Here is a 71,672-nt window from a genome sequence, read left to right as displayed (position 1 = left end):
GCACTGCTGCAGTCACTGTTGACCCCTGTGACTGATGAAATTGTGGTCTATTCTCTTGGCTTGGTCACTGCCCTATTAACATTCCTTGCTACCTCAGTCCTATTTCAGCTCTTGCTACTGTTATTGATGCTATGACTCTTAATTGTTTCCACCTTCTGCCTTTGCTTCCTCCCTAATTTCCTTCCTTTTTGCCTTTCTCCCCCTCTCCCCCTTTCTCCATTTATCTCCCCTTCCTTTCTGTCTTCTCCTCCACTAATATTTGTTGAGTATCTACTATATGTAAGACACTGCATTAGGCCCCTGGAGTCCCTGAATAACACTAAGACCCCTGCCTCTTTGAGGCCTATTTTTTTTTTTTTTTTGTCTTTTTGCCATTTCTTGGGCCGCTCCCTCGGCATATGGAGGTTCCCAGGCTAGGGGTCGAATCGGAGCTGCAGCCCCCAGCCTACGCCAGAGCCACAGCAACTCGGGATCCGAGCCGCGTCTGCAACCTACACCACAGCTCACGGCAACGCCGGATCCTTAACCCACTGAGCAAGGGCAGGGACCGAACCCGCAACCTCATGGTTCCTAGTCGGATTCGTTAACCACTGCGCCACGATGGGAACTCCAAGGCCTATATTTTAATGAGGGTGTCAAACAATAAGCAACGAGCAAAAAATCAAATACTATGTTCAAAGGTGTTGAGTGCTATGGGAAAAAGAAAAGAGAAATTAAAGCAGGGTAAATGAGATCACAATGGGGGGAAGGGAAATAAAATAATAAACTAGATCTGGGAGAAGTAAGGACTGCCAGGTTTTGTGGTACCCAAAGATCATAAAGTTTGGGGCGGTGCTTCTTAAGAAATGAATGCAAAATTGGGAATAAAAACTGAGTTCCCAAAGGGAATATTCGTCTGGAGTGAGAAAAGATGATAAGAATTTACTGTTACATCAGAGCTATGGGTCCCTATTTTCTGACTCGGCCATTTATCAAAATGTTGACATAGAAATACTTCCTAATTTTAAACTGGTGTCCTCTTCTTCATATCCGATGACTACCAGCAACTTCCAGCCCATGTGTCCTGCAACTTAAACTTCACTAGCTTCACACATCGATACAGAGGGATCACTAGGAACAGTGCCCATTGCTTTGTCCAGTGCAATCACTGCCTCTCAAGGGCACCTCTGAATGGATCTGCAGGGCAGCAGCTGTCCGTTTTAGCTCACTTCAGTATACCCTGTTGCCTCATCTTTGAATCAGGCCATTTTTTTTCTCAGTGATCTGGCTGTAAGTGTGAGACGAGGGGGAGATGATGATGGTGCATGTACTGGTTTTCTAGCACTGCTATAACAATATCACAGACTGAGTGGCTTAAAACAACAGAAACTGTGTACCGCACAATGGTGAGAATGGAGACTGAAATGCAAAGAGAGAATGGGGGGCTGTAGCTACACAAGGAAAGCAACAGTTTCTATTTGCACAAAAGCTAGCAGAGGTTCTGTGGAGATGTTTAAGGTGCACTGCTGTCATGTGTTTTAACCCTACTTTATCATGGGTAGAGCCAAGGTTAAGATGATTTGAAGATTACCCAAAGATTTTATATCTCAAACATCCCAATTACTTCGGATCTCTGGAGTCACAGTGGGATCCAAGAAATGGAAAACAACATGTTCAAGTCAAAAATCAGCAAGATGGAATTCCTGTCATGGCTCAGCAGAAATGAATCTGACTAGTATCCATAAGGATGCAGGTTCAATCCCTGGCCTCGCTCGGTGGGTTAAGGATCCGGGGTTGCCATGAGCTGTGGTGTAGTTTGCAGACAAAGCTCAGATCTGGTGTTGCTGTGGCTCTGGCATAGGCTGGCAGCTACAGTTCTGATTCAATGCCCTAGCCTGGGAATTTCCATATGCTGCCAGTGTGGCCCTAAAAAGACCAAAAAAAAAAAAAATCAGCAAGAAATTTTGAGGACAAGCCTCAATAGGAACAAAAATTTCTTTATTATGCATTTTTCCAGCCAAACATACAGACAAATTTCAAAGCACATCTTGAAAATGGGAGAGGAAGTACCTGAAAAATTCCCAGTGTATTATAGTTCACTAATGAAAACAACTTAGAGTAGTTACTATTACCAGTTACACATTACCAGGACATTTTATTGATATTCCCTTAATTGATTATTGTTTCTTATCTAATATTTATTACTTATTTTGTGGATATAAAACTACTCAGAAGGGCCTCAGTATTTATTGTTTTATTTTTCTGAATGTAAAAATTCATAAGGTGTTCACAAGTGTGGGTACAATCCTTGCTCCACAATCCTGTTTTTTCCTATAAGGTTTTAAGTTATTCTCCTATATATCTGCCACCATGAACCTTTTTAGGATCCTACATCTCCTATTCAAGAAGATAATACTGTAGATTTTGTATTATTTATGTGGGCCTTCTTGTCAGTGGCAGTTACAGTGTGGTTCAATTCTCATAACTGATTCCCCATAGAAATACATATTATATGTATGTATATATATGTATTTGTTTATAAATTATACATGTGTACTCCATCTGTTCATATATTTAATATTAATTAAGCGTAACTTTAAACATTTTTAGATAAAAGTAATTATAAATAGAATTTCTGATATTTTCCTCAGGCATCCCAAAGGATCATTTAGTGCAACTCTTTTTTGGTAATGATGTGAATTGTTTTTAAAATATTCTTATTTTTAAAAATCAGAAATGGGACAGTGGCATGTTGTCTCACTGTCCATGGTGCTGAACTGTCATTGCAGGCTACCACATAATTGTCTCTCCTGACCTTTGGATACTGGAGACTCCTGTCTAATTTCCTGTATATTTTTGAAGCAAAAGGAAATGTTATAGGCTATAATCTCAATAAGATTCTAGTTCCTAATATGGAACTCCAGAGGGTTAAAGATTCTCTGTCCTCCATGCTGAAGGAACAAAGTATCCCTTTTCCTTGGAAAGAAGCAGCCTGATAATAAAAAGAAATGAAGTGTTTAAGCCAGTCTCCACATCGCTGAATAATTACATTTTTGTTCAGTTAAAAAATAGTCAAGGAAAATGTTAAAAGAAGATTCTAATCCTCATGTTTTCATAATTTTATAGCTTCATAACCAAGAATGATTGAAAACGGGAAAGAATTGCTGTCAAAGATTATCCAGTACAATGAAGTTGTACAGTGAGGCTCAAGAATATAAATGTTAGCAGGTACATGAATACTTCTGTGACTGCTGGCTATTAGAAACAAGACTGTAAATTTCTGCCTTGAGGAAGATTCTGATGATCTATAAAATGTCAACTGATGTTGTCACAAATCAGTGGTTCATATGAATCTCATAAAGATTATAGAACCTGCCACACTTGTTCTATAAATGATGAAAGAGTATTTCCTCTCTAAATCTCAAGCTAGCTGCAGTTCAGCTGAGTGCAAATTAGAATGCTTAAGTGAGATCCAGAGTGCTGAAAAATAGCTAGGTTTCTCATATGAATACAACTATATTGAGAACTTGGAAAAACAACAATATCTGTTATTAATGGTTCTAGTGTAATCTGTTAGAGAATTTACAACCATTAGAGCAACTTCTCGTTGACAATTTTAAAATTTATTTTTTCCTTTCTGTAGCAACATCTCTGGTCACTTGATACTAAGAAAAACTAGTGTTTGATTGCGGATAGCACCATCAAAGTTCAACTTCAATATTAACTATAATACTTGAGTGACCTAATGCACTGAAACTCCTTTTTTGATGCAAGTTTTTAACAGAAATTTCCATTTAATAAAAGTTTATTTGCAAATACTATATGCCAAGCCATGTGGATATAGAGATTAAAAAGACAGACTCTGACATTTCATGATCCAGTGAAGGACACAGACAAGAAGATAAACTAATATCCTTTATTATATTGCATGGTGGGTATATAAACAGATTAGCATGCTAGCACATAGAGAGGTACCTAGTCAGACTGGGACAGTCTTCCCAGATGAGTTGATGCTTGAGCTCACTCCTTCAAGGTCAGTAGGAGTCAGCTAGGAAAGCCAATGGAGAAAGTCATTCCAGAAGGAAAAAAGCAGTCTGTGCAAAGGCAAAGAGGTGTGAGGCAGAAGAGCAAGATTTGGAAATTAAATGCGGTTCACTATTGTGGCATAACAGGCGTGAATGGACCAAAAACAAGATCAGAGAGAGTTATGTAGAGGATTCTAAGGAGTTTTGATGCTCCCTGAGAATAAAAGGGAGGTGTTGAAGGATTCTGAGCAATGAAGGGATGTGATATTATTTGCATACTAAGAAAATCCTTCTGGAGTTACCGTTATGATGCAGTGGAAACGAATCTGACTAGTATCCATGAGGACTTGGGTTTGATCCCTGGCCTCCCTCAGTGGTTGGGGATCTGGTGTTGCTGTGAGCTGTGGTGTAGGTCACAGATGCGGCTCAGATCCCAAGTTGCTGTGGCTGTGGATGTGGCGGGCAGTCGTAGCTCCAATTTGACCCTTAGCCTGGGAACTTCCATATGCTGCAGGTGCAGCCCTAAAAAGAAAAAAAAGAAGAAGAAGAAGGCGAAGCAGAGGGAGAGGAAGAGGAAGAGGAAGAAGAAGAGAAAGGAAGAAAGAAAAAAGAAAAAAAAAAGTCCTTCTGACAATAATGTAAGGAGTAGATTCACAAATAGTCTCCAAAAGAGGGAGATGATTTTGGAATATTACAGAAATGTTGAGTCATCAGTCAAGTTATTAAAAGTGAAGATGGAGAATTAGAGAGAGACTTAGAAGATATTTAGGCTATAGTTTCTTTTCTTTTTCTTTTTCTTTCTTTCTTTTTTTTTTTTTTTTTTTTTTGATCTTTTTGCCAATTCTAGGGCCGCTTCCGTGGCATATGGAGGTTCCCAGGTTAGGGGTCGAATCAGACAGAGCTGGAGCCGCTGGCCTATGCCAGAGCCACAGCAACACGGGATCTGAGCTGCATCTGCAACCTATACCACAGCTCACAGGCAACGCCAGATCCTTAACCCACTGAGCAAGGCCAGGGATCAAACCCGCAATCTCATGGTTCCTAGTCAGATTCATTAACCACTGAGCCACGACGGGAACTCCTTAGGCTATAGTTTCAATCGGATACATTGCACAACAAATTCTAGGGCAAGGGAGAGAGAAAAGTCTCAAATAATCCCAAGGTTTCATGTTGGGAGAAGGATATCACTTGCTGAGCATGGGGATGCAGAACAAGAAACATATTTGGGGGAAAGATTGTATGGTTTTTGGACATGTTGTGCTTGAGTTATCTATGGATCATATAAGCAGAGATGTCCAGCAGGAAGAAACATACTTGATTTTGAAGTTCTAAAAAAAATTTGTCAGCTACAAAGAGATATTTTGGAGTCATCAGTGTTAGGTGAAACCAGGCATAGGAACCTCAGACAAAGTGTGCAGGATGAAGAGAGAGCCAGGCAAAGTCTGCAGGGAAAGATAATATTGAAGCAGTGATTGGAGGAAGAGGAACTATTGAAGGAAGACTAAACTTAAGTAAACAGAGAAGTTAAGTAAACAAAGACTAAACTTAAGTAAATAGAGAAGTTAAGTAAACAAAGAGAATGGAAGCCAGGGAAGGAGTTTCCAAAAGGGGAAATAATCAACAGTGAAGAGGCATACTGGAGAAGTCTGTACCTGATTCTCCCTCATCGGTCATTTTTTGACCAATTGAAATTTACATTCTGTTTATATTTGATACTGAATAAAAAATATGTAAGTTTAAAAATTAACAAAATATACATGGTTATATTTTACAGATATTGCAGCTAACAGTTATGGCCAGATCAAGGTACATCTTCCTTCTTGTTATTTTTGTGGTAATGCCAGAGGTGCTCTTAACTATTGTGCTTGAAGCAAAGTCTGGAACCATATGGAGCAACTATTCCAGAGAGTCCCCAGTGTAAAAATCAAGTTTTATGTTCTAGAAATGAAGTCTAATATATGACTGGATAGATCCTTTTGAGAGATGTTTTATAAGGCTTTAATATAACTTCTTTGTATTCACAAGTTCAGCCATTCAGGTTTTTATATTTGTCATAATGTTGGAAATTACCCTGAGGTGTCCAAAGAGTAGAAATACTTTGAGTATGATAGAAACATATTCAGAGTTCTCAACACTGTCACATAAACATTGAACCTATATAACTGAATGAGGAAAATATATTTTAAAAGGTTTATTCCATGAGTTAAGGTCATAGCATTTTATGATAACCTCAGAAAGAATCATAAAAGCTAAATCTGGAATACTGGTCTTTCAAGGCTAAAATACAAGTCAGTTGAAACTCAGAAAATTACTTGTGTGGGTTTTTTTTCGATATTTTTGTTTATAGGATGGTTTAATTTGCCAAATATCTTGTTTCATAAAACCCGATAGACTCAAAAAATCAACTTGTTAGTGGTAAGCGTGATAGAAATGGAAAAATTCAAAACTGCTTATCTGTATCATCCATCATGATGAAATTTCAATAATGTGTTTATTTTAGAAAATCACTTGTTGGATGTGGTGTTCAAGGGTGTGTGTTGGTTTTATGGGATGTCTGCCCAATGACACATCTAGAGTCTAGATTACTTAAGAGACAGGAGGATAGGAGTTCCCGTCGTGGCTCAGCTAGATTAGCTGACTAGCATCCATGAGGACACAGGTTCTATCTCTGGCTTTGCTCAGTGAGATAAGGATCTGGTGTTGCAGTGAGCTGTGGTGTAGGTTGCAGACTTGGCTTGGAGCCTGCCTTGCCATGGCTGTGGCGTAGGCTAGCAGCTACAGCTCTGATTCAACCCTAGCCTTGGAACCTCCATATGCTGCTGGTGTGGCCCTAAAAAACAAAACAAACAAAACAACAACAACAAAGAGGCAGAATGATATATATGCACAGGAACTGCTGCACATTCCCAAAGGGATATAAATTTTAGACAGATGATCTGCTCATTTCCTTCTGGTTTCTCAAAGGAGATGCAATCTTATCTCTCTCATATCCACCTGCTTAAACAAGATGTGAATTGAACAAAACCAGTTTGTTCCCGACTAGTTATTTTTGTTAGAAAATAAGTGTAGGCGTCATATCTGTGAGAGAGTATTGATCGTCATAAATCGCAGCCACAAAAAATATAGTTGTGCCTTAAACTTATGATCTTGAAAATTTTCAAAACTTAAGTTGAAAGAGTGGTGCATTTTTTTACCTGTCACCTGTAATCACCAGATGGTAATATTTGGCCACATTTGCTTGATTGATCTGTATGTGGGGACATGTGCTTTTTCTTTGTTATAGTTTCCTTTGAACCATTAGAAAATAAATTGTAGACATCATGACATGTATTCCTCAGAATGAGGAAATCTCCTGTATAACCATAGCAGCATTAGCAAACCCAAGAAATTTAACCTTGGTATCATAATCTTATCTGTTGACATTCAGATTTTCTCAGATGTCCTTTAATAGCCAGGAACTAATCAAGAGTCACACACTAGGGAGTTCCTGTCGTGGCCAGTGGTTAAGGAATCTGACTAGGAACCATGAGATTACGGGTTCGATCCCTGCCCTTGCTCAGTGGGTTAACGATCCGGCATTGCCTTGAGCTGTGGTGTAGGTTGCAGACGCGGCTCAGATCCCGCGTTGCTATGGCTCTGGCGTAGGCCAGTGGCTACAGCTCCGATTCGACCCCTAGCCTGGGAATCTCCATATGCCGAGGAAGTAGCCCAAGAAATAGCAAAAAGACAAAAAAAAAAAAAAAAAAAAAAAAGAGTCACACACTACAAAATCAGAAAGAGAAAAAAATATTATGTGATATTACATATATGTGGAATCTAAAATATGACACAAATGGACCCATCTACAAAATGGAAACAGACTCACAGGCATAGAGAACAGACTTGTGGTTGCTAAGGGGTTGGGGGGTGGGGGAGGGATGGAGTGGAATTTTGGGGTTAATAGGTGCCACTTAGCATATATAGGATGGATAGATAAGAGCCTACTGTATAGCACAGGGAACTATATTCAATATCCTGAGATAAATCGTGATGGAAAAGTATATGAAAAAGAATATATGTGTATACATATATATGTATGTATGTATGTATGTATGTATAAGTGAATTGAATGACTTTGCTATGCCACAAAAATTAACACATTGTAAATCAACTATAATTTTTTAAAAAGTCACGTATTACATTTAATTATCATGTCTCCTTAGTCTCCTTCAATCTAGAATATTCCCCCATCCAGTTTTTTGTGTGTTGGTGTTGTTTATGTCATGGCTATTTCTAAAGAATGATACAAGTTGTCCTGTAGATCATCTCACAATCTGAAATTTTGCATTATCGGCTTACAAGAGCTGCTGTAACAAAGCACTGCAAACCGGGTGACTTGAAACAATTCAAATGCTGATTCACAGTTCTGGAGGCTGGAAGTCCAAAGATCAGGGAGGTGGCAGGGCCATATACCCTCCAGAGTCTCTACGGGAGAATGCTTTCTTGCCTCTGCCAGCTTCTGGTGGCTTCTGGTTGGTTCTGGACAACACAACTCCAATCTCTGCCTTTGTCTTCACATGGTATTCATAGAAGAACACCACTCATTGGATTTAGGGTCCACCCTACTCTAGGATGACCTTATTTTGTTACCTAACTACCTCTGCAAAGACCCTATTTCCAAATATGGTCACATTCTGAGGTTCTGGGATTAGGCCTTCAATATATGAATTTGGGGGAGACACAGTTCAACCCATAACTGTGATTGTTAGGACTGAATTGAGCTTGAAGATTTTTGTCAAGAATACTTCATGGGTGATGTGTACTTTCCATGGAATCAGTCTGTCCCACTACTGGTGGTGCTAAATTTGCTCACTTAGTTAAGGTGGGCTCTGCCAGATTTCTTTTGTTATGAATAAGTAAGCTGAGCGCATGGGACCTAAATGAGACAGGATTCAAGGCAAGTCATTATTTGAAAGTGTGCTAAAAACTGGCAGTAGAGAGGGACATGAGACAGGGCAGGAAAGCAGCTGTGGGTGGGACATTGAGCCAATCAGTTCTGGGCTGGTGGAGGCTAATCCACTGGGAGCCAAAGTGGATCAAAACACTTGCCCCAGACCCTGGTTGTTGGCCCCTGGGGTGGGGCTGAGTAGCTTAATTCTCCGGAATTCCCACCATCCCCTGCCTGCAGGCAGAGCTATCTCTGGAAATGGAGAAAGCGCTCAGGACTTTGGATGCTTGTGTTTCAGTGTTAAGGCTGAGGGGCATGGCCAGGGCACTGGCATTTGCTACAATGATTTTTTTTTTTAATTTATTGAAGTATAGTTGATTTACAGTGTTGTGTTAGTTTCTGGTGTACAGCAAAGTGATTCAGTTTTATATATATGTGTGTGTATATAGCTTCCATTACAGATTCTTTTTTCCCAGATTCTTTTCCATTATAGGTTATTACAAAATATTAAATAGAGTTCCCTGTGTTATTTAGCAGGTTCTTGTTCATGTATTTTATATGTAGTAGTGTGTATCTGTTAATCCCAAATTCCTAATTTATCTCCTGCCCCTGCCTTTTCTTTTTGGTAACCATAAGTTTGTTTTCTATGTCTGTGGGTCTGTTTCTGTTTTATACATATGTTCTTTTGTATCTTTTTTTTTTAGATTCCACATATAAGTGAAGTCATATGGTATTTGTTTTTATCTTACTTAATTTAGTATGATAATCTCTAGGTCCATCCATGTTGCTGCAGTTGGCATAATTTCATTCTTTTTTATGGCTGAGTAATATTCCACTACAATGACCTTTTGCTATATGACCAAGTTTGCTTTATGAGCAGCTTCGATTCTACCCCAAGCCTGGGAGCTTCCATATGCTGCAGATGGGGCCCCTAAAAAGCAATAAATAAATAAATAAATTTATTTTCTTTCCTTTCTGTTATTTCCATATGCTCCCTCTCCAAAGCCTCTGTTCCTTTTCTGGCTAGAGGCATGCAGATGCTCTCAGGTATGCTGGCCAGGACAGGAGGGCAGGTGAAGTGTGTGTCAGCAGAAGGAAGATGCTCTTACCATGAGTTAACTAAATTAGGGCTTCTCAAATAATTTCTGAAGAAGAGCCAGATTTCCACCCCCCCCCCAACAATCTCTACCAGATCTATATTTTTGTAAACTAGGATACAAATTAATTTCCAGAAAAAAAAGACATGTAAAATACATGTCCCAACTTTCAACAGACAGAAAATTACTCTTCCAAATTGCTTTCAAAGTTTCTAAACAGTTATTTCTGTATTTGTCATATGCACTTAACAAACAGCTCAAAGATAGGTACTGGTGTATGGACCACACCTCAAGGATAGCAGGTGCAAAGGGCAGGTAAACTATCTCCTTCCCTTCTCATTGGGTCCCATCATCTCATTTGGAGTCAGCTGAGCTCTATGTCTGGGAGAACTTCTTCCCCCTGAGTCTCTCTCTCTCTTTTCTGCATCTCTGCCTTCCTGTTGGAATTCATCCTATGGGACTTTCCTTCATGGGAGAATTGAGTTATCCCTGGCAGAGTCTGGGGAGACCATGGTTATCTATAAGGATTAGGTTTCTCAGATGCCTCTGACTGGAGCTCCTGAAGGATAGGCCACCCTCTCTCTTGCTAAGATAAGCCTGGTGTGTTGGACTCCGTGATCAATCTCACTTTTCTGAAGCTCTTCCTTTGTCTCCTTCTTTCCGTCAGTCTATCCGTGGGCAGTCGGACTGGCAATGTGTCAGATGAAGCTAGAGTAACCGCTTTCTGGGTCCAGGAACTTCACCATCTGTAATGGTAAGTGGGAGGGCAGAGAAATTGGCAGAGATTCCTGGAGTAGAATTACCTGGAACTCTGGAAGAGGCTCAGAGCCTCAAGGTCTACATAATTTACTGGAATAAACCCTCTCCAGGGAAGTGGACTGTCCAGAAATTATGTTTAATTTATTGCCTAGTAATAAGGGAAGGGCTGAAGGCCAATAGCCTTTGTATGCTGACACACTGAGTGTGGGTGGCCAGAGCCCCGGCGCCCGGCTGGTGCTGACAGTCACCCAAGCATTAACTGGACAACAATCTTTACCCCATCTCTCCCCTAGCTCATGAACATATATGTGACGATTGCCCCTAGGGGATCAGCTTGTGACCTGAACTCTTCCAGGTCATTTAGAATGTGAATAAGAGGAGTTCCCATAGTGGCTCAGTGGGTTAAGAACCTGACTAGTGGGAGTTCCCATTGTGGCTCAGCGGTAACAAACCCGACTAGTATCCATAGGGATGCGGATTCAGTCCCCAGCCTCAATCAGTGGGTTAAGGACCCGGTGTTGCCACAAGCTGTGATACAGGTCGCAGATCTGGCATTGCTGTGGCTGTGGCATAAGCTGGCATCTGCATCTCTAATTCGACTTCCATATGCCATACCTACAGCCCTAAAAAAAAAAAAAGGAAGCAATCACCATGTCACCATGGTGTTTACCATGCCAGGGCACCCTACCTCAGCAAGAAAACATCATATCCATCCAGAGCACCTGGTTCTAGAAGGGGTGACGCAATGCATGTGCCATTCCTGTTCTCTGGGAAGACCAACGACAGTGCTCCAGGAGCAAAGGGGATCCTTTCATATGGCCACTCTCATGTGATCAGGCTATGACAGATGTGGGTGAGTCTGGTCTGAGCCTGGAGGACTAACCCTGACACCAGCTGATCTCATCATTCATCCTAACTCAGCCTTGCCTAGAATATACTGAAATGTTAAAAGATGGAAGATTCTCTGTTATTAGGAAATGAGCTAAGGGAAAATTCAAGATGAAGTAAGGGATAGCTCAGGAGCAAATTCCTTGAGAAGGGATGGCATCCAGAAAATGCAGGAAGGATTGCCCTTGATAGGAAAGGAAGCTGATGCTCAGTTGCTAAAAGAAGGAAAAAAAGAGACGATGGCACGGCTGTTTGTAAATCAGATGGTGTGACGGTCCCATTTTCTCCATCAAGTGTAAGGTGAAGTAGATGGAGGATGTGAGGAAGCCACTAGGAAGGGCGAAAGCTTTGGGAGGAGAGAAGAAACATCCTCCTGGTGACAAGGACAGTAATCTTATTAGCAAACAAGCATGGGTTGCTGGGTTGAAATGCCAGCCTCTCTGGGGTGTGGCATTGGGAATTTTAAAGTGAAGCCAATTTACCGAGCTGTGTGAATCTGACAAAGTTCAACCGCAGGCTTGGAGCTGATGGGGATCTGGGTCTGTTCAGGCAGGAGTGATGGAGGGAAAGCGAAGCTAGGTGATTAAAAGATAGACCGTGGAGTCTAATATGGAGAATAAATGTGAAGAAAGGAAAGCTAAATTCAAATGCTGGCTCTGCTATTTACTAGCTGTGTGATCTTGGCCAAGATTCTTAAATCTCTGACTCAGTGTCCGCATTTAAAAAATGGAGATGATAGGAGAATTAAGTATGCCATCAGTTATTATGAAGATTAAATGAGATAATTGTATAAATAGCAACTTACCACAGTGCCTGGCACACAGTAAGTACTCAAGAAAGTTTTCCCTTTTCTTCAAGATACTATTAACATTTCTCATACTGTTCATTACTCTTCAAACATGTGGGATTCTTTCGGGTTGCTTAGTATTCCATTAAATGTATGAACTCTATGCCCAACTCTTTTTGACAACAGCATAACTTAGAAACTAACACAGCGTAGCATAGTGACAGGCTCCAGAGTCAAGCAAAATGCCTGGGTTGGACTCTTGACTCTGACACTATTTGTGTGACTTTGGGTGAGTTACCTCTTATCTCACTGCACTAATCTGTAAAATGGGTACAATTATATTTTTCCTGAGCTGTTATGGTAATTAGTTGATACAGTACCTGTGAATGCTCAGTAAACTTTGGATATGCTATTTCCAACATGTGAGATGTTTCCAAAGTATGTCAATTGCATTCCTAGTTTTATAATTTCTGGAGAGAGAAGTTACCTGAAAGTATAAAACTTACCAGAAAAGGGAGAGCTCTGGTTAGCCAATAGAAAAAACATTCTTCAAGATTCTGAAAGGTGCAAGTAAAATAAAACTTATGTAGTGACAACTAATATGTCATTTTTTTTTTTTTAGTAAGATTGTTGAATGAAAGAAAAAGGTCAACCATCTCAAGAGAACACGTAATTGGATTATAAAGTAATGAGACAGACTTCACAATAGGCAATCTTATTATTTTTGTGTCACCTAGAATGCAGACTCTCTTCTGGAAACAGGAAGCTTTAGTGACTCTAATGATTATCTCACTGGATGTCAGTTTATGATAAATAAAAGTACACACACATCTATTCATATCCTCTATGGCTTCAAGCTTTGATAGTAAAAATATGACTTTGCATATATCATACTTGTTTTCATGTGATCACTAAACTCATTATTTTCCCCCAGATAGAATCCCCTGGTTGATGACTCAAGTACTAATGAATTCAATACAGTATTTGTTATTGTCAGAGAAAAATCCTGGTAGACTTTTAGTTATTATCTCAGTTGATGATACAGACCTAGGCATTCAAAAATGTAATTCAAATTCTTTTAAAGCCATGTGAGATCTGTTTGCTTCATCTTTTGCTCCATGCATGAATCAATTAACTTTGGTTATATTAATATAATACGTTCCAATACTAAAAGAAAAATTATTCCAACAGTTTTTAAACAAAATTTTTTACATGTTAAAATCATAGACCTGGGTGTTTCAAAACTAGTGGAAGGTAGAACCTGGCCAAGAGAAATGCAACAAAAATATTGAAAATTGTTGCCTGCCAGCCAAATGTTGTTGCCAAATTCAAGGGAGGACTGTGGATTATGATCTTTTCTCATCCTTCCCTTGATCAGTCTTTTGACAGAAACATTGATGGAAAGGATTTGTGCCTAAAGATGAAGGCTGTGTATACATGAGGCCAGGAATTGGATTGGATTTTTCGTGTTCTGTAGGTGATGGTTTATAAATAATCTGGAGTAGTGAAAATGTCATTTGTAATGAAAGTTTACAAAATGACCCTACAATAACCAACTTGAGATCAATTATGTTAACTGAAATAAGAGCACATTTCCAGGTCGTAGGACTAGGAAAAAGTAGAGAGGAGTCTGATTATTAGAAGGGCAGCTGGTGGCCACAGGATGGCGCTTAAGAGGTCCAGGGTCCCTAGACCAGTTTTCCTATATGGGTGTCTGGGGGGTTCTTCTGGAGAGTGCAAGCGCTCTCGTGATAGTGGTTCCTGCGTAAGTATGGGTCTGTGATTTTTATTTGTGAACTTTTTCCTTTCCCTCCCTTTAAAAAAAAAAACTCAGTTGTTCCATATTTCTTGGTTTCACCTATTTCTTCTATTGTCACAACTGAAGGCAATCTACTCCCCTTGTATGTGGACTCTGGAGAGCGCCTTGTATTCGTATAAATATTTGACAGATGTTTGCACATATAACCTATGTCAGGCCATTACCTGGCTAGTTTATGGGTCTTCAATAAACACACATACCTCGTGTTTTCATTTTCTTTTTTTTTCTTGCTTTTTAGGGCTGCACCTGTGGCATATGGAAGTTCCCAGGCTACAGATGGAATTGGAGCTGCAGCTGCCAGCCTATACCACAGCCACAGCAACATGGGATCCGAGCCAGGTCTGCAACCTACACCACAGCTCAGGGCAATGCCGGATCCTTAACCACTAAGCGAGGCCAGGGATGGAACCCTCATGGGTGCTAGTCGGGTTTGTTAACTGCTGAGCCACGACAGAAACGCCTGTCTCTATCGTTATTGATTTTAATGCTGAGTTGTCCCAGATTTCCTTGGATATAGAAATACAGATATAAGTATGAATGGTGTGTGTGTGTGTGTGTGTGTTCTCAATCTCAGTCACCTGGGAGCTTCTGGGACCCCCAGAAGAAATAAGCACCAAGCTCTGGTCTCTAGTTGTGCTAATTTATATATCTGGTTACATATATTGAAAACAATGAATTCACAGTGATTTGCTTAATTGTAATTCAGTTACCCCAGGATACATTCTAGTTTCTCCTCTGTATATTGGTAACTCTCTTCCCTGACAGTGAGAAACCTGGTTCCCAGTGTTCTTAGTGTGTTTATTTATTTAATCACTCCTCCAATAAATAGCAAATCTCCCATAGTCACTGTCAGCCCCCCTCCTTGAAGGTGTGTTCCCTCCCAACTTGGGTTCCAACACCCAACCCCCAACATCCTCCTCATCCTCTGGGCTGACCCTCAGTGGCAAGTGTCCCCCCTCTCCGTAAGCAGAGGCTCTCCTTATCTCGCTGGAGACCTGATAACACCACCCCCCGTGCCCCCTCTGCATAAACACTTTTCTGACTCTGCTACCGTCCAGTCCATCGCCCCAGGCTTCCCTCCTGCATGGCTACTCTCCCCATCTACTTGGACTTTAGCATCCTGTGCTGGGCCCAAGTGTGCATGCCCTCCTCACCCCAAGCCAGGCTTCCTGCCAGAAATGCTCTTGTTAACATGTCCTATAATTTATAAATCCTTTCTATGTCTATTTGCATATGTCTATAATGCAGAACTGAAGGCAGCAGTAGTCTTTTTTTTTTTTTTTGCCATTTCTTGGGCCGCTCCCTCGGCATATGGAGGTTCCCAGGCTGGGGTCAAATTGGAGCTGTAGCCACTGGCCTATGCCAGAGCCACAGCAACGAGGGATCTGAGCCATGTCTGCAATCCACACCACAGCTCACGGCAACGCCAGATCCTTAACCCACTGAGCAAGGCCAGGGATCGAATGCACAACCTCATGGTTCCTAGTCGGATTCGTTAACCACTGTGCCACGACGGGAACTCCAGGCAGCAGTCATTCTATAATGGAAGAGCTTTGGTGGAACCAGCCCTTCCATTCAGCATTTCCCTACCTCAGGGGGCACCCCATTCACCCAGCACTTACTTTCCTGGGGTGCCAACCTTGGTCGCTGCTCAGGGCTTCCTGCCACTTCTGCTATGACAGGTGTGGGGAAGCAGCAGTGGGAAGCACGGGGCAGGGGGACAGTGCTGACCATGAATCTCCCCCCAGATGTTCAGGCAGCATCTCAAACAGAACATCAACAGCAGTATCAACAGGGCAGATCCCAGCTGAGGATCAAAGCCTTCTTCCCGAGGCTACAATGTCACCTTCAACCCTAACATTTAGAAGAGGTTTCACTTTCTTGCTGAAGGAGGGGGAAGGAAAATGCTGAACTGACTGATTTGAAACCTGAAATGACCAAGTCTGAATTTCTTTCACTAGACAGCGTTAGAGCACAAAGTAAAAGTTCCTCTAAATTCTAGAAACATAAGAAAATTTATTCTGCACACTTGGCTTTTGTGTTGTTCAGACTACAAATGAGTTGATGCCTGACACTACGGAGGAGACCCAGTCTCCCTGGAAATCTTTCTTGTAGAAGCTCCTCTCGCATGTATTTCTCTCCAGCTAAAGGTGATTGGATAGACTCAGCAAGTTTTAAAATGTGCATTTCCATGATTTCCTAATATGTTCCTTACATGATATCGAGTCTTTTGAATTCAGGAACTTGCTTTCCATCTGATTTGGAATCTGCATAACATCCTATGTGGTGGTCTTCCAGGAAGGGCACTGTGCCTATCTCTCAATGCCTGATTGGCTACCGTCAGTGTTTTTTTTCCCTTTTCTCTCTCTTTGTTTTGGCCCTTCCTGGAGAAGTTCTCTTTTGAATTTTCTCTTTCTTAAAAAACAAAAACCAAATTTACTGTGAAGCAGATGCTAGGAGGAGGGCTGATGTACCAGAAATGGAGGCACAACCCTGGGGCACCCAGTTCAGCCCGGACTTCAGTCAGGCTGGTTTGACTGCTGATGCCACGGCTCACAGAATTGTGGACCGAGATTCAGTTTTCTTATCGCAGGACTCCGCAAACTCTGGCTGGTGGCCAATACAGCCCACTGTTTTTGTGTGGCTTTGTTACCTGTTTTTGTATGGCCTGTGAGATAAGAATGGCTTTTACATTTTTAAATGGCTGGAACAAAACCAAAAGAAGAACAATATATTGAGACGTGTGAAAATTATGTGAAATTCACATTTCTGTGCCCAGAAATAAAGTTTTATTGGGATACAGCCACTCCCATTTGTTTACCTATTGTCCTTGACTGCTTTCCTGCTGTAACCACAGAGCTGACTGGATACACAGATGTGACAGAGGCTGGATGGCCCTCAAAGCCTAAAATATCTGCTCTCTGGCCCTTTATAGAAAGTTTGTCAACCTCTGCCTTAACTGGAAAAAAAAAAATTTAAAAGCCCAGATAAGGATTCCTCCATCAGATGGTTCTTCATGAGGACTAAATGAATACTAGAGGTAAAAGATGAGGCTGTGCTTGGAATATACAGAAGCTGGAGAAATGATCCCGTTAAACCGAGTCTGATGCCTAAGCCCTATCACATTCCCTAAAGCAGCGCTTCTGCTTAAGATGCTCTGAAGCACAGAATAGAGCGTTTGCATGGCCAGATAGATGGACAAGCTAAACGTACTTTGTATTCTGTTTAAAAATACCTTTCACTAATGAACCTCCTACAAGTGCACAAGGATTCATTTAAATGCTTCCGTATTAATTTGAAAAGCCTCCACTTTATCAAATAGAGTATAAAAATTACACTGCTGAGTTTAGTAATTTCTCAGTGTTTTATGGGTAGCAACACAGTCGTTGCAAGAGACAAGTTTGCCCCCAAAATGCTCCCACGGATCCAGGAGATGCCAATTGCAGAAGAAAGCAGCTCTCCCTTGCCTTTCCATGGTATCCCTCTAGTTCTGAATCCTCCCGCGAAGTGCTTCCGTGCGTCAGGTAATTCTATGTTCCTCTGGCCGCTAGAGAGCACTTTGATACTGACAAACCTGGGTCTGGGCACCTAGGCCTCCGTTTGAACCCTGTTCTCCCGAGCTGGAGGGGCTGCGCGGTTGGTCACCGCGCCATCCAGCTACCAGCGGCGGCTTACAAATGGCTATCAAGGCTGATGGATGCATTTTGTGAAGCTTAGTGACCTGTGGTAGTGATAATGAAGTATTCTGAAGCCCAGATCACATTTTATTCTGTCACTATGGTTTTCTGCCTCTGGTGACATCACCTAATTTGTGCTGCTTTACAGCGTATTTCTAAGGCAAGCGTTTTAGCCTCAGTCCCAGTTTCCTTATGGCTCCTTCTCTCTTCTGTCAGATTGAATTTCTCTCAAAGAGAAAATATCGCTTGATATTGATTCCAGTGCACGAGATAATTTCAGGTTCTCACTCTGCAGTTCATCCAAAGCCCTGTTTAAAATCTTGAAGAGGTTTTCCAAGGCTAAGAGGCACAGTTCAAAAGAACAGTTCTTAAATGTGTTTAAAAGACCCTTGGCTACATTTTCTGATGTTTCATCAGCAGTTTGCACTGATATACTTTCCATTGTTATTACAACTGAACCATATCATAGGGAGTTGTACCAGCAAGACCATCAAGTTTTCTAAAAAGCTATAAAGCTTTGATGTTTTCTGGCCTATTTCTTACTGTGCTCTTAAAAATGTTTAGCTTCTGCTGAGCCAAATGTGTACCTCTAAAGGCATATGCAGTGAAAAACTCTTCAAGCATCTCAGTTACTGCTGCAATCTCTGTATCTACAGCAGGAGGATGCGATTCTGTTTGGAGGAAGCAAAGGGGGAGTTCTTTGTGGTGTGCACTGTGAATGAATAATACCGACCATCAACTGGGCTTCAGCCCATCCGCGCTGGGCTCTGGCTGTGAATACAGAAGAAGAATCCACTTTCCTGACCACTGCTTATGAGCATTTCGCAAAGCCATTCCATTCGATATTATTGTTTGCATCAAAGGGAATTCAAAGGCATCGCTTCTGGCCCCGATTCCTAAACTGATTGAGGCGTTTATGAGGATGGTTTGCAGGGGCTTTCTTTGATGTTTTCAGAAATCCCAAATAATTTCTCTCTCTTTTGAATGACACTTGACTTTCAAGTGAAAAAGTATGTCTACACGTGAAATGTCAATTCTTTCTAATAATAACCAGCTTAATGTGCCACTAAAATCACTAATAGAATTTGCCACCATTTCTAGAAAATGAAGTTCTTTCCCCTGTCCTGGAGCCTGGCACACAGAATCTGGCTGGAACAGAGGGAAGGCCGTTACAAACAAACAGATTGCTCCATAATGAAATTACCCCTTAAAATGTAACCTTGGTATCTCACCTTTTGCCAACACAGAGCATTTGTAACATGACATGAGAATAGCAAGGGAACGAACAGACTCTTAACAAAGACTTCCAAGAACGGGACTCCTCTGGGTTTCACAGGGAGCCATGAATATGAAAACATAAAGGAGTGGAAGGCAAAGATAAGGAGTTTACATGGGGGTCTATGCATTATTGTGGAGAGATTGCTGGTTTCCAGCAGGCAGACTTAGTTTTTAGCTATCAGTCTCCAAGCCAGATCCACACATCTTCTCCGGTCCTGGAGGGGGTACTCTCTGCATGCCCTTATTTATTTATTTCCTGCGATGCTTTTTGTGTGGGTGCAAAGATAGTAGAACTCTATCTAAAAAGTAATGTTATCCCTGGGATTTCAACAAGGATTGAATTAAATAATACAAAGCAGAAAGATCACATATGTGTGTTATGTGCTTATTTACCAGAAACTCCGTGGTTCTCGGGGTGGGGAGTGGGATGCTATGATTACATTAGGGACATAGGAACATTTGGTATTCAGTGACTACAGAGATGTCAAGCACTCTTCCTTGCCTGGCTTATCCACAGCTCTAGAAACACAATCTGATTTCTTCAGATGGGATCTTTTCCACAGGTTGTGAAGGGCTGTGCTTAGGGCACCTTCTTATCCTCAAGGTTGAGATGCATATCATCCTGTATGTCCTGTATGTCTGTGCAGGCTCTCGTTCTCTGTGACTTGTGTATCTTGCACTTCTTCCAAAAAAGCAACTGGGTTATAAACAATATTGTACCTAGTGGCAGTAATGACAAAGGGAGCATGCACAGCTCTGTCCATAAACTACTTTCTGGGTAGGCAGAAAGGGCAGGCTATTTTTTGATAGAAAACACACACACAACAAATCATGCCCTACTTTGGATAGCTCTTTTATTGTCATTTTACATCTCAACTTAACCATGAAATGTTGGTTAACCCATTTTATCGTTTTATCTTCTCTCTGGTATAGAATCGGAGGAAACTGATTCAGCTTTCTTTGTGCTCCTGGAAGGCTTAGCGGAGTGCCTCCCATAGAGGCACTCAATGAACAGTCATGATTTGATTCTTAGCCTCTAAGCTGTAGAAGCGTGGCATCTGGAGGAAATCTCACCAGATCAGCTGTGTGAACGGAAGCAAGCCAAGTCATCTTTCTGGGCCACTACTTCTTCATCTGTAAAAAGAAGGGGCTGGACTCTGTGATTGCTAAGGTCACTTCCAGCTTTGTAAATTCTATGCTTTTAAAAAATACCTGGATCCTGAAAGAAGAGCATCTTCTTGGGTTTCCAGACAAAAGAGCCCAGGTTGTATTTGTGCTTGACCTCCCACCACATCCTGACTTTCTGCTCTAATGAACCCGGGTTTACTCTTCAGTGACAAGGCTCAGCTCCAGGACCCCTTGGTGTGATTCTAACACTGTGTAGGTATTGATTTTTCTTGCAGAATAGTGGTTACTGTAACCACTAAACTATTAAATCTCTCTCGTTCTTGTAAGGGTAAGGATGATATCACGACTGTCCTCCCATGCCTTTTGGTTGATATTTTGCTCAGTCCATGGCTACTTTGTAGAGAGCATTATTATCACAGTATCTTAGTATGCTCCACAGCTGACAGCTCTCTACCTTGCATCATCTCTGGGTTGTCAGTCAAACATTGCCGCAGACAAAATGGGACTTTTTGAAGACTTCAACCTTGCCACTGCCACATTGTTCTCCATCACCTCCTGCATTAAAGCTTAGAATTCCTTACTGTGAACAGGGTCAGCGACCACTCAAATAGGATAGGCTTCCTTCCTTGTTTTGTTTGTTCATGCCTATAGAAGCTGACTTTTCATCTCACAGCATTGATTGTTGTTGTCATAGCAAGACCACAGATGTTACTCCCAACACACACGTATGTAGTGAGCTGCAGTACTAAAATATTCATTTGATTCTTGCTTTCTCATTTTAGACGTTTACCTCCCATGAGCGCTCCGGTTAGCAGATGGAAGGGAGAGCACGTCAGGAGGATTATGGCAGCCATTAACTTCCCAGTACAATTTAACAGCAGCTTTCATTTACAGTGATTCTCAGGCACTCATCTTGTTACATCAGTTAGAATACACACTAGAAAATGACTGGTGACTTTGATGTCAATAAAGAATTGTCTATCCAGAACCATAATACTATGTTGATTACCTTTCCATGGTGACCCTGGAGTAGAGGGGATAATTTAATTAGATCGTTAATATTTCTATAAAACCTGCAATCTGCTAAATTCTCTTTTGGTAGGCACATTTGCAGAACTAGCATAAGTGACTATTTCACACGAAGCATTATCTTTTCTTTCACAACATTGAAAGCCTACATGCTGCTTGACAAATTTGAATTGTAAAAAGTAAGAGTGATTGGCACTTGGTAACTTACACAGAAATATAAAGTGGTACAAGAAAATTGCCCATTTCTTTTAGATTTACATTTTGTATTTTTTTTTCTTTTAAGAAGTGATAAGACATGTAATTTCCATCAACTTCAACCAGTTATGTATGAAAGAGGCTGCAAGTTCAGCTCTGTAGAGGAAAAGCAAGTCATGGAGAGAACTGACATCCCACAGAAAAGCAGACAGCCTTCCAGCTGCCTTCCATTCTGGTGCTAAAGATGGTTGGTTACGTGTAGGCAAATCTTAAGACTAAGATACCGCATGTCTTGAAAACAATCAGTTCACCCTTGGTTCCTGACCCACCAGCCCCAGTGCCTTCCTTGTCAGATGTCTTTCCAGGTCCTTTAAGTACAAGGGGGAAAAGGAAGCAGATAGAGAAGTAAAGTAGAGTTTTCAAATGAAGACTTCTTTTTACATGTGGGATGCTCCAAAAAATTTGGCATAAAGCAATTACTTCCTTTATTTAGTCAACCAACACTTGTTGATATACAATGGCAAAGCAGGTGCACAAGCCAGGTTAACACTTCCTCACTGATCTTCATTATAATTTTGAAGATGTGGCATTCCCACTGCTGCACAGTGAGTTGAGAATCTGACTACAAGGAAGTTCACATCATGGCGCAGCAGAAATGAATCCCACTGGGAACGATGAGATTGCAGGTTCGATCCCTGGCCTCGCTCCAGTGGGTTAAGGATCTGGCATTGCCATGAGCTGTAGTGTAGGTTGCAGACTTGGCTTGGTTATAGTGTTGCTGTGGCTGTGGTGTAGGCCAGCAGCTATAGCTCCGACTGGACCCCTAGCCTGCGAAACTCCATATGCCGCAGGTGCGGCCCCAAAAAGCAAAAAAAAAAAAAAAAAAAAGAATCTGACTACAGCAGCTAGTGTCGCTGCGGAGGTCCAGGTTTGATCCCCGGCCTGGTGCAGTGGGTTTAAAGATCCCATATTGCTGCAGCTGCAGTGTAGGTAGCAGATGCAGCTCAGATTCAATCCCTGACCTGGAAGCTTTCATATGCTGTGGGTTTGGCAAAAAAAAAAAAAAAAATAGTAATAATTTTGAGGATGTATCATCAATTTTGTTGATCTTTTCAAAGAACCAGCTTTTAGTTTCGTTGATCTTTTCTATGGTTTTCTTCATTTCTATTTCATTTATTTCTGCTCTGATCTTTATGGTTTCTTTCCTTCTGCTAACTTTGGCGTTTGTCTGTTCTTCTCTCTCTAGTTGCTTTAGGTGTAGAGTTAGGTTGTTTATTTGAGCTTTTTCTTGTTTCCTGAGGTAGGCTTGTACTGCTTTTGCTGCACTGAAAATGTATCATGATAAAGATAATCGAGGGCCTCAATTCTTAACTCAAAACCTATTTAGGAATCTTGAAGTTTTGGATAGGAGTATTCTATCATATCAACTTTCAGTCTCTCTGCCTTTCCTTAGACATGAACAACTGACTTTAGGCTCTAACACATGTATAAAAATGTATATATTGACAAGAACACTTATTTAATTTCTTCCCTAGAATTTACATTGACTTCTTTTCTGGTCCGCTCATCCCCTAACTTAAGGTTTAAGCAGTTCTCTCTAGTTGGACTGCTGCATGGGAACATAAACAATTATTTCTTTAAAAAACAGTGAAAGTGGTATTTTGCCTCTAAGGGCAGTTGTTGAGCCAGGAAAAGAAGATTTTGGTCGTGACTATCACTGGATTAAGAACAAGGATATTCTAACAGACAGATTATCTTATAATAACATTCATTGTGTTAACTGATCCAGCAACGAGGTTCATTTACTCAGCATTTATTTGGTGGGGGAGGGGTTAGGGGGTTGAAGGGAGGATGTGGGGCAGGAGGGAAGCTCTGTGAGGACATTCGTGGGTTTATCTTGTTGGTTGTTGGGATTCATAGCACCTAGCACATAGAGAATTAATTTAAAAATGATCGAATGTACAGATATTGTTGATTTTACAGTCGAGGAACAAAAGACTCCAAGGATGAAAGTAACTTCTGAAGGTCATTTGGGTAGTAAGAAGTAGAATCGGAGATCAAGTCTGGTTAGACTTTTTCCCCATGACAAACTTGACACACCCAGATGGGTGACTTTCCAGACTCCTTGCCTCTGTTTCTAGGTTGCAAGTCCCAGCCTTTCCTGGGTAAGCCGAGGTGATGGGAGAAGTGGTAGGTGATATGGTGACAGAGCAGACATCCATGAATGCCATCAAAGTCCCACCTGAGGAAACTTACCTTGACTTCTGTCTTTTTAACCCAGATCTGCCACCTTCAAGGTACTGAAATAAATTCCCGGCCATGCTACAGAGAAGACATGGATAATCCTCCAGCCTGTGAATGGAGGTGCCAAGCCAAAGCCTGTGGCATAATCCTCACAAACTGCTGATTGTGTCTACCCGTGTAAAGCCCCCTCTCCTCACACTTGATGTGGCTGAAAACATAGTAAGCCTCTGTGTCTGTGGTAGGTGAAGAAAGATCTTCAATTATAAACCAAAATACAAGGTATTAACAAGAGACTTAACACCTACAGTCACACTTGGAGTTACAAGGTGTTAATGAGCAAGATAAACCAAGGAATGCATTTTTTTCTTCCAAAGGTGCCTGAGTTCGCAGTTAGTGTGGAATAATTGAAACCTCAAGTTGTGAAACCATGAATCAGGAGGGTTTCCTGTATTATGAATGATGTCATTTTATAAGATGAGAGACTTTCAGTGAAACACGGGAACATTCAGGGTAATGTGTTTGTAGCAAGTAGGATCCTGAATTTATTGCAGAGGGGACTGTGTGAGTTGACCAAAATGGAGACTGATGAGAAGTAACTAAATTATGTATGATAGTCTTTACAGAGCAGAGGAAGGAAGAAAGCTTAATGATGTTGTGGTTGAAGGACCAGAAGCAATTGGCGATGCGTAGGTTGGAGGCTGGTAAGAAGAGAAATGGATCTATGAAGACTCAAAGACTATAGATGAGTGTGACAGGGACCTACCAGTGGATTGGGGAGGGGAAAAGAAGCAGGGGCTCAGCATATAATAAATTTTAGTGGCAACAAGACAGCCAAGTAAAGTTAACTTGACATTAAAAGTCATCATCTTAATCTACATAGCTCTTTCCAGTCTCAGTCTTCTCAAGGCAAAAAAAAAAAAAAAAAATCTATAGTTAAGGATGAAGTATTTTTTTCCCCTTTGCTTTCCCGGCATCCACTGAACACAGTACATAATTTAATTATTGAATCTACAGGCTGGACCATGGAGATGAAGAATGATGTGTCTGCTGTGGTGAGAAATTAGATAGAACCAACTGTTTATTCTCATCATTCTTCCTCTGTTAGGGTAAATTAATATAGTTAACAAGCTTTTGTTTGGATTAGAGGCTCAGATCTGGGATGTGCTGATCAGAACTCATGATCACTACAGTAGCTATTATTTATGGAGCGCTGACAGTATCCTCAAGCCCCACGTGTGAAACAGAAAGGGGTTCTTTTGTCATTCTCAGGGGTGGAACCAGTGTTCCACTAGACTTAAGGGCTATACATTTGAACAGAATAAGGAAACAAGAAAATCAGATTTAGTTCCCTAGAGCATAGAACTTCAGAAATGTCACCCAAGGTCTTTCCTATTGATCTGCACCATGTTTTTTGGTTTTGGTTTTTTTGTTTTGTTTTATTTTTTAAATAATTGTAACAAAATGTGCACAATTGCATAGCCAGCAAACATCACGGGGAAGACCGGGAGGGGTGTGGACAGTGGAGAGGGTTGAGAAGGGATCGCAGGCTTTGGCACACATCTCAGACCCTTCTACACAACTTGAGCAGGAACTGTAAAGCTGGTCAAGCAAAGCGCTTATGCAAATGCAGCTTCGAGGCATTCGAGCCTCGAGGCAGAGCTTCCCCGCCCAACCCAGTTCTCTGCCCCCAACAAACTCCTTCCCCGTGAAACTGTGAAGCTACTACAGGTCAAAATTACCCAGGAAGACATGGCGACAGAGCAGGCCCATTCCAGAGACTCAAACCAATTTTCCTTCCTTCCCCTTTCCGCTTTAGTGCAGTAGATTCTTTCGGGTCTTTTGCACAGGTAAAAGACCTCTCTCTATATAATTTCTTAATAACGGAGAGCCTTAGGTAGCAGATAGTAAAGTCAGGTGGGGGAAAAATAAATCCCCAAACCTGCACCATCAACAACAAAAACGACCTACTTTTCTGCGATCTGAAAACTGCAATGGTTTTAAGGTCAGAGCCCCGGGAGCGGCCGCCTGCCGTACCTCCCGGTGACCCGGGGTGGCCGGGCGACCGCGCAGGTCCCGCCCAGCGGCCTCGGGATGGGTTCGCGGGCTCCGGGGCTCGGCGGCCGCCGCCGCCAGATCAAAGTCAACGGTGAAACCCAAACCCCCCACAACAAAGGGGGCCAGCCGGCCCGGAAGGAGACGTTCGTGCGCTGGCCCTAAAGGGCGCCATCCGGACCTTTAGGTGGGCTGGGCGAGTTAACTGTGCGGCTGGGACAAGCGCGCAGGCGACCCTGCGGAGGAACCGCCCGCCCGGCGCGCGCCCCCCGGCCCATCCTGGGGCGCGCGGCCGCCACCTTCCGGCCACGCGGCGGCCCCGCCTCCTCTGCCGACTTCCTCCCCGGGCGCGCGGCGGGACGGCGGCGGCGGCGGCGGGGACGAGCGCCGGCCTGCAGGTCGCGGACCCTGACCGGAGGGAGGGCGGGGGCAGCGGTACGGGTCCACGTGGCGCGGCTGGGGCGCAGGGAGTCCTGGGGACGCACCATCCCGGTTGGAGCCTCCGCTGGGCAAACACGCGCGGGGCCGCGGTATTCGGTCAGTTCAAGCCTCCAGGACGCTTTCTCTTTCGCGGGAGCCGAGAGCGCCCGGTGGTTCCGGGGGGACCTGAAAAGAGCAGTCATGTGTGCGTTGGGGGTGCGTGGTTCCGACCTGGGATCGGAATCGAGGGTGGCGGGAGAAGCATGGATTGTATCCCGGCGGGTGGCTCGTCCCTCCTGTACTTCTGCCCCTGGGTTTCGGGGCACCAGCGAACGTGAAACCAAACCGAGGAAAAAAATTCCTTTCTCCTTTTTCTCCTCTCCTTGCTAACCTACTGTTTAGCAAGCAGTTAACCGGGTCTCCAGCAGAGACTACGGAGACTGACTGTTAAACCAGGTGGTAAAGTTCCAGCCAACATCGCTTCGTATTAGGAGGGTTTACAGGCTTCTCAGAATTTGGGCAATGTAATCAGTGGGTAACAGTGGTGCCCAGTGCCAGCTTGTTGGCTGCGCCCCAGTCTGGGCCCCGCCACCGTGCGGGATAGCCTAAACTTCACAGGAGATCCTGACACCCAGCTGCCGGGAAATCTCCCCTTTAGCCCAGGTGTCCAGGCTTTCTCAAGACTTCTCACTGAGAGCCATCTGGGTCTTGTGTGGCCCTCCTTCCTTGCCCTTGTTTCCTCTCCTTTGAAAGGACACCTTCCTTCCTGGGAGTTTTAAGTCCCTTCAGGGCCACTCCCTGAAGAGAGACCGCTTGCACCTGCTGGGTAGCCCAGTGTTACTGAGATCTTGCCTTAGTACTCTTGTCACACTTCATAGCTTCTTCTCATTTGGTTCATTACTCGGTATAGATAACTTCTGTCCCATCTGGGGAAAGGAAAGGCACAAATGAATATCACAGTTGGGACAGCTCCAAGTGGAATCCAGCCAGCATGGATGGATAATCATGTGATGTGATCTCAGGCGAGCCACCTAAGTTCTCGTAAGAGGAATGTTAGTTACTTTAGCTCAGAATGAAGCTTGGGTGAGATGCTATGTATCATTTTTCACCGTGTCTGAAATATATTAGATGGTCAATCAGGGTTCCCTTTCCCCTCCCTCCTGTGCTGGCTCCATTTGATGGGGGAGATGTAAAGGATGAGAGTGATTTGTAGGGCAGGCATGCGTAGTAAATCCTATGAGAAAGCAGTGACTAGATGTAATATCTGGGAATAGCCTTACAGGCTGAACCCAAACTTCTGAAATAGGAACTTAATTTCTTAATTTTTTTTTTTTCTTAAGACCAGAGATCGCCTGGGATTCAGATGCTGTCATTTCTGATTGATAAATGTACATTGAAATTGTCTGACTTTGTCGATCCAAAGTTGAAATGTGCTTGGGTTAAGCTGGAAAGCAGATTGACCAAAATGTGTTTCTCGACCGCTGTTCTGTTGTGTTTTTTTTTCTAGACTCAGCATGAGCAAAGTGCCCTGCAAAAAACGTGATGACTATTTGGAGTGGCCTGAGTATTTCATGGCAGTGGCCTTCCTGTCAGCACAGAGGAGCAAAGATCCAAATTCCCAGGTAGGTGAGTTTTACAGGAGAATGTTTGGGAATTCATTCAGTTTTACAGTCTGAATGTTTCACAAGCAGACACAGAGGTTCCCACACATCAGCCAATTATACAAGCAAGAGACTCTGTGGACACCCGCCCGCTTACGGAAGCGGAGAAAACCTGCTGTTTTTCATGCTGCACTCCTGAGTGCTCACATTTTCCTGTGAGAGAATAAATTGTCACATGCCATCATTCACTGCCTCTTATACCCAGAGACACAGAGCTCTTAGCACATCCAGAAGCTGCCTGCCGTTTGGGAGCTCCATAGGCCTCTGGTCTCTCATACTGCCTCTCTGGTGACAGGCCAGCCCTCCTTCAAAGTCACTGAGCCTTTGGGTGTGTTTCCCTGTAGGTCGGAGCCTGCATCGTGAATGCAGAAAATAAGATTGTGGGCATCGGGTACAATGGAATGCCCAATGGGTGCAGTGATGACCTCTTGCCTTGGAGGAGGACAGCAGAGAACATCCTGGACACCAAATACCCTTACGGTAGGGCATTGTTTGTGTTCCGTTCCACCTATCGGCCTAGCCTGGATGAGTGCTTAAATGTGACGGATGGTCAGGAAGCGTCATTTCCTGTTCACTTATCAACAACTGGAAAGAAGCAGCATCCTATTGAACTACCCCAATTTCCCGCCTCCCTCTCCTTAAATCCAAAGAAAGCCAGTGAGCAGAAGCATGGCAGTGGTTCCACAAGCAGTCCTGTTTTACTGCTGGCAGGCTTCTCTGCAGAGTGCCACAGCCCCTGGGGAGGCGGCTGTGAAATGGACACAGTGGCTCTGCCATTTGTTTCTTGGCCACTTGGAAGCAGAGCCAGCTAACCACGTACTGGCCAGGGCTTTGCTCTGATGAGAAGCAGGGTTCATTTCCACCTCCCAGGGGAATCTGGCTCAGGCCGATCTCTGGGATGCGGAGCACGCACTGTGAGCTGGACGTCACAGGGGTGGATGGCACAGTGGCCTCCTCCTGTTCCCTGGGCTCTGCAGTCCCAGGTGACCGGCGGTCAGACCGCAAGCCACAGGCATGGAACCGAGGACCTTTGGCCTGGCCATCTCTGGTTTCCATCTTTAAGTTAGGGAAGGATGCTGGATGCTGTTTTCTCTCTGAGCCCCAGGGAGTCTCACCTCAGAGATTATCTGGGAGGGACCAGCCAAGCCTCACCTTTCTTTTAATTCCCTGAAGAATATGCAACTACTGCCATAAAAAGATGGCGTAGGCTGGCTGCTGCTTTTTCTTAATGTTGGGACCTGTGTTTATGTCTGGAGCTGAACAGCCAGCCTCTGTCGGCAGTAAAGTGGATGAAGGCCATCCAGATGGGAAAGGCTTGCCTTCAGGAAATGAGGCTCAGGCACAATGGGAGTCTTTTCTGTTTCGTTGGCTCTTCCCTGGTAGGTTTTCCTTGAGAATACTTAGCCTAATTTATATATTTTTACTAATGTTCCTGGACCTTAATCATGTTAAATAAGCCCCATAAATTTCTTTTTAAGCTGCTTCAGGGCCACTGCTTCATTTTTGAAAGAAAAAGAAAAACCATGCCTGGAGGTGGAGAAGAATTGAGGAATGAGATTGGGGAGAACTACAAAGCACTCAGGGCTTTCAGGGAATAAAACACAGTTTAGTGATTAAGGGGATTTCATAGTCAGGTTAGCCCATTTAATTCCCCCCACCTCCCGGAGGAGGAGGAAGAATGGGATTCTGGGGTAAAGGGCAAAAATGTCTTCTCAGGCCCAGCTTTATAGCTGAGTAGAGGATGGGAAAGATGTGGTGACATGTTTTAGAAACATTTTGTCATCAGGTTTTGATTCTGTACAGTTGCAACAATAAGGAAGAAAGGAAGTGATTCCTTGTGTGTAGGCACATGAAAAGGTGATTTTTCACAGGACATTCAAGGTCAGGTATAAAAATTGCAAAAATGAAAGGGTCGCTGTGTTCAAGGTCCACACGGCATTGTGTGGGTACCCCAACCCTTACTCACCAGGTCAGGACAGATAGCTCTGGCTCCAGAGCTTCCTGGTGGAGCACTGAGGCTATTACCGAAAGATGCCGGTGGTCAAATTGGCATAGAGGGGCCTTCACTGGTTAGTGAGTGGCTCTCCCGGGGGGACCCATGCCTTCTTCAATCTTCGTGAGCCTCAGGCACATTTCTGGCAGTGACCTAGAAGCCCAAGGCTTTGCAGCACATTTACAGTCCCCGGGCTTCTCACTTCCAGAACCTCTTGAGTGGCTGATTGTGTTTGTTCTGAGACATTTGCCTTTGGTCCAAGTTGGACCTTTCAGAGCTCCTTTCCAGAAGGAATTAAAAAAAACCCACACAGGCATTTGTCCAGCTTCACTGATTGTATTTTATTGAATGGTTGCCGGGTTTCAGGGCACTGGTTGTCTGTCTGCATTATTTTTTACTACCCATGTGATACCTCTAGATTTTCAAAGCTCTTTGCCCCTTACTTATCAATTATTCATTTTGCATGTAGCTGGGTTAGAATGCAGACAGTTTTTTTTCATGAGAGTGAGCTTGTAATTTGATGTACCATAAAAGTCGTAGAAGGTATTAAATGGTTTTTAAAAGGCATTTAGTATCACTACTGTCATAATACATGTAAAGATGGGCTTTAAGTCTAAGTAGCTATGACTCACTGCACACTGTCTTGTCTTTTGAAAGGATTTTGGGCCATAGAGGATAAATGTTTAGGTAGCTTTGGATGTAAAAGGAATGTTTGGTGATTATTTATTTATTTGAGATAGGAACTATTACTAAACCCATTTTTTCTTTTTAAAAAAAATTTATTATAGTTGATTTACAGTGTCCTGTCAATTTCTGCTGTACAGCAAAATGACTCAGTCATACATGTGTAAAAGTGATGATGTCTTAGAGTTCCCATCGTGGCTCAGTGGTTAAAGAATCCGACCAGTAACCATGAGGTTGCGGGTTTGATCCCTGGCCTTGCTCAGTGGGTTAAGGATCCAGCATTGCTGTGAGCTGTGGTGTAGGTCGCAGACTTGGCTTGGATCCCAAGTTGCTGTGGCTCTGGCATAGGCCAGTGGCTGCAGCTCCAATTCAACCCCTAGCCTGGGAACCTCCATATGCTTCGGGAGCAGCCCTAGAAAAGACCAAAAAAAAAAAAAAAAAAGTGATGATGTCTGGACTTGGGTGGGTGGGCTTAATTAACCCTTTCCTTCCTCACTGACAGTAATGGTGGCTGGGCTGTTATCTCAGGAAGGGTAGATGATGTGTTCATCCCTCTCAAGGAGCTTTAGAAATTATTTAGAGTTCTAGATCACTGATTTCCTAATTCTTCTGCATATATGTGGACCCTCTTTTAAATGCCGAAAAAAACCAAAAAACTTTCCAGCTCCCTATATAATGCTAGTTAAACTATTAGTATCTTTTTTCTTTAAACTGAAGTATAATTGACCTATAAAATTACATTATTTGAAGGTATACAACATGATACCTTCGTGTATATATATGAAGGCACCTTCATATATATATATACACACATATATATAAAGTACCTTCATATCTATATTTTCATATATAAATATTCATATTACCAAAGAAATTTTTTTTCTTGTGATGAGGACTTTCAGGATCTACTCTCTTGGCAACTTTCAAATATGCAATACCGTCACCATACTGCACATCACGTCCCCAGGACTTACTCATTTTATAATTGAAAGTTTGTACCTTTGACCCCCTTTACTGTTTCTTCCATCCCCCGCCCCTACCTCCCACCTCTGGCAATCACCTATCTTTTCTGTACCTGTGAGTTTGTTTTTGTTTAGGAGATTTCACATATAAGATCATACCTTTTATTAATATTTGGAGCATATGGAAGTTCCCAGGCTAGGGGTTGAAATGGAGCTGCAGCTGCGAGCCTATGCCACAGCCACAGCCATGCCAAATCCAAGCTGCATCTGCAGCCTAGCTACAGTGCACGGCAACACTGGATCCTTAACCCACTGAGCGAGGCCAGGGATTGGACTAGTATTCTCATACTATTCAGGTTCTTAACCTGCTGAGCCACAGCAGGAACTCCAGTATCTTTTGAGTAAGAAAATTCACAATGGTAAAAAGTTACTTGATATCAGGAATATTTTGCATTAATCTGAACTTTGTTAAACATTTGTGTGTGTTTGGAAGAGTGTATGTAAGTGCTGGATGTGATGTTTGCCAGTCTGTGGACTCTCCTTGTCCCCCGGGCAGAACCTCAGTGGTGCTTTGGGGTTCTGTGCCCACGGGTCTAAGCTGCCTGCGAGTGGGAACATGAAGGTCCAGAAACGTTAAGTACCTAGTACAGTGCCACACAGGCAGGTGACATCTAATTCCTAGGCCAGTGCCCTGTGCTTCCTATGGGGAAGCACAAGAATTCAGCTTTTCTGAAATAGGTAGATCATAGTAGAGTGGCCCACCCATTTTCTTCTTCTCACTATGCACTGGAGCAAACAGAGACTTCCACCAAATGACCCCCAGGAGTGGCCTGCAGCCTGCACCTAGGATCAAGCAGAAAGCCCTTTGCACCTGACTCGCTTTAACATTTCTCTGAAGGGGAGCTTGGGAATTGTGTAAGTTTGCATTTGCTAGTAACATATACATCTTAATTCTCCTTATTAATTCTGTAAGTTTGGAAGCCGTTAGTCTTGATTGACACTTTGTGGAAAGGAGATAAACACAGACTACGTGTAACAGACTAGGAAGATGGAGCTTTTTCTGGGCTGTGTCTCTGGAGAAGCATTTTTAAAGGGTGTTTTTGTTCTTCGAGGCTTAGGATCAAAACTTCATGAAACTATTTGATTATAATGTGGTATTAATATGGAAAATGAAGAGTCCCCCTGCCAAAGAAACTGCTTTTTATCTCATCCTTTTCCTGAAAAATCCAAAAGATAGTATGATGTCAGTAACAGTAAGTGGCAGGAAGAAGTCAGCGTTATTATAGTGACATCTTTTCACATGAATGACAGTGAAAAACCCGGGAAGCAGCAGATTTATCTAATTTACCATGTAAAAAACTTTGGAAGACTTTAATTTTTATGAGGGGGGTGGTTGCTAAACCCAGGGTGAAGTATTCGGCTGTCATTTTCTGTTCCTTTCTCTTTGTGGAATTCATCAGAGTGAAGTGCATGTTAATCAAAATACCAATTTTATAAAATGGAGGCGAAATACTCATGCTAATTCAGAGAGCACCCTTTCGTTGCGTTTCAGTGGCCAATTGTGATGACATAGTTTACAGACCAGAGTGTTGGAATAGAATCTCCTTCTGTCTTACTCAGGAGGATCGTTAATCCTTGTGTTCTTAGCAGTGCTCCCCAGGTCCATCAGGCTTGCATGCGTTTTCCTGCTGTGCAGGTTCCCACTGGGGAAGGGATTTGTGGGGAGCACACCTACCTCTCTGCTTGGCCTTCTCTTCCATCTCAGACAGTCGGGAAGCCAGGATTGCCTTGCCTGTTGCATCCTAGAAGGGAACATAATCTTGATCTCCCAAGAGGTGGCTTAGCCCTACCCTCTGATGCACCAGGCAGCAATGGACATGTGGGGCTTTGCAAGCGTCCATTCATATTTCTGCAGGAAAACTCTAAAAAGACATGATGCTGGGATGGAAAACGCTGGAATTAATTAAGGCGCGAAACAGTTTTGCCAGTGTGTGGCAGTGCTTCTTTAAATTTTATATTTAAATGTAATCTTTATTTTTCAGGTTTAGCATATTGTTAAGCATGCATAGATGTCATTTTGGTGATTACTTAGCCATTTACCTTACCCCCTGAACACTGACATTTTCCTGACTGCCATGCATGTGATGTATTTCTTTGGCATCCAAAAGGTTAGTCTTGAGAAACTAATTTATCAAGAAGTTAGGAGGCTGATCCTTCTTAAGCTGTGACTTCCTCGCAACTTGTAAGAGCTTCTTAGTAATTAAGATCAAATTCATTCCCTCAGCCAGTTGAAATTGAATGCCCTCTGGTTTTGTTAGGCAGATCCATAGATTTGATGACTCACTGTTGCTTTTCCTGCAGAATTCTAATTTCTCCGATGTCACCTCAGCATCCCTCCCCTGCCCAGCCATCCAGTAGCTGTGGCCTGACGGTGAGTCTAATTAGGGACCTTTATACAAAATAACTAATGTAATAAGTGGAAGACCTTTGAGCAAGTTCACGGTAAAGAAATAAAATAGATTGTTTTTATGAAAAGAATGGCAAACTCATGTTCCCTGTGGTATTTTATAAACAGGGAAATACAACAGCCTGTATATGAGGCTCTCTCTGAGAAATAACCAGTTCAACATGTGTATTTAATTGTTTATGAACAGTCTTCAGAAAAGGAGTTCCCTGGTGGCTGAGCAGGTAAAGGACCTGGCCTTGTCACTGCTGTGGCTCAGATCAGCTGTGGTGCGGGTTCGATCCCTGACCCTGAAACTTCCACATGCCATGGGTGCAACCAAAAAAAAAAAAAAAAAGAAGAAAGAAAAGAGCAAATCACGATTTTGTTCATTTATTTGATTTTTATCTATGGGTTTTTTGTTTGTTTTTGTTTTGTTTTGTTTTTTGCTTTTTAGGGCCGCTCCTTTGGCACATGAAAGTTCCCAGGCTAAGGGTTGAATCACAGCTGCTCAGCCAGCCTACACCACAGCCACAGCAACATGGGATCTGAGTTGCATCTGTGACCTACACCATAGCTCACGGCAATGCCAGACCCGTGACCCACTGGGCAAGGCCAGGGATCGAACTCACATCCTCATGGATACTAGTCAGATTCATTTCTCCTGTGCCACAACAGAGGAACTCTTCTTTAATCTCTAGGTTCAAGACTATTTGTAGAGCTAGAGATTACTGTTTCACATGAATGTCTCCAAAGGATAGCTAGTAACAATACCTCCCTGTTCTAAAGAGCAGATGTAGGAAAAGCTCAAATGCTCATGTATGGAATCAAACCTACCCAGGAAAATACACATTGGTCTTCATTTATAAAGAGTTAGTTTACCTCATGGAAGTTTATAATAAAACTTAAAATACTTCAAGGTTAGTGATTTCCAAACTCATGACCAGGAAGTGGCCTGAAGTTTATCTTTTACACAGTCTTTCTAAACAAAAGGTTTGTTGAGAGGTTAAGAGCCCCAATAAAATTTCAGGGCCACGTTCAACCTATTTTAAGTTATCTTAAGTATGTGAGCTCATTAATTATCTGAATCATAAATATAACTTCTTTGAATCTTTACATTTGATGAATCTTCATTAGAAACTCTGGGCTACATGCACTGTAGTTACAAGGAGCACTTGACACTGACGAGCTTCTGGAGTCTTGATTCTGTTGATCTATTCTGTGTCAGATATGCTGATGTTGACTGGTATTTTCTGAAATCGGCCTGAATTATTAACAATTTATTTTTATTAGGGTATAGTTGATTTACAGTTTTGTGCCAATTTCTGCTGAACAGCGAAGTGACCCAGGCGTACATATATAGACACATTCTTTTTCTTATATTATCTTCCATCGTATTCTATTCCAAGAGACTGGATATAGTTCCCTGTGCTGTACAGTAGAACCTCATTGCTTATCCATTCTAAATGTCATAGTTTGCATCTACAAACCCCCAACTCCCCATCCATCCCACTTCCTTCCACTTTCCCCCTTGGCAACCACACATCTGTTCTGTATGTCTGTGAGTCTGTTTCTATTTTGTAGATAGGTTCATTTGTGCCATATTTTAGATTCTACATGTAAGTGATATCATATGGTACTTGTCTTTCTTTTTCTGACTTACTTCACTTTGTATGAGTACGGTTTTATTTTATTTTGATTTTTTTATCAAGACTATCTTTCATAAGCTTTGTTAATACCAGTATTAAAGTAGAATATATGTAAAACATATATAGAGTGTGGATAGATAGATAGATAGTTTGCTTCCAGAAAAATGCAATAAAATCTGGCTCCTAGAGATTTTTGCAAATATTTGTATATTTTTATTAACTTTTAATTCTTAAGGCTTTTGTTTTAAATTTGGTTGGGACTGTACAAGCCTGTAACATGCACGTTAGCTAAGAAATGCCCCACAGTGTCTAAAACCACAATTATCAGGTTCAAGTGCGAGAATTCTGGACTGACCATCCTGAGCCTGGGTTCCAGATGTGGTGTACGTAAACTCAGGGATTGTGGGGTTGTTAGATACACAACTTGACACTTAACTTCTCAATATCCTTGTGGAATAAAGCGTCACTGAGGACTCCTCCAGCTGTAAAATTCTCGGGAAAAATCAGACAATAGAGCTTTGATTGTATTTGATTAGGGTGCTGTTTCTCTGTTTAGCGGGTCTTAGGGGAGCTCTGGAGGGATCCTGGGTGAAAGCTGCTGTAAACAGCTGCTGGCAGCAGCGACACAGGGAATACGCTTGTGTGTGTGTGGACAGATTGATAGAGAGAAACAGACTTCATTCCCTCCCTCCTTCCAGAGATTCAGATCCCGCCCGGTTCCGAGACAAATAAACCGGATGGAGACGGCACACACAGGCAGGAGGGGCGGCTGGAGAGTGGGTGACCCCACAGATGTGGATGAAGAATGGTTGGAGGGCAGAGATGAAGAAAAAGACCCCCTGTGAAGTACAAGAAAATATATGAGCAGAGGAGGCACGCTTATACCTCTGGGGAGGCAAGAAGTTATTCCAAGACCAAATAGAAAGAAAGGGCTTGAGCAATCCTTTTGTGGATCGTTCAGTCCACGTGGTGATGTTTATTGAAACATGGTCCTCACCTGGCATCAGGAAGTCCTGTGATAAACGGAGAATATTGGTGCCTACAGGGCAGGTGGAGTGTGAGGAAGTGCCCATCTGCCCCCTGCTCACGCCGGCTGACGCCCAGGTCCTCGCCAATTAGTGGAGGTGTAAATTTTATCTCTGTGCTTCTTCCACATGATAGATGCCACAGTAAATTTAAAATATTGAGTATGATCACCAAGCATGAATTTTTAAGTTCTACAATTAAAAGACTTTGTTCAAAATGCCATTAATTTTGAGTTTAGGTGGAAAAGGGAAGCAGAATTCCTCATTGTCGTTTTCCCTTCTGCATGTGAGTAATAGGGACTGAAATAAGTATTCTTCTGGGTATTCTTGTACCAGTTTGAGTGGTCTGTTGTTGGTGAGTTCTTGAAGCATCATGCTTCCTTCTTAAAAATTATAACTACATTTTATAATACATCATATTTTTCAGAGGACGTTCACCTGTCGTCATTCATTTGCTCAGCATATGCTTAGAGGGCATGTATTATATGTATGTATTCTATGCCAGGCGCTCTACAGCAGTAAATAATGTACATGGTCTCAATTTTCAAGGAGCTTGCAGACTAATAGTGGAGAAAGTGAACATGAATGGAATAAACAGGTGCTATTGAATAGTCCTTTCTAGGAAGTGACGGTTACACAGAGATCTGAAGGGTTCCCTAGGCCCCATTGGATGAAGAGGGGGTGCTGGGTGTCTGGGGACAGGAGGAGCATCCTGCTGAGAGAGATGCTAGGACAAAGGCCCTCAGGATGAAGGCCCTGGAACACTCTGTGCCAGGGAGAGAGTTTGGAGAGCGTTCCGTTTCCCTCCTGCTTCAGCACCTCTTAAGCATCAAACGTATTCTTACGTGAACAGCTAGAAGGACAGTGGACACAGCTTGGCCACCAATGAAGCACAGAGTTTCCACTTCCTCCTCATTCTAATCTGATTGTGTGCCCTTAGCATGTGGGGAAGCAAGGTAATTAGAGTTCCGGGGACTTTATTATCAATAATGGAAACACCACGACCAGACATCTCTTTAGCCCTAAGCACTGCCATTGGGGCTAGGTGGCTCCCCTGGGTTCCCAGAGTGGCCGCCAGCAGCCTTAGGAAGAGGCGGACAGGGGACAGGGACCAGAGCAGGGAGAGAGGGAGGAAAAAGGTCTGTCCTGCTGTCCCCCAAGCCGAGCAGCCTGGGCTACCTGGTCTCAGGGTGGGCAGCTGGGCAGGAGAAGTCAGGGGGCACCGACATTTACCAAGTCCGTCTTTGGCGCTGTTTTGGTGGCGAGTCTTGGAGGCAGGTCTCTTTCCCGCTCTTTTATAGGTGGGAGGCTGAGGCATCACCAGGTGCAGGAGGGAGAGGTGGAGTCTGTGAGGAGGAGGCAGAGCTGCGGAGGCGTTGTTCCAGGAGTGGCCTGGGCCCAGGCACCTAGAGGACTTGGTGGTCTTTGAATTTTAAGAGAGCTCATCCCCTAGATCCCACATCCAGCCAGAATTCCTCAGTGCTGTCATTTTCTTGCTGCAGAGACCTCCTCTCAGAGCCCAGGGTGGTAATAAAACAGATGCCCAAAGATCCCTTTTCCAGGGACAAGGCTGGATCCTCTGCACTATCACTATCACCTGCTTTTATGTTCACTCACAAACCTGCTGCAATAACAAACATCCCTCCACTGGAACCATGTGCCCTTTAATGTCAGAAGGTAGTGGCTCTCAGTTACTTTATCCTGTGAACAGAAAGGCCACTGACTGTGCCTCGGGCGGGGCTGGCGCGGACGATCCAACACATCTGATTCTAAGCACATGGGATGGAATGGTTGGGGGTGCGGCCAGTGGAGCCGAAGCTCTGTCACCTGTCTCCTCTACTCTGGATCCCGCCTCCCACAGGTCTTCATGGTAGCCAGGCCCAGCTAGGGCAGAGGCTGTCTGTTCTTTGAAAATAAGCCCAGTTCTTACTTGGTAACTTCAGCCTCATTGGCAGCATTCTCTCTGTTCACAGAGTTTTTTCCTTATGCACTCTTCATTATAACCCCGTGAGTTAGGAAGGGAAGGTATTATTATTCCTGTTCATAGTTGAGTGAGGCTGGGACTTGAACCTTTGTATAGGCAAATCCCAGGGTTTAGAATCCTTTTGTTCGGAAAGCCATCTATAATCCAAATACATTTTTCTGTAGAAACAGTATTGCCTGCAGATTCATCTCCTGTCTACCAACAAACAGTGCACTTAACCCTTGCTTCCTGGATTTTCGCATCTCCCATGGCCCTTCTTCTGTAGGGCCTGTGGCCTCAACTGGGTCCTCTGATTTGTCCATGCTGGGCGTCTCCTGCCCGGTGGGGCCTGGGCTCTGGAGGGCCTGGACCCGCCTGTTCCTGCAGCCCTTTGCCCAGCCCTGCGAGTGCTCAGCACACAACCAATACTTGGTGCTACAGTTTTGAACCACTTTTTCTCCCTAGTGCAGCCGGGTACCAAGGGATGCTTAGGGGCGAGGGAGGCAGGGCAGAGTTCTGTCTGGGAAGCCAGGAGAGGGCAGCAGGCCTTGGAGCACTCAGGGTGGTCCCAGGGCAAGATTGAGCAGAGGGGTGGGGAGTGGGTGGGTTGGCCGAGCCTGTGTTGTTGGTGTTGTCTCAGAGAACTGATGCAGCCATCCGTTTCTAAGTTGGTTCTCCCTCTCTCTTGCTCAATTTAATTTTTTTTTTTTTTTTTTGGTCTTTTTATGGTCGCACCCATGGCACATGGAAGTTTCCAGGCTAGGGGTCAAATCAGAGTTGCAGCCACCGGCCTAACGCCACAGCCGTAGCAGAGACATATCCTTAACCCCCTGAGCAAGTCCAGGGATCCACATCCTCATAGATACTAGTCGGGTTCACAACGTGCTGAGCCACAGTGGGAACTCCTGCCCACCTTAATCTTGAATCCTTTGAAAGCTAAGAATCCCATCACTCCTGTACAAATAGGAAAGCTTCACGGAGGGCGGATAAGGTAGAAGAGTGATATTGTTTGGGGCCAAATTCCAGCAACATTTGTTTTGGATTTGGGGGGCAGCTGTGATAAGGAACACTTTATAACTTTTGTGGGGGTGCTGGGTGGGGCGGGAGGTTGGGGGAGATGATATTTGGAGGCTTCTCTACTATTAAATAATTGACTTGAAGGATAGGTGCTTTGGAGGCTGGCAGTGATAGATGAGGCCATGTCAGGATATCTTTCAATAATTAAGAAATAAGTAGTTGAAATTCGATTTTAACTCCTGAAGCAGTGAAGCAGTTCCTGAAATGGACCTGTTAGAGGAGGGGATGCCTGCCCCACCCCTCAGTAGACGCCTCCACTAGGCATCTGAAGGGTGTCCAGGGCAGGGGTGCCTGAGCCCTCCCATACCTGTGTGACTCCAGAAGGAAAAACTCTTGGACCCTGATTTCAAGAAGTAACGACAGGGAGTTACCACTGTGGCTCAGCAGAAATGAATCTGACTGTTATCCATGAAGACACAGGTTCAATCCCTGTTCTCGCTCAGTAGGTTAAGGATCCGGCGTTGTTGTGAACTGTGGTGTAGATTACAGCCACGGCACAGATCTCCTGTTGCTGTGGCTGTGGTGTAGGCCAGCAGCTACAGCTCTGATTTGACCCCTAGCCTGGGAACCTCCATATGCTGCAAGGGTGTGGCCCTAAAAAGACAAAAAAAAAAAGAAGTAATGACAGAAAAGCTTTGACATCAGAATAGAAGCGGAATATATTGTAAAAACCAACATTAAGTTTTTATTTATTTGTTTATTTTTTGCTTTTTAGGACCACACATGCCACAGCAACCCGGGATTCAAGCTGTGGCTGCGATCTATACCACAGTCTCAGCAACACCAGATCCTTAATCCACTGAGCGAGGTCAGGGATCAAACCCGCATCCTCATGGATACTAGTCAGGTTCTTAATCTGCTGAGCCAAAACTGAAACTCCATAACATTGAGCTATTTTTTAAATGCATGAGTCAGCCTTGGACTTGGGTGCCTTGTTTTGTGTCAGTTGTTCATTGCAGGGTGAATCTTCTCACCTTTTCATGGCCATAAGCACACTCTTCTTGGCTCCTGAGTCCTGGCAGGGAACTGAACTGTCATTGCTTTGAACGTGGGTGGCCGAAGGGCCCTGAGCAACAGTCCGGGGTACAGGAGCGCTCCCCAAGGATACCGAGGCTCAATACTCAAGCCTGGCGAGTGTTGGCCGCAGGCAGGCAGGTCAGGCTCAGTGCAGCGGGTGCTCTGCGTCTGGACCTTTCAGCTGTCCCTAACACGGCTGCCTTACCTGGCTGCCCGCTTTCCAGGTCAGGCACGGCGGACTCGCCTCAGGTCCGAGGAAGTCATTTTCTTCAAGTAAATCCTGTGCTACTGAAAATGAGAAATTTTAAATAACCTGGAGACTTTTTTAACTGGAAGTGAAACTTAATTTTCCTGACGCCACATTTTATCCAGTCCCAGAATTTCCCATCATGTCCTGGTAGCCGCATGACAATCAGTTTAGGGTAGAATCACGTTACTAAATTACTCATGCAAGAGTTCCCGCTGTGGTACAACGAGATCGGCAGTGTCTTGGGAGCGCTGGGACACAGGTTCGATCCCTGCCTGGCTCAGTGGGTTAAGGATGCGGCGTTGCTACAGCTGCAGCTTAGGTCGGTCGCAGCTACAGCTTGAATCTGATCCCTGGCCTGGGAACTCCATATGCTGTGGGGAGGCCAAAAAAGAAAAAATGGTTTGTGCAGCAATAAGCAATTGTTTAGCATTATTCCAAGGTTTTTTTTCTTTTTTTTTTTTTAAACCTGTTTAAGTAACCTTAATAATGCTACTGTCTAAAATAGATGTTGTATTAGTCTTACATCAAACGAGATGAAAGTTAAATCTATAAAATGTTAAATCTCTTAAATCTAACCAAGGACCGACTATATCCTGTTAATTTGTCAAACTTCTAGAGAAACGCCTACAAGAGACAGTAAGGATTAATCAAGCCCTAGTAAGAGGGAATTTGAAAAATACAGTTTTCTAATTATACAGTCTCTTCTCAGTGGGCCAAGGTTAATGCAGTTCTGAATTCTGACAGTTAGTAATAGAAAAGAGAGAGAGAGAAAAAGACCAAAGCATGTGAATTGTCTTATAATTACCTGAAAGAGAGATTCCCCTTCTAGCAATCAAGAACTTTATAAGCATGAATCTGATCTCTTCTGCATTTGATGCTTTTCCTTTAAACAATGTTGAGAATCGTTGAAGTGTTTTGTGTCACTTTTTGTGCTTAACAAATATACGTGTAGTATTTGAAGACTTCTTTTGCGTATTGCTCAGCCGTAGATGAGTAATTCCTGGAAAGTAGTTGGAAAATTCATCTTCTTGTGTGTGTGAATGAGTTGAGCTATCTTTTGAAGTACTTCTTAGCCACTGTGTACCTTTGGATTTCTTGGTCCTGGTTCCTGTTACGAATATAAAAACTAAGCTCATCTAGAGGTCACTAGCAGAATCATCCGCCCTGGTTGATTTTTGCGCTCAGGCTTGTTTGTAGCTCTTGCTGTAGCTATTTCACAGTATAAAAACACTAGCGCTCAGAAAAGATAAGTGTATTCTTTCATACAGTGCCATCAAATATCTGTGACTTGTTTATCATAGTGAAGAAGAGGCCTGCGGAGAAACTGGGAAATTGGGGTTGGAAATGTATGTTGCAGGGTTTTACAGGTAGACCTACTCTCTGAGAGTCTATGGAAGAGTGAATTCTTCTTCTTCTTTTTTTTTTTTTTTTTTTTTTTTTTTTGTCTTTTTGTCCTTTTTAGGGCCGCACCTGCAGCATATGGAGGTTTCCAGGCTAGGGGGTCTAATCGGAGCTGTAGCCACCGGCCTGCGCCAGAGCCACAGTAATGTGGGATCTGAGCCATGTCTGTAACCTACACCACAGCTCACGGCAATGCTGGATCCTTAACCCACTGATCGAGGCCAGGGATCGAACCCGCAACCTCATGGTTCCTACTTGGATTTGTTTCTGCTGCGCCACAACAGGAACTCCTGAAAGGGTGCATTCTTAAAGTCCAGGACTGTGGGAGGAAAATCAAAGAGCAGGATTGAACCTTGGGAAATACCCAGAAAGGCCAGAGCAGGACAGGGTCCCATAGAGAAGTGGTCTGGTAATGCTGAGAGGTTGGAGTAGGAGGAGGTCATGAGTCAAGGGTCCAGAGATTGCAGCCAGAAGGGGACTGGGCATAGGTAACATCCAGGCTGCCTGGCGGGGTGTGGGCACTACCTCCTATTAGCTCACAGAGAGGGATATACACATTTCTCCCCAACAGCATCTCTCCCAAGCAGCATCTCTCTCAACCACGGTCACACTGGGACCTTAGAATCAGCCCTGGGGGAGTATTTCCACCACAGAAACCAGCAGATGCCATGAACTAGGACAACCTGGGGCCCGAGGCCTGACTGAGTGGTGCCTCCTGGATGGTTTTGGAGGAAATTGAGGGTCAGAGCCATGTTGCTGGAGCTCTTGGAGCTAAGAGGTTAGCTGGGCCAGAAACATGAAGCCTTTCAGACTTCAGTGTCCGGACAGGCAGCACAGGGGGTCGGAAGGTGGGCGGGACCAGGCTCAGTGTCGGCTGCTTCCTGGGGTTGGGTTTCCCCTTCAAACCTCAGGTTCAGCCTTGGGGAACAGGCGTGAAGTGGGGGTTCAGGGGCTGGGATGGATGTTGCCATGTTTGAAGTTTGAAGGGTGTGGGGGTGAGCAGGAGCAATGAAGTGTGGATGGGACGCTTCACTTCTGTTTTTGTTGTTGTCTGGTTTTGAACCAGACTGGTTGTGACCTGTTCCTTTTACAGTGTGTCACATGTGCCTGACACCCAGCTGCTCTAGATACCCAGTAGACCCCTTGTTTAACAAGGACCTTTATATTTTTGGTCTTGTGATTTTGAGATTCGGAGAAAGAAGTCTGCTTATAGTCCTGTGTATTATTTCTATAAACCACCCTTTATACAGGGGTGTTGAATGCCGCCCAAGAGATGCTGTTTCATACGATCATTTCCATTAATGAATCCAGACATAAAATGTTAAAATGTGCCCCAAATTGCCTGGAATGAACTAGAGGATGATAGTTGCAGCAATGTGACAGTTTGTAGAGATTCTACAGAAGACCGCATCACTGTTTCCTAACAGATTCAGAAGCTGTGGTTCTGAATATTAATACCAGCACCATCGAGAAATGGTTATTAGGTGGGAAAGCATATACTTGATATTTGAATTTAAGAGGACTCTGTATTTCCCTATATCACCATCAGTAATTGGAATCTGCATTTCCTCCTTTATTCATTCAATAAATATTTAACACCCATTATGTTCACAGCGTAGCATTAGGCTCTAGGGGGCTTAGACTGAACCTGGAAGACTGGGCTGTGCCCTCAAGGGGGAGATAAAAGAAACAATTACATCTAATTGTTCCTAACCTGAGCACGGTTAATCCCATCTTGGGAACATCTGGGTCACCAGGGAAGGAAATGGGGGGTAAGGGACCCCTCCGAGGCCAGTGCCCTGACAGTCCCTAAGTGCCCTCCCACCCACTGGGCCCTGTGGGGTTTACAGGACTGTTCCAGGGAGCCAGGCTCAGACCCTTTCACAGCCAGCAGGGATTGTTCTCTGACAGGCTGTGATCTGACTAAGCCTGATTTTTTTTTTTCCTTTAGATTTTTCTTAACAATGCCAGAGACAGCTCACTTCTACACTCGATTAAATCGAGTTATTCGTAGGCTAAGATGAACACTCCCCAGCATCTCCTGAGAGGCCCCAGGTCAGCTTTCCACCTGCAGCACTGCAGAGCCGCTCTGGGACCCATAGCCCCCAAAACCAGGAGACCCGGGGAAGCAGGTGGCCCAGGGTCTGTATACTGTCTGAGCCAGCTAGATTCACTGAGTGAGCATCCTGTTAAAACAAACAAGAACCATGAGTTTAAGCCATTCTTCTTTTTATTTATTTATATATTTGTCTTTTTAGGGCCACACCTGAGGCATGTGGAAGTTCCCAGGCTAGGGGTTGAATTGGAACTGTAGCCACAGCAATGCCAGATCTGAGCCGTGTCTGTGACCTACATCACAGCTCAAGGCAACGCCGGATCCTTAACCCACTGAGCAAGGCCAGGGATTGAACCCGCAACCTCATGGTTCCTAGTCAGATTCGTTAACCACTGCGGCACAGCGGGAACTCCTAGATTCATTTCTGATGAGCCACAATGGGAACTCCTAGGCCACTCCTCTTTTAAGGCCTTGTTGACTGAAAGAAAAATGCAGAACATAAGAGCAGTGAGTTGAGTTCCTGATGTGGCTCAGTGGTAATGAACTAGACTAGTATCCATGAGGATTTAGGTTCGATCCCAGGTCTCACTCGGTGGGTTAAGGAGTTGCTGTGAGCTGTGGTGTAGGTCGCACACTCAGCTCAGATTCTTTTTTTTTTTCTTCAAAGCCCAAGAGCTAGTTTATCAGAATCTGGTGGGGGAGATCCCAGAGCTATATATATATATATATATATATATATATATATTTTTTTTTTTTTTCCCCACTGTACAGCAAGGGGATCAGGTTATCCTTACATGTATGCATTACAATTACATTTTTCCCCCCACCCTTTGTTCTGTTGCAACATGAGTATCTAGACAAAGTTCTCAATGCTATTCAGCAGGATCTCCTTGTAAATCTATTCTAAGTTGTGTCTGATAAGCCCAAGCTCCCGATCCCTCCCACTCCCTTCAGCTCAGATTCTAAGTCGCTGTGGCTGTGGCTGTGGCTGACAGCTGTAGCTCCGATTCGACTCCTCCTAGCCTAGAAACTTCCATAAGTCTCTGGTGTGGCTGTAAAAACAAAACAAAACCAAAAAACGGCAGCTGTGAGTTGAGTTTTATTCAGGGTCTTACTGAGGTACAGCCCTGGTGATGGCCCCTCAGAGAGCTCTGAGGAACAGCTCCGAAGAGGAGGGGAGAGAGAAGCCAGCATGTACAGGATCTTGGCTCAGGAAATTGTGCCATTATCAGCTCTCATCTTGGCGTAAAGTTACTGCCAGTCACAAGGAACAGACACCTCAGTTAATGAATTTAGTGCTTTACTAAGTATGGGAAGATGCAAGAATCCAGGTTCATAAAAATATTTTCTTGAAATGTTTATCTCGTTTTTCCTGAAATAGCCGTCTCACCGTCTAAGGGCCTGTTCTGCCTCTTTTCCCAGAGCACAGAGTGCCTCATCCTGTTCTTCATCCTGAATTCCTCTCAGGGGTTGGTCGGTCAGCAGTGCCTAATTACTTGACCTTGTAGAACAGAATGGTGGGCAACATTCTTTGTTTTACAGCCTCACCCCTCCTGGAAGAAGGTACTGGGGGTAAAGGGTTGATGAGTTGGAGAGGGAGGGGGAGACCCTCGAAGGCCCCCACACTTATCATTAGCAGTTGTGTATGATTTGGACCACGGCCAGACGGTAATTCATTCAGCAAACATTTTCCTGACCCTCGTGTGCGTAGTCCCCTTGCAGACACGAGAGGGTCCTATAAGGCAGTGTTTCCTCAACGTGTCTGCAGGTCAGAGTCACGTGGGAGAATCTCTTAAATAGTCCAGAGCCCAGGCCACTTTCCAGACCGTCTCAGTCTCCAGGTGTGGGCACAGCTATGGGTGTTGTGGAAACCCCCTGGGGGACTCCAGCAGGCAGATGAGTTTGCGCATCACTGCCACAAGGAGACTGGTTTGAGATAAGGCACCCAGCCACTTAAACAGTGAGAGTAGAAAGCAGTACAGCAACCTCACAAAGCAGGTGGGGGATTCCAGGGTCAATCAGAGCGGTGAATACTGCTGGCTCCCTCAAAGGAGCGCCCTGCGGATAAGGGGCTGGAAACACCTAGCTGCATAGCCTGGGGGAGATGGGTGGGCTTTAGCAGGTGCCAGAGAGGAGAGGAGGGAACCTCCTTAACCTTGAATTCAGGCGAGCCTGGGGACGACCTTGGATCATTGGTGGAACGGGCCACTGTAGCAAGAATCTTGACTTTCCATTGTCATTAAGTGGATTGGATAATTTTCATCCGGAGGACAAACTACTAGTTGTCCTCGGGCGTTTTGCTTGGGTGTATGTGGGCTGAGAATGACAAGGTGCGTCAGATCCCTAGGGATGGAAATGCTCAGCTTCACTTCATGATTCTTTTGCTCTTAAAATTGCTCTTTGCCCTCCTAACTGCCACAGTAAATAGCCCCACCTGTGCATATCAACACACAAATGAGCTGTTTTATGCTGCCAGTTCCACACCCCAGGGTCTTGTGGAGCAGTGAGCTATTGCTCTGCTTGGAGTGGGTGAAGACACTTGACCTTGGTCCCTCCTGGCCCCTCGAGGTGCTAACAGACACAGGGCTGCTGCACTCAACGGTTTGGCTGCTCATCCTGTCCGACCACATGGTCCTCATTTCTCGGTTCTTTGCATTTCTAATCAATTTTTTAACAATTGAGTCTATTGTCTGTGTTATTTGAGAGAGGGCACAGAAGATGCCTCATCCCTATTAGCAAATTCTTCATGAGCTGCAGTCTGAGTTTTTCTTTCTTTCTCTTTCCAACCCACCAGTGTGCCACGCCGAGCTGAATGCCATCATGAACAAAAACTCGGCGGACGTGAAAGGCTGTACCATGTATGTCGCCTTGTTCCCGTGTAATGAATGTGCTAAGCTCATCATCCAGGCAGGTAGGACCCGGGCCGTTTCCATTTGTCACATTTGCATTGCTACCTGCTCACTGCAGATGTGTTTGATCTTAAATTGTGATTGTTTAGATCTAAATTAATTGCACTATCAGCTCTGCAAGATATTTCCATGTTTTGTTTTTGAATGGTGCCAGGTATTCTAAGACTAATTGCATCCTCTGTGATTCTTAGCATGTTTTTAATTTGGTTTGCAACTTCTTAAACTGCAAGCTGCCAAAAACAACACAGGCATTGCATATAATTACTGTCAATTTACTATTCTCTGACATATTGTGCATAGATTAGGGGGAGGGAGAGAAATGAACTTCTGTCAGAAACAAGGTCAGCTGGGAGGCTGTATATGAAATTTTAATTTGTATCTAATATCTGGTAGATATTTGAGGACCTAAACATCTCTTTGCATATAAATGTCACAAGACTCAAATGGTACAACTTTACATTTTCCTTGCGTTACGGTTACCATAAATCTACACCCTTGTGTTTGGACTAATTCACCATTCTCAGACTGTCACATCTAAGACTCAGCTACCCTTTAGCTCCATAAAACTCTCAGCTTGAGATTTAAAGACGTAACATGTTAGCCAGATGTGTGGCTTAGCAGGGCTGTTTGTCACAAGCCTGTGGATCTCTGAGCAGAAGAGGTCTGTCGGGATCAGGGTCAAGGGCCTCCGTTAAGGAACATCGTGGGCTTCCTCACTGGTACTGCCCCATCCTTCAGGACTTCTCCTCACCATCCTTAAGCAGAGACGCGGCAGCGGGCATGTGTGGGGATCAGCTTCCCGTGGTCCCCTCCGAGGCTGGTGGAGGAGCAGGGTGGAGTGTCAAGTGCCCTCAAGTGAGCCCCGCTTGGTGAGACAGGGAAGGAAAACAGATCCACCCTCTGTCGAGCTGGCTGCACGCGGTCTGTAGAGCTGTTCTTGGAAGCGCAATGGACCTGATCTCTGATTTTGCCAGTATTTTCCCTAACCCCATTAGCCTCTTGAGTTAGGAGTCATTGCCTTGTGCAAAAAGAATATTTGACTGCCATCAGTAAAGAAAATTTGTTAATCGGATCAAGGCTTGACTATTTGACATGTTTTCCCTTTGCGTGTACTTTTTAAAAAGTCCGTAAAAGACTGGAGGGCAGATTAAATGTAATCCATCCACTGCTGTATTTGAAAGCAGCAGATGCATGTTTGGGTAACTGGACGTCGGGGTGTTCTCTTGCACACTCAGGAAAGGTGCTTAATCAAACACCACCAGGGCTTCTGTCCTTAGGTCTGTTGCACTCTCTCGATGGCCTATAATGAGGTTTCTTCCATTGTTGCCTTTTAAGGGATAAAAGAAGTTATTTTCATGTCTGATAAATACCACGATAGCAATGAGACAACAGCGGCGAGGCTCATGTTTGAAATGGCCGGGGTTTCCTTCAGGTACGTGGGAAGCCCTTGGGGGAGAAGGTGGTGTGAAGACTTGATGAAGAAGTACATTTGACCTTGTCTGACATCTCATGTCTCCTTGTGATGCCTGACTTCCCCACGTGGAAGCATCTTTTTAAACTTGAGGTGCTAAGATTCGGAAGATACTCTAAGCATAGATATTTTTGTTTCTTTTTTTTTTTTCTAGGGCTGCGCCTGTGGCATATGGAAGTTCCCAGGCTAGGGGTCTAATGAGAACTGCAACCACTGGCCTACACCACAGCCACAGCAACGCCAGATCCAAGCCATGTCTGCAAGCTGCACCACAGCTCACAGCAATAACTGGATCCTTAACTCACTGAGCGAGGCCGGGGATTGAACCCACATCCTCAGGGAGGCAACTTAAGGTCCTTAACCCACTGAGCCACAGTAGGAAATCCAGAGAGATTTTAAAATTTACTAGTTGGAGTTCTCATCGTGGCGCAGTGGTTAACGAATCTGACTAGGAGCCATGAGGTTGCGGGTTCGGTCCCTGGCCTTGCTCAGTGGGTTAACGATCCGGCGTTGCCGTGAGCTGTGGTGTAGGTTGCAGACACGGCTCAGATCCCGAGTTGTTGTGGCTCTGGCGTAGGCCAGTGGCTACAGCTCCAATTCGACCCCTAGCCTGGGAACCTCCCATATGCCGTGGGAGCGGCCCAAAGAAATAGCAAAAAGACAAAAAAAATAAAATAAAATTTACTAGTTAACATTAAACCCTTGTAAATTTTTCAGATGTAACAACTCTGACATAAAAAATTCAGGGTGAAAGTAACCTGCCAGGTTGAAACATGGGAATTCTTTCAACAGCAATAGTTTAAATTGAGATTTGGAGTCACTAGGATTTATATGCTTGTCTTTGCAAGGCAGGGATTGGGAGGTATGAGTTACTTGTGATTAAGTTCAACCACCTTTGGTTCCTGGTGGAAACTTCTATTGAGACTGAAAACTTTCTTTTTTTTTTTTTTTTTTTTCTTTTTAGGGCCAAACCCACGACACATGGAGGTTCCCAGGCTAGGAGGCTAATCGGAGCTGTAGCCACGGGCCTACACCACAGCCACAGCAACACCAAATCCCAGCCACATCTGCAACCCACACCACAGCTCATGGCAACGCCAGATCCTTAACCCACTGAGCGAGCGAGGCCAGGGACCGAACCCGAAACCTCATGGTTCCTAGTTGGATTCGTTTCCACTGCTCCATGACGGGAACTCCCGAGACTGAAAACTTTCCAAGTTCCTTCATGGTATCTGTGGGCAGCAGTTGGGGTCCTTATAATTGGTAACATACCTCACCCCTTGGAGTCTTCTAGGGTTGTAGGTTATCTGTAATGAATCTCTTGAACTGTTGTTCCTTATGAGACACAAATTATTTGCATAATACTAACAAGATATTGACTGTTGACTGGTTGGTTTTTTTTTTTAAAGACTATATTTAATTCCCTAGTATGTCCTTTTTAACTGTTTGAGAAGGTACATTAGTGAGTTAAAAAATATCATGGGTTTATTTTACTTCTGCATTAGCAGAACATGATTTTAAAAATGACTCCTCACGACAGCTGATTGGCTTTTGCTGTGCACAAGAGCAGAAGAAAATTTACTCTTTTTTTGTTTTAGAGCAATTCCAAGTTGGCTGCAGACATTTCCTAGACAGTAAGACAAATCTGGTGAGAAAACTAGTCATTGATGTCATGTTGTGCAGCTAACTTATTAGAACTCCTGTGACTCCCTGGTAATTCATGAACTCAGCTAGCTGTAGAACACACAAACCAGGCCACCCCATGCGTCCTTGTTTTTGTCTTAGTCATTCCTGGCCGGTGTCAGTGTGTCTCTCCGTGTGTTGCCCTCTAATTGGCTCTTATGAGAGAAAAAATATCAAGTGAATCCCAGGGAACCTCCTCCCCACCCCACCCCACAGAAGATGTTAAGTGAAGCCAAAGTAAACAAATTGCTTAAACTACTCACTGGATAATATCTTGATGTGGTTTGTTTCTTGTGTTTAGGAAATTCACACCAAAGTGCAGCCAGATTGTCATTGACTTTGATTCAATTAACAGCAGAGCGAGTGAGACACTCCAGTGAGTGACACGTCATTGCATCTCCAGATCGGGATTATCCTCTTCTAAGAAGCTCTAATGCCTTTCATCTGGAAGTTATACAGAACTTTTTAATAGCCAGGGCAGCACACGTCCACATCTGAAGAACATAAGACCTCCAATCTTCCCGACTCTCTCCCGTCACCTAGAATCAGCATCTGTTGAAATTACTGATCGAGGGTTTCAAAGAAAGGAGCTGTGGATGACCTGTCTCGAAGGTTTGGAGCGGGCGCCTTCCCTCCTGTCCCCTGGTTTGCTGGGATACTTGTGGCTCTGCAGAAGGGCGTCAGCTGTGTGTCGTGCACTGCGTTTCACAGCTGCTCTTCAACACTCCCTGTGCTGGAAGGACTGATGAATCATTGCAGTTGTGTTCCTAGCTGGATGAGCAGACACCCCAGTCCAAACATCTGGCTCAAGTGAAGCATAACGTGTGATGCCTTTGGGAGAAAAAAGGGATCCATAAGGCATTAGCATTTAAGCATTTGCTTTAGGGAGTTGAGGGAACCAACACCCAACCACCTGAAACACCTGGATGGGGGGGGCCACATCTGTCCCGACAGACAATGAGCATAACTGAGCCTGCGATTCTTTCTCCACTTCTGTTGACCTGCTACCCACAGGGTAGTGGCACGGTATCCCTCTGGGTCTGGAGACCTCCATTGTTTTATTTTTTGGCTGCCCCTGTGGCATGCGGAAGTTTTTGGGCCAGAGATTGAATCCATGCCACAGCAGTGACCTGAGCCCCCAGCAGTGACAACACCGGACTGCTGACTCACTGAGCCACCAGGGAACTCCCAGACCCCTGTTCTTCTCATCTTTGGTTTGTTGGTGGCACAGACCTGTTACATTAGTTTTTCTGGATAATGAGTAGTTCCCAGAGGAGGCAGCCTGTCTCCTGGTGTCACCCCAGGACCATGTCCTTCCATGGAGCGGGTGGTATGGGTAGGGGCTGAGCACGCACCTGCTGTTCCACTGACCAGTAGTGCAGTAGTGTTCATTTTCAAGGCTGCTCTAGCCTATCCTAAAGTGAAACGGGAGAGAGCTCAACCCATCTCCAGGCGTTTCTTCCAGATCTGTGTGTGATGGGAGCTTGCTTGTCCTCCTGGCCCCCTGCCGTCCTCAACACAAATCTCACCCTCCTAATCACTGCAATTTGGGGAATGGGTAGCCGGGCACCTTGTCTTTAATCTCATTTAGTTTTTATTAGACGTGCTCAGTACTTTTGTTGAGAAAATGGTTTCTTTATCCTAAAGATTATGACTGTTTAAAGTGCTCTTACATTTTTATGAGTTTTTATTTTGTCTCTGAGGTTTTGTACTCCATGTTCTGGGGTATTCGTAATTTGGCTCCTGACCACAGTTATTAAAATCTTATTAAAATCCACCACGCTGAAGTATGTTCCTTTTTATATTATAATTATGTGCTTGTCTGTCCATTGCTGTCATTTCTGAGTTGTCTGTGAAGCACACCGCGTACGTTTTCAGGCTCAGGGAACAGTTGGAGGCAGTGGTGCTGTGTGCTTTCCCCAGAGCTGATGTGATGCGTCTTCATGGGCCAGACTGAAGATGGAAAGACCTCTTCCCTCTTTCTCTGGCGGGCTCTACTCCGTCTGGGTGTGGCCATCTGACAGGTCCCGGACCCCCTCCCTCCCGTAATTCTTCAGTCCCAGTTCTGCTTTCTTAGTGCATTCTTCCTCTAAATCTCCTTTTCTCTCCTCACTTTTTTCCTCTCTTATCTCTTCCAGACCCCCTCCCCTCTGCTCCAAAAGGCATAAAAACAAAAGGTGTGTAGAAGAAAGAAATCAGTAAAGATATTTACAGATAGAAAATAGATGAGGTTTTTACGATGCTGTAAATAACTTGTGAGACCTTTTAGCAAGGGGCGTGTCATTTTTATGTCATATTTGTAAATATGTCTAGGGACGAGTTTCCTGAACGGCCAGCCATCTGTAGTCACAGCTTCTGCAGATTCAGCCAAACTTGGATTGGAAATATTCAGAAGAAAAATCCCAGAAAGTTCCAAAAAGCAAAACTTGAATTTGCTGCACGCCTTTACAGGCAGACCTCTTTTTATTGTGCTCTGTAATACTGCATTTTTTACAAATTGAAGGTTTATGGCAACTCTTGGAGCAAGCTTAACAGCTCCATTTTTTCAGCAGCATCTGCTCAATTCATGTCTCTGTGTCACATTTTGATAATTCTCACAATATATATATATATATTTTTTGCCTTTTCTAGGGCCTCTCTCATGGCATATGGAGGTTCCCAGGCTAGGGGTCTAATCGGAGCTATAGCCACCGGCCTACGCCAGAGCCACGGCAATGCCAGATCCTTAACCCACTGAGCAAGGCCTGGGATCGAACCCACAACCTCATGGTTCCTAGTCAGATCGTTAACCATTGAGCCACAACAGGAACTCCTCACAATATTTTAAACTTTTTCATTTTTAATCTTTATTTCAGTGATCAGTGATCTTGGAGGTTACTATTGCAGAAAAGTTTAGGTATGGTTAGCATTTTTTAGCTATAAAGTATTTTTTGTTTAAGGTCTATGCATTGTTCTTTTAGATGCTATTGCCCACTTAATAGACTACAGTATAGTGTAAACACAACCTTTATATGTACTTGGAAGCCCAAAAATGCATATTGACTTTGTTTATTGTGATACTGGTTTTATTATGGTGATCTGGAACCAAATCCCGTGGTATCTCCAAGGTCTGGCTGTACATAGTGTTTATATTGTATTTACAGCTGTTATATAGCATGTACATTGTGTTAGCTATTATAAGTAATCTGGAAATGATTTAAAATATAGAGGAGGAGTTCCTGCTGTGGTGCAGTGGGGGTTAAGAATCCAACTGCAGTGGCTTGGGTCACTGTGGAGGGTTCCGTTCCCTGGTCAGACACAGTGGGTTAAAGGATCCAGCATTGCCACAGCTGTGGTGTAGGCGGCTGAAGCGCGGATTCAGTCCCTAGCCTGGGAATTTCCATGTGCCATGGGTGTGGCCATAAAAATAAAATATACAGGAGGATATTCATAAATTATATGCAAATACTGAGCCATTTTACTTAAGAGATATGTGCATCCGTGGATGTGGGTGCCCGTGGAGGTCCTGGAACCAATCCCCTAAGATACTGAGGGATGATGGTAGTGCATCCAATTTAATTTTGATACTATCTTGTCCCATTCTGTTACATTGAGTTTACTGAAAAAACATTTTTTTTTTTTCCCTTTTCCTTGCTGGGAGGAGGTTAACAGGGAGGATCCTTGCTAAGAAAGAAGCATGTCTTTTGACAGTCTGGTTGGGTTGTTTATGTGGGGGCGATCTCCACATAAAGACCAAGCAGCTGAACTCGACTTCCGGCTGACTGGAGGGTAATTATGTCTTCGTTTCCGGTGTCTCTGTAGCAATAGTGAATCTTCTGTCCGGAGAGCTCTGCAGACGTCAGTGTTCCAGTTCATAGAGGTTTGCTTTGAACTGTTGCCTTTGGGAAAACATTCAGAAGGAAGGCATTTTGAACCTTCTGTTGCCTCGCAGGCTCCACTAGATAATCGTGGTGAATGGAGACTGAATCCGAGGCAGTGTTGCTGCCTGTCATGGGTAATAAATGACAATAAGGGAACCATCTTTCACTGAACTGCTGGTAGGAGAACTCCATTTAAAAGGCAAAAATCTCTGAGTGAAATGATAGGAACTCCATTTCCCTGACACATTTCATGCCTTTCTTCTTTTTCAAAGAGTCTGTCCTTAAAGACTATTGAAGCCCAACAAGATCCAGCAGTGAAAGTGGTCTCTGATATTAGCCATTTCCTCTTAAATTACAAAAGAAGCAGTGTAAGTGGTCTATGATGTTAGCCATTTTCTGTTAAATTAAAAATGAAGCAGAGTAAGGGGGAAAGCATAAAAATAAAAAGCGAAGAGAGCTTGAATAAAAATGTAGGCCTGTACAACTAGGAATCTAAACTTCCTGTGTGCTGGGCGTAAGTTTTGACCTTCCAACATCTATATCCGCTTGAGGATTTAAAACGTTAAATTGTTGCAGGAGAGTCCGAGAATGCAGGACTAGGTGTGACACTGCTGAGAAGTCGTCATGCTCCTAGTTCACTTGGCTCTGTTTTTTAAAGTAAGCGGCAGCTCCCAGCATCATCAACCAGGAGGGCTGCCTTGAGCTTTGTGGGAGGCAGGGAACCATGGTGATGAGAGACAAGCATCAGCCGAAGCCAGCAAAATAACCCCGAGCCCAGGACCTTCTGGAGTTGGAATCACGTTAGAGGAAAGAGCTTATTCCGTTTAGACCAGATGAAGAGTGGCCAAGAATTCTGGGAAGGTTTCAAGCTAGCCTGATTTTTCTCTCAGGACTGCTGGAGGGGTCGAAAACCATTAATTCCCGAGACTGTATGAATCTCCAAATAGTAACTGGGTGCCTAACCAAATATCAAGTGCATTCTCCAAGTCTTCCTTGTTTAGAGTTAAGAGAAGACAGAGATGTCCAGATAGTAGAACTGTTAGTTAGATGAAGTCCAACTTTGCAGATCTCAGGCTAAATAACACTCTCCACCTGCCGGGGCCACGCAGCTGCGACCTGCAGTTTATTTTCTCCGGATTGAGTTGTCTGAAGTGTCCACATCCATCTGAGTAAGGGCAGTGGGGAGAGGCCAGGGGTCGGAAGTGAGTGTCTGCAGATGCCTGGCTCTTACTCCACTTCCAAGGTCAGATATTTTTAAAGGTCCTTCATTAAATTAAATTGTGTTCAGTATTTCCAAAGAAAGTTGGGGAGGAGTTCTGTCTACCGCCTGCTCCCCCACTCAGTAGCAGAATTACTAGCTGGAGCCCAGGAGTCTTATAGACCCGGAGACTGACAAAGTTGCTACCCTGATTTTTGGAGGCCAACTGCCTCTTGAAGCCTAGTCTGTATCTTCACTCGCCTGCTGCTGGTCTTTCTGTTTTTAAATACATTTTCAATGTAAAATATACATAACAATTTACCACCTTAGCCATTTTGAAGTGTACAGTTCAGTGGTATCAAGTACATGCACATTTTTGGGTCCCCATCACCACCATCCATCTGCAGAACTCTTTCCACTTACAAAACTGAAACTCTATGCTTGTGAACAGCTCCCTCTCTCCCCTCGGCCCCCGACAGCCAGTGTTCTACATTCTGTCTCTGAACTCAAGTACTTGAGGTACCTCCCGTAAGTGGAATCACACAGAATTTGTTTTTTTGTTTTGTTTTGTTGTGCTTTTTAGGGCCGCACCCGCAGCATATGGAAGTTCCCAGGCTAGTGGTCAAATCAGAGCTGCAGCTGCCACCTATGCCACAGTCACAGCAACAAGAGATCTGAGCCATTTCTGTGACCTACACCACAGCTCACGGCAATGCCGGATTCTTTAACCCACTGAGCAAGGCCGGGGATCAAACCCACATCCTCTTGGATACTAGTTGATTTCGTTTCTGCCATGATGAGAACTCCAAGAAATTTTTTTTCCCCTGACGGGCTTGTTTCACCTGGTATAGTATCCAAGGTTTAGGCATACTGTGGCACATGTCAGAATCTCCCTCCTTTTGACAGCTGAATAATATTCCATTATACAATACTATATATATATATATATATATATATATATATATATTTTTTTTTTTTTTTTTTTTTTTTTTTGGTCTTTTCTAGGGCTGCAGCATATGGAGGTTCCCAGGCTAGGGGTCCAATCGGAGCTCTAGCTGCCGGCCCACGCCGGAGCCACAGCAACTTGGGATCCAAGCCGCGTCTGCGGCCTACACCACAGCTCACAGCAACACCGGATCCCCAACCCACTGAGCGAGTCCAGGGATCGAACCCGCCACCTCATGGTTCCTAGTTGGATTCGTTAACCACTGAGCCACGACGGGAACTCCAATATAACTTTTTGATTCACATTGGCTATTGACGGACTCTTGGATTACTTCTACCTTTTTGCCGCTGCTTTCTTTAGAGCGTCTAATGTTCAGCTACAGCCTGGCGTTGTCTGCCTAGACCCTTGACCATGCCAGTCACCCAAACACCCTGGAACCTTCCTCACTTTTTTAGTGTGTTTGTTTTGGTAAACCAGCCTTTCTAAGAAGCTCTGAATGTGTTTCCTTTTCCCACAGGTTTCTGTGTATCTTTCGAGGCTGAGCTGGGGTTCCTGGCTTCTCTATAAAGTCTCCCCAGGTCTTCCTCAGCTGGAAGTATCTGTTTCTTGTCTGAAATTCTACAGCAGTTCTCGTCGGCAGCAGTCTTTTTGGCAATGAATTGTGCACTGTTTTATGACATCCTTCTACTGTCTAGCACTCTTACTGAGACACTTCATTTCACGTCCACAAGGATCTCTTCCTGCTCTAACCAGATGATTAGCTCCAAGAGCGCCTGCGGGTCTTGTGCATCTTTGTCCCCACTGCCTTCCGCCCCGCCCACATGTTTGCAGAGGACCTCACGGAGGCGTATTTAATACGAGTTTCATGTTCCCATTTAAAAGTTATGAACCTGACTGCACTTTAATTCAGTGAAGTAGATGCTCAGAAGCCAACTTCCTAAATTATTTTTTCCATGCCGATTTCCTTGTGAACAGCTTGAAAAAAAATATGGTCAAACAGAATGCCAGAGAAAGAAATCTTTCTGTTAGCATCCAGGGTTAATGGGCCCATTTATCTTTGAGAGAGAAGGGAGATTACTACTTAAATGTCTTATGTTTAACTTCTGTGTTTCAGTTACAGCATTCTTATATATGGTTTTGGATTGGAAAATTGGCAATAATATATGCTCTTGAGGGGACATTGTTGTCGTCACCAAAGATTACATTCCATTGCAACCCATCTGATCAGAGGATGTCCTGACCTTTTTAGGCCTTAAATCACTATAGAATACTTACGTTGCTGGGATTCTTCATTTTAGCATTTGTTAATAAAACCGTTACCTCTTTTGCATTGTTAAAAATGCCATTTAGGGGGAGTTCCCATCGTGGCTCAGCGGAAGAGAATCTGGCTAGCATCTGTGAGGACAAAGGTTTGATCCCTGACCTCAATCAGTGGGTTAAGGATCCGGCGTTGCTGTGAGCTGTGGTGTAGGTCTCAGATGCTGCTTGGATCTGGCGTTGCTGTGGCTGTGTTGTGGGCCACAGGCTACAGCTCTGATTTGATCTCTATCCTGGGAATCTCCACATGCCGCAGGTGTGGCCCTAAAAATAAAATAAACTAAAAGACAAAAAAAACCCAAAAAAACACAAATGCCATTTGGGGGAGTTCCCTCACGGCACAGCCAGTTAAGGATTCCACATTGCCTCTGCAGCAGTGTTCATTCCGTCCCTGGACCTGGAACTTTCCCAAGCTGAGGGAGGAATCAAAAAAACTCAAAACAAGAACAACAAAATGTCGTCTGGGGAGATCTCTGGTGGTTAGAACTTGGTGCTTTTACTGCTGCAGCCCCGATTTCAATCCCCGGTCTGGGAACTGAGATCCCACATCATGCCGCTGTACGCCATGCCTTCCCCCCCCACCAAAAAAAAACCCACAAAACAAAAAAATGCCATTTGATCCAGGTTTTAGAAGGGCATTTGGTTTTTGACTGCTTCCTCTGCACAGTGGTACATGACACACAGCTTTTCGAGTTTATTCTCCTGCCTTTCTCCCATTTTTCCTGACTAAGCAAGTGTCAGTAATATATGTACCTATAAGTAACAGACATCTGACTCTTAGTGTCTTAAATAAATAATATATTTTGCTCACATAATAAGTACAGAGGTAAGCATCTGCTGGAGTTGGTTTAGCTGCTCTGTGATGTCAGCAAAGATCTAAGCTTTTTTCTTTATTTTCACTTGGCTATTTGAGCATTAAGTCTTCCAGCTTGTTTTGTTAAGCTCCAAGTGTCCCCATTATTATGTGCATGAAGAAGGATGGAGTTCCTTGGTGGCTCAGTGGGTTAAGGATTTGGCATTGTCACTGCTGTGGCTCGAGTTGCTGCTGTGATGTGGGTTTGATCCTTGGCCTGGGAACTTCCACATGCCATAGATGCAGCCCCCCCCCCAAAAAAAAAGAAAAAAAGAAAGAAAAGGAAAGAAAGAAATTAAAGCAGAAATTTTAAAACTATTTTGATTCATTTAAAATAACAATAGAAGTTCCCATCTTGGCTCAGAGGAAACAAATCTGACTAGTATCCATGAGGATGCAGGTTCCATCCCTGGCATCACTCAGTGGGGTAAGGATCCAGTGTTAAGCTGTGGTGTTGGTTTCAGACTTGGCTCGGTTCTGGCATTGCTGTGGCTGTGGCTTAGGCTGGCTGATCAGACCCCTGGCCCAGGAAATTCCATATGACGTGGGTGTGGCCCTAAAAAAAAAAAGACAAAAAAAAAAAAACAGTATAAACTCTTTATTTGGTAACATAAATAACATACATTTGTAAAAAATAACTAATTTCCAGAACAACAAAAAATATTTTGTGATAAGAGTTGTATGATCTTACACTTTTGTAACTCTTTTAAATGTCTGGCTTAATAGGAAACAGTTGTATTTTCATTTCTGTAAGTTCTCTTTCTCTGTCGTGATCAGTTCTTTTGATTGAAGTATATGAAGGAGGAGTTCCCATGGTGGCGCAGTGGTTATCAAATCTGACTAGGAACTATGAGGTTGCGGGTTTGATCCCTGGCCTTGCTCAGTGGGTTAATGATCCGGCGTTGCCGTGAGCTTCGGTGTAGGTTGCAGATGCGGCTCGGATCCCGTGTTGCTGTGACCCTTGTGTAGGCGGGTGACTACAGCTCCGATTCGACCCCTAGCCTGGGAACTTCCATATGCCATGAGAGAGGCCCTAGAAAAGACAAAAAAAAAAAAAAAAAAAAAAGAAGTATATGAAGGAAATCAGGCTACATGCAGATAGGTAGTTAGAAAAGGCAGGAGAATTTTAACAGCCCTTTCAGAAATTCACACATACTCTTCTTGACACCACACCACTACTTGATATGTGGTATAGTTTCTTAAGCATAGTTACTGTGTGCAATCTGAAACCACATCAATGAACATTTCCTGTTATCTTACATTAAAATCCATTGGTCTATCTTGTATTTTGAATGGTTATTTGATTCCTGTGGGAGATTATAACATGCCATGGTCATTTGGAAAATCCTGGTTCACTGAGTTACATAGATCTTCTACATGCTGGCTCATTTCATTATACAGTATCTCAAAATCACTTTTATAAATATCACAGCTGATCTCATTCGAAAGATCCTGTAAGTTTTGGGAAGCTGTGGAATGCACAGTGTCGGATAATAAGTTTTCCAAAACTCTACTTTTATCTTAAAAGCTTGACTTTTATCAGAGTTCCCCTTGTGGCACAGTGGTTAACGAATCTGACTAGGAACCATGAGGTTGCGGGTTCGGTCCCTGCCCTTGATCAGTGGGTTAACGATCCGGCGTTGCCGTGAGCTGTGGTGTGGGTCGCAGACACAGCTCAGATCCCGTGTAGCTGTGGCTCTGGCGTAGGCCGGTGGCTACAGCTCCAATTCAACCCCTTAGCCTGGGAGCCTCCATATGCCTTGGGAGTGGCCCAAAAGATGGCAAAAAAAGCTTGACTTTTATCATTTCATTTTCCTTGATGCAATAGGCTTACTTTGTTCGCTTTCAAGAAATGGGTATCATATGCCCAAATCTCAGCAGCCATGGTCTGTTAGGCTTTCTTACTAGTAAAATGGTGTTCCATGAATCAAGAAGCTAGTTCAGCTTGCTTGCAACTCAGACAACTGAGCAAGGGTTTTCCCTGAAAACAACCATGGTACTTTGGCACCCAGCACACGTGCTTTACGTCTGTTTCCCACGTCACCACATGGAATGTTCAAAAAGACTCAAGGGCTGAGATTTAGTTCAAGGAATACTCTTTTCAGGATTTGTCAAGGACATTCTTGAGTGAAACTGATCTTTTTTATTCTTTCTTTCTTTCTTTCTTTCTTTCTTTCTTTCTTTCTTTCTTATGTATGTGGTGGTGAAGAGTGTTGGTGCTGGATTCATTCACTGGCCCTTGGCCCACCATTGCCTTTGTCACATTAGTGCAAGTGTCACTGCAGTGAAAAGGACCAATGGTATCTTAGCAGAATAGTGAAGATAGTTTTGAGGATGCTGGTCTCTGAAACGATCACAGGCCCCTGCTTTGGGAACTGCATTCTTAGATGACAGTGTGGCATCAAACCCTCCAACACTTGGAATTGTTTGTCCACTCAGGCTCTGCCCTTCGCTAGTTCTGCATTTTTTGGCCTGGGTGACATTGCCTGAGAAGAAAAAAAAAAATCAAAACGTTTTTAAGAGTTGATCATTTCCTCCTCACTGTAATTTTATCTCCTGTAATGTTATAGCAAGAATGTAAGGCCTTGTTGATACCATTACTTTCTGAGAAGAAAAAATAAACCAGCTTTTTTGTTGTTGTTGTCTTTTTGCCATTTCTTGGGCTGCTTCCGCGGCATATGGGGGTTCCCAGGCTAGGGGTTGAATCAGAGCTGTAGCTGCTGGCCTACACCACAGCCACAGCAACTCAGAATCTGAGCTGTGTCTGTGACCTACACCACAGCTCAAGGCAACGCCGGATCCTTAACCCACTGAGTGAGGCCAGGGATTGAACCTGCAACCTCATGGTTCCTAGTTGGATCTGTCAACCACTGAGCCACGAAGGGAACTCCCAAACCAGCTCTTGATGTAGACCAGGCTGGCTCAGTTAGCTGCAGCTGAACAGATCAGTCTGTTCAGGTTTTCTACATTAGAATATCAAAATCCCTCTTCTTATTTAATGTCCTTGTGTTAAAATGTTAATAAGCAACATCGGATTGAGTCAGGTCCTCTGAGACTATTGCAAGAAGGACGAAAATTCAGCCCGCCTCCATCAGGCCGAAGGTGAGCTGCTGGAAGGGTGGGTTCTGAGTTCTCATGAAGACTGGGACCACCTCCTGGGCCTGCTGGGTTTCCTGCTTCCTTTTCATTGAATGGAGACAATGGTTTTTCTGTCCAGCCCCGGATGAGGCTGATTGGTCATCCTCTCCATAGAATTAGAGCTTTTAATTACCTGGGGCAGTCCTGGAAGGGGCCATAAGTGACAGAGCATCACCACTGGACAACACATGTCCGCACTGATTAGCACGGCTGGTTGGAGCCAGGACTAATGAGGTCTAGGTCAGGGACTCTGCCCTGCAGCCCAGGCAGCCCAGGTAGCCCAGCCACCCTCCAAAAGGCTGCCCCACCCAGTCAGCTGCCTCGCAGCTGCTGGCCTTTTGAAACAGGGCCAGGGAGGCAGGAGCCAGCAGCCAGCATGGGCTCCTTTTGTTTAAAACCAAACAAAATAAAAACAGGGTCTCTAATGTACCACCCCCTGTGATCCCTCTCTAGGAATATCAGACTTAATTATTTACATTTAATTTGTTAGCCATTGGGTAGTTAATTTTTTTAAAACCTGATGATTTATTAGCCTTCTTATAATAGGCAACATTTAATATCTGCTAATGAGAGTTCAAATGGATCAACTATTTAATTTTCTTAATAAAATGAATCAGAAAAGTGTAGTTTAGAAGAAACTCCATACTGTGAGCATGTTCTCTGCATGTTTTGTGACCTTGATTTTGTTTTGTGAGCCGGCAACGGAGGCGAGGAGGAAGGGGATTTGGGTACCTCCGCCAGCAGCTGACTCTAAGAAGGAAGGGGTTCAGCGGGGTTTTCTTGTGGCTCAAAAATATCACAAAATAATGACCGAAAAGTCCTCTGTATCTCCTCACTTCTCTTCCACCCTATCCCCGGTGACGCTCACTGAGGCAGGTGGCCCCGCGTCACACCCACAACACGCTGGAGGAACGTGCAAACTAGCTTAAGGAACGTGCCCCCCCGAAAATGCACCTATAAATAAACCCAACCCTTCGATGCCGAATATGAACACGTCTTCACTGTACGTTTTGATTAAGCAGCCACCAGGGAGAGAAGGTTCCACAACGCAGGTCCGGCTTGTGAAATTCAGCGGAAAACGGTACCCAGCAGCACTGTGACATGTGCCTGCCCCACTAATTCCCCCAAAGAAGGGCGGTTCTTTACCAAACAGTAACAGTGCCCCGTTTGAAAAACGTCACGGTGCATTCTGAGTACTAGTTGTGCAGGAGTGGATAGATTCTACACTAACATGGAGCGCCTCTCCCATCACAACTGCCACCCTCCCCCCGGATTGTACTTGATCTGTTGGGTTGGACGTGGGAAGGAGCCACGGAGGTGGAGGCCCCGGTGTGAGCGCCCCGGTGTGAGCTCCGAGCTCACGGCTTTGCAGCCTGGATGAGGGTCTCAGCGCAGACCACCAGAGTCGGTCCCCCGACCCTTCCGTGTCGCCTGGGGGATGCAGTTTAATTGAATAAAGGCTTAGTTGACTCAGCCCCCCGTGGTGATGCCAGTGAGCTTGGTGCCTCTCAACACTGGCCGCAACACTGGCCGTGCTTTGGCCAAACCAGGAAGTTAGCCGGAGCCTCTGGCGGGTGGGTTGGCAGGCAGCTTGCGGTCTGCTTTTCTAACTTGCTTTCTTGCGATCACTCCGCTGAGCTGGGATGATGTTTCAATTTAGACTCCTGCGCAGTCAGGGCTCTTTAAGAGCCTCATTGTCTGGGAGTGGGCGCCCTGCCTGTTACCGTGCTCTCCCCCTGCCTGTCCTCTCTTGGACACCACCGTGACATTACTCACCGGCCAAGTGAGTTGTTAGTGTCCCCGGGCTGCGCTTGGCAGGCTTCCACTCTCACAGGAGCGGCAGCAGGTTTGCAGGGGAAGATCTAGGCTCTCGCAAGGCAGGCCTGGTGCCTGTGAGCTTGGAGTCTTGGGGCTCGGTGTGAATCTGTGTCCGTGGGACAGCAGCCTCTCACAGCTGGTGCTGAAGAACATTGGAGTTTACAAGCATCTACTCTCCAACCGTCTACTTACCCAGGCTTCTGCAGCTTTAGAGGTAAAGCAGGGAGGAGCCGGCAGGCTTCCCAACTCTGAGCCCTGGCCAGAACACCGGGCTAACCCGTGCTCTGCTGCTTTCCACTCAGGCTAGATTTCTAGTCTCCCCTGGACCCTCCTTGATGGTCTGGCCTTGCTGGCCTCTGTTTTGTCTCTTGGACATTCCTTCCCAGGTCAAGGCTGCTGCACTTGCTGTCTTTCCTTCCCACATGGGAGCATCCTCCTCTGGCTGTTCTCATCACTGAACATTGCTCAAGTCTTATTCTTCCCAGAGACGGACCCTGACTATCTCTGTCCTGTGTTCCCCCCCCACCCCCCCACCCCCCGCCACATGTGCCATTCTGGTGCCCAGGAATCTGTCTGGCAGGGGTCATGCTGGGTAGTTCCTAGGGGCACTGTCCTATGGTTTCTCTGTGAATGATGCCCCCAGAGTTGTGTGTGTCACAGAGTGATCTTCAGCAGCTTTCATATCTTAGCATAGGGCTGATCCTGGTCAGACCAGTTGTAGTGGAGGCAGACTGGTAAGTACCAGACCCTGGACTTAGATCTTTTTTTGGGAAGGGCCAGGTCAGCTACAGCTTTGGAAACATGGTGTGGACTCATGGTGGCGCAGTAATTGGGGCTAGTGATGATGGGAGGGCTGGAGAGTCATTTGTTTGCCAAGAGGCAATGAGCAAGCCAGGGGACAAGCCTGCAGTGAGGATGACTGGAGGCTCAGAGGAGCCAGTGAGGGGTGCCTGGGACAGGAGATGTAAGTGGGCAGCGGGGAGAGACTGTCAGCAGGCAGCAAAGCCCCAGCCACCAGGGCGGGACCTGGACAGGGAACTGCCAGAGCAAGGGGCTGGGTTATCAGGCAGGTAACCTCATCAGAACTGAAAATGGGCTGGGTGGAAATCCGGTCACCAGAACACATTGGGGGCTCAGAGTTCCCCAGTCTCTCTCTTAAGGGAAGGAGCCTACTGGTGTGTCATGTTGGAAGCCTGGAAGGTGTGGACTCGGGAGAATACACATTCCTTTTTTTTTTTTTTTTTTTTTTTTTGCAACTAACAATTTTTTTCATAATGACACAGAAGAGAGGATTCCTACTTTAGCTCACTGCTCTGATCTCTTGGTGTATGGCCTCTGGCGCAGAAACCTCAGCAGGAAAACCAGAGTTCACTCCATCTTATCCTCATTCCCTCCCTCTCCTTGGATTTAAAAAAGAACATGTGAGGCAGACGTGTCAGAGACTGTCAGTAGAGAGTCTCATGAAAATTGGTCCAAAGTGTGATTTTAAATGTAGCTGGTGCCGGGGGAGGGGAGTGTTGGTGGGTAAGTCAGAAGGGAGGGAGGAATAGGTGGATTTTTAGGGAGTGAAATGCTTGTGGCTGATAATGCAGGTTACACTCGTCAAAAACCCATAGAATGTACAGAGCATGAACCCAGATGTAAACTGTACACCCTAGTTCATAACCATATACCAGTATTGGCTTATCAGTTGTAGCAAATGTGCCACACTAATGCAAGATATTAATAGTAGGGGAGAGTGTGTGTGTGTGTTGTGGGAAGAGAAGTGAGGGAAGAATATAGGAACTCTCTCTACTTCCCTCTCCATTTTTCTGTAAATCTAAAACTACCTTAAAGAGTAAAATCTAATATTAAAAAAAAAAAAAACAACTAGGAGTTCCTGCTGTGGCACAGTGGATTAAGGATCCAGTGTTATCTCTCTGGTGGAACCCAGAGCAGTGGGTTAAGGAGCTGGCATTTTGTCAGGTGCAGCTGAGAAAAAAAAAAGAAAGAAAGAAAGAAATCTAAACTTCCAGCTGTATAAGTGCTAGGGATGTAACCTATGACATATAAATACAATTAATGCTGTTGTACATTGTATGAAAGTTAAGAGAACAAAGCCTGAATTCTCATCAAAAGGAAAAAATTTTTTCTATTGTTTGGATATTGTATCCATATGAGATGATGAATTTTCACTAAAACTATTACTGCCATCATTTCATAAGGTTGTAGTTACATTGTTACGTTGTACACCTCAAAATTACACAGCACTGTGTGTCAATTATATCTCAAAACTGGAAGACAAAAATCTGGAGTTTCTGTTGTGGCTCAGCGGGTTAAGAGCCCGACATAGTGTCGGTGAGGAGGCGGGTTTGATCCCTGGCCCTGATCAGTGGATTGAGGACCGGGCATTGCTGTGGTTGTGGTGCAGGCTGGCAGCTTCAGCTCCAATCAGACCCCTAGGCTGGGAATTTCCATATGCTGCAGATGCAGCTATAAAAAGAAAAAAAAAAGGAAGAAAAAAAATCTAAAAATAAAAATGTGGTCACAGTGAATAATTGAGAAGCCACTCAGGAAAGTGCAGAAGGGTCAGAGGGAAAGAGCACATGCACCCTGTTTTCTTTGCTGCTTCTTCACCGGAAGGCTGGACATACTCCGGAAAAAAACCCTTCCTGTGTTTGCACAGTGGCAGTAGTAAATGGATTATTGTTTTCCAAGGCATGTATGTGTACAGATATTGAAGCAAAGGAACAAAAATCACCAAAGTGGTCAGGACCTCCACACTCTGTAGTCCTTTTGTCTTTTGGGATCTGTTTATCCCTGGGTGTGAAATAGAAAAAAGTTAGATAAGTTCTTTCTAGTGTGTCGGTGGCGGGTGGCGTGCTTGCAGCATGAGGAAATTCCCAAGTCAGGGATCAAACCTGAGCCACAGCGGTGACAACACCAAATCCTTCACCCCTAGGCCACCAGGGACTCCTCCTTTCTAGTATATTTAAAAGAGGATCTTGCAGTCAAGAAAAATTGGAAGAAAAAGATTAGGGATTGGCGGGAGTTCCCGTCATGGTGCAGTGGAAACGAATCTGACTAGGAATGAAGAGGTTGAGGGTTCGATCCCTGGCCTCGCCCAGTGGGTTAAGGATTCGGTGTTGCCATGAGCTGTGGTATAGGCATTGCTGTGGCTCTGGCGTAGGCCAGGGGCTGCAACTCTGATTAGACCCTTAGCCTGGGAACCTCCCTATGCTGCGGGTGCGGTCTTAAAAAGACAAAAAATTAAAAAATAAAATAAAAAATTAGGGATTGGAAAGGATAGTGCTGGGTGAAATTTAGCAAAAGGATTTGATAGTGAAACAAACAAAAGGTGGCGAGTCATTTAAGATTGAGAAAGAATGGGAAAAATATGCTTATTCTTGAAGGCCTGAAATAGGTAAAACTGGAGACTTTTAAAGGGAGAGGAGCCTTGGGAAGGAAGAAATTGAGGATAGAGCTGATTGAGGTGTAGGGAGCTTGGTGAAAGGGCAGAAAGTCTTAGGAGGACAAAGAGTGGTCAGTCCTTTCAGGAGGAGCTCGATGGGGTTATAGGCCAAATGGACTGACCCAAGTGCCACCATCCTGTCCCTTATGAAACAGCCGCCCACACCTGTGTGCATGGCAGCACTGGTCACAACAGCCAAGAGGCAGAAGCAACCCAAGTATCCACCAATGGATGGATAGATAAACAAAATGTGAAGCTCCATCCAGTGGGATGATACCCAGCCTTAAAAAGTAAGGAGATCCTGACACCTGCTGCAGCATGGATGAACCCTGAGGCTATTGTACGAAGTGAAATAAACCAGTCCCAAAAGGACAAAGACTACATGATTGCACTTATACCAGCTACCGAGGGTAGGTAAAATTCAGAGACGGAAAGCAGAATGGAGGTTACCAGGGGCTGAGGGGCTGGAGCTGAGGAGTTGTTGAATGGATACAGAGTTTCTGTTTTGCAAGATGAAAAAGCTCCAGAGATCAGCTGCACACCAGAGTCAATACACGTGGCACCATGGAACCGTACACTTAGGCATGATGAGGATGGTGGGTGTTACCTTATGGGTGTTTTACCACCATGAAAAATAAAACCGAAACAGCTGCCGTGCCCCTGGAGTGGTCACCAAGGGCCACGTGGTGAATTTTCTCATCACCTTGGGTGCATTTCTGAGCCACACTCCTGACTTAAACCCCTCCCCTTGCTCTGTCTCTAGAGTCACTCAGCCATCCTTGCTCTCAACTCAGGAATCCAAGGAGGCACATGCTCAGCTTCCTGCTTTATGTCATCGCTTCTCCCGATGCTGCTTTTCTGCCTGCGGGTCCCCGTCTGTCTCAGGAGGACTGTCCTGTTTCCCCAGTTCCCTAGGGATCAAACAGAAGCCTCGTCTGCACCCAGGCCACAGCGGTGACAACACCAAATCCTTCACCCCTAGGCCACCAGGGACCTACAATGCTGACACCCCCCTGGCACACCCCTCAGCTCCCCTGGGCCTACAATGCTGACACCCCCCTGGCACACCCCTCAGCTCCCCTGGGCCTTTCAGCCCAGGCTCAGCTAGATGTCTCACCCTGGTAGTATAAATACAATTGCCGCATGATTGCGGGGAACCTGGGCTCGCTCTGGACTCCGGGCTCCCGAGAATTCGAGGCAGAACTGAATTTCTATTATCACTTAGTAATTGGAGTTTTGCAGGCTTGAGATTACTGCTAATGGAAAGCAAATGGGCTAAGAATCAAGAAATGAGCACTTCAACAGCCAGCATCACTCAGTAAAGCAAAGAGGCTATTATGCCACTTTATGTGGATCGTGATCATCATTGGTAGAAAGATTTGCAAAACCCTCATCAGCCCGGAGACACACTGGGGTTCCTAGTCGCCCTGCCCGCCCTGCTGGGAGCCGCTAAATGGCACCCAGGCCAGAAGCCTCCTCTGCAGCAGGACGGCCACCCTAGGCCTAGGTGCGCCTCCTTGGCAGGAGGGAGATTTAATTTCATCTTGCTCTCTGTCTGGTACCTGAACCTCAGAGATGCTCTCAGAGCCCAAAGTGCTTCTGTCCCCTCCTCCCCAGCCTCCCTTGGCCTTGTTGCCCAGCACGGCCCAGAGAACAGGTGGTGACAGGCCTGGGATGGGGCTGTGGCAGGCAAGGAGCCCAGAATGGTGGCTCTTGACTCAAGGAGAGAGAAGTGGCTGTAAAGAGTGACGTTTCCCAGGGTTTGGTGACCTCTGGTCTCCAGGCTCATCCTGCCCTTTCTCCTCTGGGGACTAGTGTCAGCCCATCATACATTTACATGAGGGGCCTTTTCTCCACAGATCACGCCACCCCCTTCCCAGTTGCTAAAAGGCAATTTAATATGCAGAAGCTTTGCTAGAACAGCATTAGGTTATGACACGAGGAAATGGGAAAAAAAAAAATAAATAAAACAACCTAAGCCCAAACTCTACCCTTCAGTCGTCCTCCTGAGAGAGTGCAGGGCCGACAACCAAGGACGGGGCGAGTGTGCTGTGGTTCTGGGGCTCGGCAAACAGGAGGGTAACGGAGGCAACTTCAGCTGTTGGCCAAAGACTATCAGGACTCATGCGAGTTCTCAAGTTCAAGTTGGTCCGAGGGCTTGAGTGGCTCAGGTTTTCACTCCCGCAGGCTGGCCAACAGTGGGACATTTCCCCACCACCCCTTGGGGACACTAGCTGGACTTCAACCCTTCCGCTCAGTAGTGACTACCTCACTTAGCCATTAAATGTCACTGCAGCCTGTTTGCGCAGGGGACAGAATCTACATCTAGCCGTAAAAAAGGTGATGAAATGAAAGAAGTTGTGAAATGACATTTTTTTCCAGCAGGTTTGTCATATCTCCTGCATGGAGGAAAATTGCTTTCTGTAAATCTTGGTCCAACAGAACAAAAACACCTATTTCTTTCCAGTTGGGGAGACAGCCATTCTCATCGGCATAATGAAGGTATTGTAAGCTGTGACTTTTACAAAGTCTGAGGGAAACCAATCTGAAATCTTGACAGATATGATCTTTCCAGGATGCACTGTTCGTTGACGGCGGTGAGAGACCTCAATTAATTTATGAGCGAGGACAGCAGGATGTGACCCCTTGTGCATAGTCTAGGTGGAGCTGTCCCTGTCTGCATTTATGTTCTGGTAATTTAAAAAGATTTATATTAAGCTTTTCTTTCATTTTGAGAGTAGATTAAAATTCTAATGGAAACCATTTGTATGCATTTGTTGAATTGAATAGTATTTATGGCTGTGTTAAAAAAACGCTGCAAAATTCTGCCGATAATAAAGTCAGTGAAGCAAGAATAAGTGTAAAAACAGGAAGGAAAGGCTGAATAGGAACCATACTGTATTATACAAGTATAATGAGGGAGCCAAGCCGGGCAGAACGGGGCCGGGATTAGGCCCCGGAATGGGATAGGTTTCCTTATTTAGTGTAAGGTTTTTATGGCCTTTTTATGACTGAAAACCAAATTTACATTTCAAAATAGGCCAGATCGGGCCTCGCAGACCCCATGGCCACATTGCTCCTTCCCATTATGCTTGAACCCCTACCGGTGTCCAGGACGCAGGGGCAGGAAGGAAATCTAAGCAGCAACTTGAAGAAAAGATGCTGATCCCAGGAAAAGAGGACACAGTACCTAAGAGGCCAGAGTTGGCAAGTCAGGGGCAAATCTGTGCTCAAGAGTGTTGGGCAGGGGACGGGAGGTGGTTCTGGGCACTTTCTGGGCAGGGCCAGGGACTTCCCAAGGCTCAGATCTATCCGTGTGCCCCTGGTGATCACAAACTTTGTGGTGGCCACTTGACCAGTACCTGAACGTGGAGCCACTGAGGACACCGCCACGGTGAAGGGCAGGACGTGCTCGGTGGCCTTTTGCCAACCAGGGAACAAGCGCCAATGACATGATCTTCAAAAACACAAACATCCACAAAGGCTTTCTCGCTGTCACCATCCCCAGGGGGCAGAAGCTCTAGCCTCTTACCTGGTTGGGAGGGCAGAGAAAGTCAGCATCCCGCTGACATCCATCTCAGAACCGAGAGGGTGTTTCATCAGGAAAGTCACATCCTCTCAGAAGCGGCGTCTTGGAGTCAGAGAAACCAAGCCTGATTGTTAACAGCTCTAAGCGAGGAGAAAATGGAAATTTCTTGAGAACCCACACTGCTCCATTCCCGAGCTGTTGTTTTTTTTGCCTCCCAGTTGTAAGCATGTTCTTTAACAGAGCTGCACGGATGTCATAAAAATGCCTTACAAGGCATTAGAGCGGAATCATGCATTAGCAAATTTCACAGACCTAAAGCTGTGGTGCTGTCAACAGAAGCCTGCATGGAAAATCAGGGGTATCTTAAGTACCATCTTCTCTCAAAATTATACCAAAGCCAGAGATGCAGTTCTGCACGAGGCCTTTTTTTTTTTTTTAAGGCAAATTACAACTCCATACCACCCAAAGCATAGCCTGGTTCTAGGCGCCGAGGGGCTCACCGGCCTTGGAGTCTGGTCATCTATTTAGTTGATGTCATGCCTGTGAAGCCAAAAAGTGGGTCTCTATGGTCAACTGTATACCCCTGGCATCCAGCCCAGTTCCTGGCTTACATAAGAAGCTCTGTACACCTTGGCTAAGATAAACAAATGTATTCTAGGCTCCACAGAAGATACAACATGGGTGAGGCAATGTTCCTGCTGGTCACAGGATAGAAACCTGTGCGTGGTGTCTGCAGGGAGCAGGTACCCAGTTGAGATCCTTAGCTTAAGTTTAAGTGACTAGTGACAAGTTTTCAATAGTTACTTCTCTATTAACTACTCTTCACCCCCAATATCAGAAGCACTATTGTATATAATTGAACAGAAACCCGTAAGCCAATTGCTAAAAGGTTTACATACTTTTGTCCTCCTTGGATTCTCAGCTTAATTCTGGAAAGCAGGTGACATTATTATTAGTGTCATCTCATTCACAGATGAGAAAGAGCCGTGGAGAGATTTAATAACTTGACTTATC

At 44.5% G+C, this 71,672-nt stretch overlaps 1 protein-coding gene across 25 annotated transcripts; it reads left to right on the top strand.

Moving 5' to 3' along the window:
• Positions 1–25,556: 25,556 nt before the first annotated feature.
• On the top strand, positions 25,557–52,325 carry DCTD (dCMP deaminase). 25 transcript variants are annotated; one of them, XR_014830439.1, is made up of 7 exons: positions 26,218–26,509; positions 27,812–27,926; positions 28,310–28,445; positions 33,966–34,035; positions 47,280–47,396; positions 48,730–48,826; positions 50,850–52,325. XR_014830439.1 is itself a non-coding variant. In XM_021075124.2 (6 exons), the coding sequence occupies exons 2-6, from the start codon at positions 27,819–27,821 to the stop codon at positions 50,926–50,928; spliced, it is 537 nt and encodes a 178-aa protein (XP_020930783.1). In that variant the 5' UTR covers positions 25,557–26,071; positions 27,812–27,818; the 3' UTR covers positions 50,929–52,325. The 25 variants fall into 25 exon arrangements, 15 of the variants coding, with proteins under 15 accessions (XP_020930783.1, XP_005671735.1, XP_005671737.1 ...); XR_014830433.1 differs by lacking the exons at positions 26,218–26,509; positions 33,966–34,035; positions 50,850–52,325 and adding exons at positions 25,557–26,071; positions 49,386–50,513 and having other exon boundaries at positions 48,730–49,131; XM_021075124.2 differs by lacking the exons at positions 26,218–26,509; positions 33,966–34,035 and adding an exon at positions 25,557–26,071.
• Positions 52,326–71,672: the final 19,347 nt, after the last annotated feature.

The sequence above is a fragment of the Sus scrofa genome, chromosome 15 (assembly GCF_054392235.1).
Source record: "Sus scrofa isolate SSC_HxYL_T2T_F1_AM1 chromosome 15, Sscrofa_HxYL_maternal_Yorkshire_Landrace_v2.0, whole genome shotgun sequence".
Taxonomy (NCBI): Eukaryota; Metazoa; Chordata; class Mammalia; order Artiodactyla; family Suidae; genus Sus; species Sus scrofa.
This window is presented reverse-complemented; position numbering and strand designations above follow the sequence as displayed.

Bases quoted from the DNA above. Each gene is read 5' to 3' on its own strand.
- DCTD (XM_085001053.1), top strand. From the start codon at position 27,819: ATGAGCAAAGTGCCCTGCAAAAAACGTGATGACTATTTGGAGTGGCCT. The intron at 27,927-28,309 runs GTAGGTGAGTTT...GTTTCCCTGTAG, and splicing joins GCAAAGATCCAAATTCCCAG to GTCGGAGCCTGCATCGTGAA.